The sequence below is a fragment of the Cucumis melo genome, chromosome 11 (assembly GCF_025177605.1).
Source record: "Cucumis melo cultivar AY chromosome 11, USDA_Cmelo_AY_1.0, whole genome shotgun sequence".
In the NCBI taxonomy this organism is placed as follows: domain Eukaryota; kingdom Viridiplantae; phylum Streptophyta; class Magnoliopsida; order Cucurbitales; family Cucurbitaceae; genus Cucumis; species Cucumis melo.
The window spans coordinates 23,911,349-23,964,654 of record NC_066867.1 but is presented as its reverse complement, the minus strand read 5'-3'; the positions used below and the strand labels follow the sequence as shown (position 1 = coordinate 23,964,654).

General features: G+C 34.4%; 4 protein-coding genes across 11 annotated transcripts; 3 read left to right on the top strand and 1 right to left on the bottom strand.

The window, feature by feature from the left end:
* Positions 1–13,735: 13,735 nt before the first annotated feature.
* Positions 13,736–19,246, top strand: LOC103496319 (mitogen-activated protein kinase 20-like). Of its 2 annotated transcripts, XM_051079634.1 has the most exons (12): positions 13,737–13,937; positions 14,035–14,181; positions 14,282–14,363; positions 14,856–15,264; positions 15,525–15,652; positions 15,796–15,855; positions 16,456–16,605; positions 16,738–16,893; positions 17,084–17,295; positions 17,407–17,508; positions 18,094–18,263; positions 18,350–19,246. In XM_051079634.1, the coding sequence occupies exons 3-12, from the start codon at positions 14,340–14,342 to the stop codon at positions 18,799–18,801; spliced, it is 1,863 nt and encodes a 620-aa protein (XP_050935591.1). In that variant the 5' UTR covers positions 13,737–13,937; positions 14,035–14,181; positions 14,282–14,339; the 3' UTR covers positions 18,802–19,246. The 2 variants fall into 2 exon arrangements, with proteins under 2 accessions (XP_008456353.2, XP_050935591.1); XM_008458131.3 differs by having other exon boundaries at positions 13,736–14,363; positions 18,353–19,246.
* A 2,665-nt stretch (positions 19,247–21,911) lies between these two features.
* On the top strand, positions 21,912–23,719 carry LOC103496320 (peroxisomal and mitochondrial division factor 2). Its single transcript, XM_008458132.3, has 2 exons — positions 21,912–22,146; positions 22,400–23,719. Exons 1-2 carry the CDS (start codon positions 21,912–21,914, stop codon positions 23,398–23,400), a joined length of 1,236 nt encoding a protein of 411 aa, XP_008456354.2. The 3' UTR covers positions 23,401–23,719.
* A 2,582-nt stretch (positions 23,720–26,301) lies between these two features.
* LOC103496322 (uncharacterized) lies at positions 26,302–30,905 on the bottom strand. Of its 7 annotated transcripts, none has more exons than XM_051079633.1 (4): positions 30,762–30,899; positions 29,872–29,955; positions 28,766–29,786; positions 26,302–28,304 (listed from the first exon to the last, which is right to left on the bottom strand). In XM_051079633.1, the coding sequence occupies exons 2-4, from the start codon at positions 29,882–29,884 to the stop codon at positions 28,301–28,303; spliced, it is 1,038 nt and encodes a 345-aa protein (XP_050935590.1). In that variant the 5' UTR covers positions 29,885–29,955; positions 30,762–30,899; the 3' UTR covers positions 26,302–28,300. The 7 variants fall into 7 exon arrangements, with proteins under 7 accessions (XP_050935590.1, XP_008456364.2, XP_008456359.2 ...); XM_008458142.3 differs by having other exon boundaries at positions 29,872–29,971; positions 30,762–30,896; XM_008458137.3 differs by lacking the exon at positions 26,302–28,304 and adding an exon at positions 30,579–30,677 and having other exon boundaries at positions 28,539–29,786; positions 29,872–29,971.
* Positions 26,749–27,886, top strand: LOC103496321 (protodermal factor 1-like). Its single transcript, XM_008458133.3, has 3 exons — positions 26,749–26,899; positions 27,003–27,234; positions 27,320–27,886. The coding sequence occupies exons 1-3, from the start codon at positions 26,749–26,751 to the stop codon at positions 27,648–27,650; spliced, it is 714 nt and encodes a 237-aa protein (XP_008456355.1). The 3' UTR covers positions 27,651–27,886.
* Positions 30,906–53,306: the final 22,401 nt, after the last annotated feature.

Below are 53,306 nucleotides of genomic sequence, written 5' to 3'. Positions count from 1 at the left end.
ATCTTCCAATATTGTATCAAATACAGTATTGGTTTTCTTCTTAATTGGACATTGGTTTAAATCTCTTCTTACCTAAAACTATTGGTTTGGATTGGTTTTATACTAATTTTCTAATGTTGTATACAATATAATCCAAAATATCAAAAAGAAAAAAATTCGACACTTCTCATTTAGGTCTCTTTTTTAGGAAGTGTTTGAAATATATTTTCAAGTATTTAATATAAAAAATAAATTATTTTAGAAAAAAAATTGGAACCTCTAACAACCTAATAGCTTTTAAATATATTTTAAATTTTTTTTATCAAAAGAGTTTTTTAAAAATTGAGTTTTCTTTTATAAAAAAAATCGACTCAATCCGATCATAATTTTAATCCCTATCTTAATCCCTTTAAAATTATATCGATAACCTTGAAAGTAAACTCTCTAAGAGTATGTATCTTTTACTATTTTAATAGTAATGGTGCATATATTTTCTTTGTTTAGAAAAAAAATCAATTGACATGATGTTTACGTTAGTTTTTGATTTTAGAAAAAAATGAATTGTTCTTTATTGAACATCCATTATTTATGGAACTATTAGTTTAAATTAGTTTTTGATTCGTCCAAGATTGACAAAACCAAATCGATTACCAATCTTAATTGAAGCCAGAGCATTGTTAGGGTGTTAATACATGTCCAAAAGGAAAGGAGATAAAGTTACTATTCTACATGAATATAGGATCAATCCTTCATTTAGGGAGATTCCTTTGTATTAAGAAATTTTTGTTTGATCACATATAATATGGTGGTTAAGTGTGTTGAGAGAAAACATCATTATACACATAAGAAAGTAAATTTTATGAGTTTATGTGAGAGAAAAAAAATCTAAGATTTTGTTTAGAGTAACTTTAAAAAAAAATGTTTTTCAAAAACCTCATTTTTACTTTTATTTTTAAAATATATTTTAAGTGTTATTAGACACTCTAATTTTATTCCAAATGAGTTATTTTTAGAATCAAACACTTATTTCAAACACACCATCAGTCACCGCATACTCACTTACCACAGTTTTCCAAAATTTAAACAAAGTTCATAATTCATCTTCATAATATAGCAATTGGGCTAGATGTGGGCTCTTAGAACACTCATCAAAATCCAAGGGAGGATTTATAGAAAAGGCCTACTTTAACTAACAAATTTCCCAAATATCCTAAAATAAATATTTTTTTTTTTCTTAATTAGAATTTCATATATTTTTAGGTCAATTTTAGCCTTATCATTAACATTAATTATATGGGTATTTGGAATTTAAATAGTATATATTTCCTTATCTACATTATATTGATCGTTAATATCTAATTCATAACTTTCTTAATTATTATATTAATTAACGTAAAATGTTGATTATTAATAAAAAAAAATGGTACCTTATATAATTTATTTCCATTTATCATCAAATAATATATCTTTTAATATGGAAATAATTTTCAAAATAGATCTGGATAAATTTGGTACTAATTCTTCATTTGCTGCCTTGATTAATTCGGTACTAGCTCTTGATTAATTCTTCATCCACCACCTAAATCATCTTAATTTTTCTTCTGCCACCGTCAATTTCTTCAATTTTCTCACCGGTGATATCTACAAACATATTTTTCCAGTACATCCACTTTTCGTTGCCGACAACTTATCGAATTTGTTCACCAATTCTAGTTAGTTGTCTTCCTCAATTCCTTCCGGTTAGTTGTCTTTCTCAATTCCTTCCGGTTAGTTGTCTTCCTCAACCACCGACAACTTTCGTTCTCCTCATACTTCAAGTTAGTTGTCTTCCTCAATTCCTTATATTTTTCGGTACTTCATTACATCGTAGTTTTCCTAGAATGTTTAACCTTATATTTCGGAATATTAGTTTTACATATATTTCGGAATACTAAAACCTAAACCCTAAACCCTAAACCTTATATTTTGGAATACTAGTTTTACATATATACCACTTCATATGTAATACAATAATGCATATAATTTTACATACAATCGCCAAGAAATATGAATTGTCTGTTCTGTAAATAATGCATATAAATTTAGGGTCTTTTCAAAAATATAACAAAGCGGCAGAATATTTATACTATATAGAACAATTCCGAAAATGAAAAAAACTCACAGACTCACCGTGAAAAATAACAAAAATACCCCGTCAACTACGCCGTCAACAACGTTGCGTAATATGTTTGGTACACGATCGTTTAATTTGATTACGCTTAAATTTGGTTACACTATCATTTAGATTTGAACCCAAATATAAACGATTTTTTTTTCAAAATTTGGTACACGATCGTTAAATTTGGCTAAACAATTTTTTTACTTCTTTTGGTACACGATCGTTTAGATTTGTCTACACAATGATTTATTTTTTTTACACAATCGTTTACATTTGACTACTACAATCTAAATGATTTTTTTCAAGATTCTTTATACACGATCTTTTAAATTTTGCTATTTTTGTACACAATCGTTTAGATTTGGGTAGCCAAATCTAAATGATTTTTTTTTTCAAATCTTTTATATTTATATTTAGTACACGATCTTATGAACAACCAAATAAAAGTTTGAAAAAAATAGATCTTTTATATTTAATACACAATTTTGAACCAAATAACAGTTTGGAAAAAAAGAAGAGGAAAAAAAGAAAGATGATGGAAAGAAAGACGATAAAATTCACAAATGATAAAATTCGCAGACAAAGAGGTGAAGAAAGACAGAGAAGAAAGACAGAGAAGAAAGACGATAAAATGGAAGGGCAAAAATGGAAAATATTTAAAAAATGGCTAACCATATGGGCTTTGTTACACGGACCATAAATATTTTACCCGTTTGTTATATTTATGAAAGTTTGTATAATAAACCATTTTTCGTCCATACAAAACATAAATTAACCTCATCAGACTCTGATGAATGTGATGTTTCTCCTTCATTCATATACAAACAAATATAATTAAAACATCAGCACATAGCAGATGAAATATATACTTCAACAATTTATAATATACTTATTGGTTCTAACTATTCCCCTTTATCATGTGTTGGCATTTTTGCTTCCGGTGTTTCAAAGACAACATCCGGTTTTCACAAATTTCTGATCTTGGTACAGATTGTGTGTACTTGTAGGTCCTCTTAACTCTTGTTCATCATCGTCTGGATATACAGTTTGCAGTAGTTCATACTGAATTGGTTATTCATATCTATCTTCCTCCTACCATATATATACATATTATATTTTATTTAACGATTTATATCATTTCAAATACACCTTTAGATTTGAACTGATGAAACTAAAGGAAGAAAATGAAGCTATGCAATGTGGGTTGTCTGTACTACTTGGTCTCATGATAATTCTTTCAATTTTCACAATTCTTTTATATATTTTGTCAAAGATTGTCTGAAGCAAGATCCAAAATCCACCGATGGTTCCAAGCTAAAGATTAACAAAAAAAAAAGAAAAAAGAAAAAAAAAAAAGAATAAAAAACACATAAAGGAATGCGCGTTCCTAAAGTGAAATATTAGTACCTTTGAATTTAGGATGAATGGGAATACATATATACCAATAGGAAAATAAACAAGTTGAGACGGAACTGATACACTACAACCTTGAACGACAGGAAAATATCAAAGACCTCGGCAAGCAACTGTAGGCATGTGAAAAAGGAATTGGTTGTAAATAGCTACAGTTAAGCATTCAACAAAGGAAGGCAAGTAATTTTAATTTTTAAAGAGAGGGAACCTACTCTATTTAATTTTCAAGCTGAACTGAATTAACCACTCCCCGGAAGTATATGGGGGTAAGGGCATGGAAGGTGTGCAATAAAGTTGGAAAGCGTAGGAATGAAAGAGGGAAGTATATTTAATTACATAGAATTGGCAGTGATATTAAGGTTAAATGGTGATTGAATAGTATTTGGAAAGTTGGAGAGGGCCCAAATTTAAGATGGGGATGAGCTGGAGACTTGGGGTTTTGTCCATTAGGTGGAAGTGGAACGAAACCGACACATCCGCATGTGGGGCCTTCCTCTTCCACGTCCATAGCTTCAACTTCAGAAAATCCCCACCACGTGGCCACGTGGACCTACAGTGGCCACACACAAGCAAAGCCAAATAGGAAGCCAAGTATATTCCTTGTTTGTCCCGTTTCTCTTTTTCGCCACCATACATGGGGGGGAGAGGGTAATTTCGTCAATGCGTCCTCTCTCCTTTTTGCCTTTGCGTTGCCATTACACGTTTACACACACACTATTCTCCTTCTATCAATCTATCATTTTATAAATACCTTAATCTATCATTTTCTTTTTCTTTTTCTTTTTCTTTTTCTTTTTTTGTAATTCACCACACTTTCTTAATATATTCTTTTCTTTAGTTTAAAGTTTTGGAGTTTTGATTCTATTTCCTTGTATATAAAGAATCTTTTTAACATTTCTACCTCCATTAATTAAATAAAATAAATCTTATACTTATGTGACAAAAAGTTAAAAAGATAATACCAAAAGAAAATCATCCAAATTGACTATAAAGTCAAATGTCTAGTGAGAACAAAACTAAACAAAAAAACAAATTCATAGGAGAAGAGTTTGTATGAGTCCCCTTAATGGAAGTGTATATGAACACTATTAAAAATAAGGATTACGTCTCAGGAAGATGATAGGGTAAGAATCTTTTTTGTGAAGATAGAATATATATATATATATATATATATAAAGAAATAGGTAAAAATGATAAAATAAAAGGGATCAGAGCTTTGATGGTCCCACTTCTGCTGTTTGTTTGTTTTACTAAATTACCTTTTGTTTTTTTTTTTTTTTTAGATGATTAGTTTACTTTTGAATGAGAAAATAATTTTAAGATGCTTGATTGATTGATTGATTGATTATTATTATTATAATGTTGTTTATTGGTCAAATCCAATGGTTGTCATTTTCTAGGCCTATGGTCTCTGTGTATATAATGATTGCTGAGTGGAGTATCCACAATAAGGCCAAAAAGTATCATTATATTATAATTATATCTTTTAAATAAATACTATTTTATTTATTTCTTCATTTATACATTTTATAATATCAACTGCTGCTTCCCTATGTTTTAGAAAAATAATGTTTCCATTGCAAAATCTTCCACTCACCATTCTTATCTTCTGCCTCCGCTTCCCTATACATGGGATGCTTGCTTTATTAATCTATAGTTTCTATAATTTAAATTCTTTTATGGTATATATCTCTCTAAATTTTATTTTATGTCTTAGTTGCTGATTTGTTTATAACATACACATTAATAGTTACATATTTGGTTGGTCGATAACACTCTTTATTTAGTGGTCAACATGTGTCGTTTTCTTTCTTTTCTAAAAAGCCAAATAAATTTCAAAAAGTTGTTGGTAGGCTGCAAATTTCTTTTTCTTGTATCTTTAAATAAGCAAATCATTATTTTTCTTTTACAACTTACGTACCAATTTCACATGAAAAAATTGAATAATGTCTTTAAAGTTTCTCATTTTCGCATATAATTAAATGTTTAGGATTTTATGGGCCAAAATTAAATTTTATATTTAGTAAGTTTGTAACTTTTATATAAATTGAGTTTGTTATGAACCTTATTTGACATTGAAGTCATAGTAATTTAGATTCATATTCAATGCAAAATTAGAAATTAAAGATTCTTTTTAGAAAAAAAAAAACTTATGAAATGCAAGAGTTTATAAATTACATTCTTTGGTTAACTATAAATTAATAGATTTGTTTTCTAAAATAATTATGTTTTGACTTGTAATGTGAATAATATTAAATAGTTATTGTTTTCGATACACATATATATATATATGGAGATGGAAATTTGAAGCACCCACTTAAAATGAATTAATTAGCATGTTGACATGTTGGTAGTTTATATAGACCTTATAATTCAATGATAAATCCACTATTGTTATTTTTTATTTTTATTTTTTTTTTATAAAAAAACAAACTTAAAAAAAAGATAGAAAGGGAAATTTTGATTTTTAAAAGTTTGAAAGAGAAAAGCACTAAGTAGTGCCCTTGAGTGACCAATAATGAAATATTTGAATTCCATACATATGAAAAGATACAATGGTAGCACCAAACGTATGGTTAATTATCACATACACACATGCCTTTTTAAACTAATCAAAGTATTTGTTTATAATATATAATTAACATGTAAGTTTGGAAAATCAAATATTTGATCTCAATAATGAATAATACAAATTTTTTATGTCAGTTAAATTATATTTATGTTAGCAATAAAATGAAGAAAAAATGATTTCATTATTAAAAAAACAAACATATCGAACTGAGTCAATCAATCAAATAATTAGTGTAGATTATATATTGTTTGTTAGCATGATTCTTTTATAGGTAGTGTACGAGTGAATGTATGAATTATTGACAAACATGTATTGACATTTTAAAAGCTTTGCTTCATACAAATAATTAACATGGGAAGACTTTCGAAGTTATGACGAATAGTGAGCATGGCGCATGCAACAAGCAAACGGAAGAGCCCAATTAATAAAACTGATGTTGTAGGGTTAATCAATTTAAATATTGGGGAACAAGCATTTGCAGTTTTAGCCAAATTTTAAAAATATTATTTATTTAATTTTTCAAGTTCGGAATGTTAGGTTTGAACTTTGAAGGTTGAAATCATGTGGAAGTTAAAGCATAGAGGGGCGCTTAGTTGTTGTTGTGGCGGCCATTAGTCCCTTGTGTTTCTTTTGGGGTTTTGTCTCACTTTTTCTACTCGAGTTGGGTAAAAAATCATCCTATTCATGTACTCTAACGCTTAAACTAGTTAATATAACAAATGTCATGTAACCACACAATAACCCCAAAGCTTTTCTTTTTTTGTTAAGATTACTTGCTCTTTCCTTCTAGTTTGTCAATTGAGGTTATGTTGAACACATTTGAGATCCATAGTTAGAAGCTATGATTTTAGAAAAAGAGATTTATGTACAATTAATTTTGTAAATGTGATTTTTTAACCATTAAATTTATGTTTGGTTTCAAACTTTTAAAAGTAAATTTCGAAAGCTTAAGAGTGACTTTGAATATGATTTTAAAATTACCAATTGTATTTTATATTGGGGTTTTTTAGAAAATATAACAAAGCAGTAAAATATTTACACTACATCGAATAATTCTGAAAACGAAAAAATTACCAATTAGATTTGGCTATTGTTTGCTACATAATCGTTTAGATTTGGCTGTTAAATCTAAAAGATTTATTTTTTCAATTCTTTATACACAATCGTTTAATTTGGTTGCACAATCGTTTAGATTTGGGTAGCCAAATCTAAAACCTTTTTTTTTCAAAATTTGATACACGTTTAGATTTGGCTAAACGATCATTTTTTAAAATTCTTTTGGTACACGATCATTTAGATTTGTTTAAACGGTCGTTTGTTTTTTTAAGATTCTTTGGCACACAATCTTTTAAATTTGGCTAAATGATTTTTTTAATATTCTTTCTTGGTACATAATCGTTTTTTTTGTACACGATTTAAAAGACGTTTTTTCAAGTTTTTTATATTTCACACATAATCTTGAACAACCAAATAAAAACTTGAAAAAAAAGTAGATCTTTTATATTTGATACACAATCTTAAACCAAATAACAGTTTGAAAAAAAAATGAGGAAAAGAAGAAAGACAGTGGAAAGAAAAAAAATCAAATCGCAGACGAAGAGTAAAAGAAGACGATAAAGGGAAGGGCAAACCTGGAATATTTAAAAAACTAGTAACTTTATAGGTTTTGTTACACGGACCGTAAATATTTTACCAGTTTGTTATATTTATGAAAATTTTTCCTTTTATATTTGAAAATTTATTTAAGTAATTAATCATAATTAATATATTATTTATTAATTTATTTTTCATTTGTTTTCTACAGTGTTTTTATATAAAAGTGGTCACTAATGGTCATCGGCAAAAAAGTTGTTTATGATAGGGATCGAAAGTGATCGAAGGCAGTCGTTCAAAATCTATGATTGGATGTTGGCAACAGTTGTTGCCAGAAAACGGTTATTGAAAGTTGGCCAACAACAACCATAAAAAAAAGGTTATCAAAAGTTGGCTAGTGTTGATGCCAAAAAAGGTAACTAAAGGTTGTTAGCAACGATAATCGAAAGTTGGTTAACGATGGTCACAAAAAAGCAACTGTGTCAGAAATCGACTATTAACGATTGTTGAAAAGCGATCACTAAAGGACTGAAAGTAGTTGCCAATAAAACAGTCACCAAAAGTTGGTCATTAACCGTTGTTAGGAAACAATTGACGAACGTGATTGGAGGTTGTCTAGTGACAGTTGTAAAAAATAATTAATCACATAAAGTTGGTCGATGGTAGTCACCAAAAAATGAAAGTTATCCAACAACGATCGTCGAAGGTTTCTCAAAAGTGGTTGCAAGGAAAATGATAGTTGAAAGTTGGTCAACATAGAATTTTAATAAATATCATTTCATTATTTTATTTTTAATAAACTTTTTTAGTTTTAGGCCAAATCATAAATTTCATTAATATGAGAAAAATGTTGGATGTGATCTTTTTTTTAAGGTATTATAATATAACTGGAGAATTGAACTCAAGACTTCAGTTGAGGTGAACTAATATTTGCTTAAAGATGAATACTCTTATTCAATCATAAAAAAAAATCACTTGGTTGGTGATTCTTCAAAATCAAGTTAAAGTGGTTTTATTATTAAAAAATCTATTTTATTTTCTTGTCAAACATAATTATTTTAAAACAAAGTGATTTTTACGATTATAACAAATGACAAAAGTAATTTAGCCATGTCAAAATCATTCTCAAACCTCTTTGTATGTCATTCTTGCTTCATTCATTTGTAGTTACATATTGTTTAAACGATGTCTCAGAATAGTTTACAACGCTTGAAGTGGTTAGGTGAAAAATCGAGCATACCTTGAATGTTTTTCTTTTTAGATTCATTTTCCTTGCATCGCCTCCCATATATTTTTGGAATTGGATCTTACAACAATCCTCAACAAATAACAAAATAAAATAAAGCTATAATAGAAGTTATGATTGTAATTGAGTTTTATAACTTTCTCAAATCAAATAATTATGCACAAGACTTTGAAATTTTAATCGATAGAAATTATTATTTATCTGAAATTTTAATATAAATTCTTTTAAGTTTAGTAATACAAGTTGATTGTTTTTTTAATTAAAATATTATAAACAAATAAGTTTATAGTAATATAAATTCCATTTTCTTTTTCTCCAATAAAAATGTTAAACTAGCCATGCGAATATGAACATATCTATCAATAAGACATATTCCTAAACGAGTCAAATGACTATTTTCACATCAAACCTTAATTTTGGTACTACTACAAAATTGGGTTTACTTAACGCTTTTATAATTGATATACTTGACGCTTTTAATAAAAAGTGTCAAGTAACATAAAAAAACATCAAAAATAAGAAAGAGTAAAAGAACTCATACTTTTTATTTTTTTTAAATACTTGACACGTTAAAAGTGTCAATATTATTTTTAATTACTTGACATTTAAAAAATGTCAAGTAATATATAACTTTCAATATTTCAATTAAATTTTTCCCCCTTTAATTTTAGTTTCCCAAATTTTCTCCTTTCCCCCAAATTTTATAAAAAAACCCTAACTTCCCTCATATTCCTATTCAAATATGTTTATTAGGGTTCACGATTCTCCGGCATACGGCGTCCGACGACCACGGAACGATTTCATCTCTGTGGGAATGTTCGCATCCTGGAGTTAGCAAGTTGGTTTATGAAGAAAGTTTTTGTTTTCATGCATCTAATACTTTAGTTAGCAAGTTGGTTTGTGAAGATTGTAGCTTAGACATGTATATTTTGTTTATATTAAACAAGAAAATGTTCATCTTGTAGCTTAGACATGTATATGGTTCATTGATATACATATGCAATTTCTTTGATGAAAAGTTTGAGTTTTTTTAATTGATGTGTATTAATATTGTTGGATTTCAAAATAGGTGAACGATAAAATATATGGATATTTTAAAATATAAATTTTTTATTTGAACAAACCTTATATATTTGATACCTATAAACTGTCAAGTATAATTTCACTTGACGTGTAAAACTTGTCAAAAATAAAACCCTCTTATTTTTTACACTGGATTAGTTGACGCATAAAAACTGTCAAGTATAATTATACTTGACACTTATAAACTGTCAAGTATAATTATACTTGACACTTATAAACTGTCAAGTAAACCTCTTTTATTCTTGACACTGGATTAGTTGACACTTTGAAAAACGTCAAGTAAACCAATACTTGACAGTTAAAAAGCGTCAAATAAACCCAATTTTGTAGTAGTGTAGAGGGATGAATTGGTCAAATATTATTCTTTAAAGAATAAAAAAAGACCGTTTAATGATAAAGAAAATACAATTTTATTGAAAAAGAGTCCGATATTAACAAAATAATAGAAGAGCTAACGTTCTAATTTAAGTCCAAGAAATTAATGGATTGCAAAGAGGCTTAAAATTAATTAGATTTTTTAGTACGTCGAGAATCATTTTTTGATTTTTAGTTTTTCACGATTGTAATTTTACTTGTATATTTTTAAAAAAATCACTTAATTAATATTTTGTTTATTCAGATGGCCGTGAGAACTTTTCACCAACCAAATGTGTTGAGAAAAACTTTTTAAATTCAGGTAAATGTACTTATAACACCATCATTAGAGAGACACATCTTATGAATCTTCGTACCAATATAAATTGGAATTAATGAGCATATTATAGTTAATAATTGTAGATTTTGGAAATGACATTAAACTCCACCACCAATGACTTCTGATCTGATTCAGTAGAGATGACTAGGGAATATTAAGTAATGAACCAAATAAAATCCATCCATTAACCAACCTGCCATATAAAGTAGATAATTAAACACACAAAATAAAATTCCCTAAATATTCAATATCATAAGTTGCTATAAATAACTCCAACTATTTAAATTATCCATATTCCGAAACCTTAGTTGGTTTTTTTTTTTTTTTTTTTTTTTTTTAATTTAAATTTTAATTAACCATTATTTTTAAATTATCCATATGGAACGATTAATAACGTAAATTAACGGAAGAAAGAGAGATAGAGATAGAGAGAGAGAGAGAGAGAGAGAGAGAGAGAGAGGGAGAGTTAAAAATACTAAAGCTGTCGGCAATTAGGTTTAAAACCGCTAAATTATGTCATAAAAAAAGCAAGGATTAATATTAATTAAATTATAATGAAAGGAGCGTTGATATTATGATAAAGTTAAATTACTAAAAGGCCCATTAACACGTTGGATGAAACGTCAACATTTCGAATTAGGTGTTGCAGCTACCTGGTTTCTATCTACGGATGCTTCTTCAATATCTTTGTTAATAAATAAAAATATATTGTTTAACCAAATGAATAATATACATTTACTTTACTATTATTATTATTATTATTATTATTATTATTATTTTTTCCTTTTTGCTACCGACAATGTGGGAATAAATTTAAAATTATTAAATTGGTTTCGTTTGGGATTTTATTATATTTCTGACAGTTGCAGGGCAGGCTTCATTTAGTTTTTAGTTTCTTTTCTGACGGTTTCATACTTTTAAAGAAAATGTTATATTAATATTATTATTATTATTATTTATTTTTTGAAGTAAATGTTTATATTATTCGGGATTTTTACAAGAAAAGAAACACTGATGTAATGGCCCCATACACCTTTCTTCAATCTAAACATATGCTTCACGTGTCAAGTTTACATAAACATACCTTTGGGTATGGACCCCAATACATACTTAACATCATTAACCACATTTAAAAGCTATCTTATTTTTAGATACAACTCCAAAATTTAAAAATGTTTTACCAATCACTCTAAATAACATTTATTATACTTTTATCAAAATACTTTAAATAAAAATAACCTTTTTTAAAAAACAGTTTTTAAACTTAATTCATTGAAATATTGTATTATCAAATCTGCTTATTTCCAATCAGATCAATTGAATGAATTAACTTTTAGGAATAAACATAATGCAAATACCATTAAGCAAAAACAAGATTAATTTTCTTTTATTTATTCTTTTTTAAGCAATACATTATTATTATTATTATTATTATTATTATTATTATTATTATTATTATTATTATTATTATTTGGTTAGTTTAGTCATATTGAATTAGAAAATTTAAGAAAAGATTTAATTTTTTGTGGTGATGGAAGAAGAATGGAATCTCTGAAAAGAATCTCATGGGATTTAATTTAATAAAGTGGAAGGAGTTGTTGTGGTAATTAATTAGAGAAAATTAATAATAGTTATTTTGATAAAAATATTATAAAAAAGAAGAAGGAGAAGAAAAGAAAAAATTGGTAGGAGTTGGGAGAAGAGAAAGTGTATTGACAGGTGAACGTCCAAAGGACTGAGCAACGACTATTATATTTAGGAATAGAACACGTGTCAGAATGACGTGGTAATAACAAAAGGCTCCACTTCCCCAACCCCCTCTGCACCTAAATCTGGGAACACCCCCTCGCTACCCTCAATGGAATCGCACTCTACAAATACAATAATATCTCCCTTCTCCCTTAGCTGGCCCTTCTCACTCACTCAAGATAAATAAAACAACATCCATTCTTTCCAAAATAACCCTACTTTCTCCTCATACTACCATCATGCCCTCCCCTTTCCTTTCCTTTCCTTTCCTTTTCCTTTTCCCCCCTTTTTAACATGCATGCTGCGTGCCTTTCCTAGTATTCAAATTAACCGGTAAAAACAATCAAATAAAACCATTTACTTCAAAAATACTCCTACTTTTTTTCTTTTTTCTTTTTCTTCGAAAAGATGTATAATACTAAACATTTCAACTTCTCATTTATAGGAATATATGTTATACAAATTAAAACGAAATATAAATTAAAATCCTCCCAAATATAGAATAATATATATTCTGTCTCAAAATTAATTATCCATTACAAGTCGATTCTCTTTTATAAAGATTGTAACCTTCCTTTAACTCTGTTTTCTAATTATTCAGTTTTCAAAAGTAAGAAGTTTTTTCAATTTTTTTAAGAATGATTCACGTATTTATTAGATAATTGATCAAAATTTAAAACACACAAATAAAGTTTAAATTACTATTATAAATTTGATTTGATTTCTAGAAGTATTAGTAAAAGAGTATATAACAACCAAAAAAAAGTAAGAATAATTATAAGCATAATTTTCTAAATCAATCTTATTTTTTTTTGTTTAATATTTAAATATATAGATATTTTATTAAAGTGTACAGGACAAAAATCAAACCTTCCATTTTAGAAAAGATAGTATGAATCAATTTAGCTACACACATCATAATACTTCGAAAGCTAATTTCAATAATAAAGGTTAATTTTAAGAGGTGGATGAAAATAAGCAATTTTGAAAAATTTGAAGAAATATATAAAAGTATATTTTAAACAAATGAGGAAGTTGAAGTGTATTTTATAAAAATTAAATTTAGTCCTCCAAAGAAGATTAATTTACCACTTATTTTCTAAATTAAAAAAAAATATATATATATATATATATATATATATAAAAAAAAATAAAAAAGGAAAAAAAGAAAAGAAAAGAAAAGAAAAGAAAAAAATCGGCCAAGGCTCCTTTATATGCTCCATTACTGATAGATTTATTCCTTTCTACACCTCCGGATTTTCCTCCTCCCATTTCCTCTCTGGGTTTCCTCTTTCTCTCTTCCCTTTTTTTTTTTGTCGGTGCGGTGCAGATCTCGGAGCTTCCATTTCATCGGCTGATTCCGAGTTATTTCGCCGCTCTAATCTAATTTCAAGGGGAATTTGAGATTGAGGGGGGTTGAGTTTTTTCTTTTCTTTTGGATTTTGGATAGGTTTGGTTTTACAAGCTCCTGGAATTTGGAACATATATATTTTTTCTTTTTAGTTTTCTCTAGATCTGTATTGACTATTTTATGTCGACTGTTACAGGAGGTGTAGATTTCTAGGTGTCACTGGTATTCTTTTTGTAAAAATAGAAGGGAAGGGGGATCGATTTGCTTTAGGTTTATTGGGTTTTGGTTTCATGGAGGATTGGGGAAGATTAATGGAAAAGTGGGCTTCTAGACTTGTGATCCGGTAGGTAGACGGGAAACAGCAGCACAAATGTGGCTGGGTTTTTGATAACCAATCGGTTTCTGCTTGGTCGTATAGTGACTGTTTTTCTCTTTTTTTCAAGATCTATTGAAACTGTTCTTGCTTCATAAATTTGGACTTCCCCCACATTTTTGCCCAGAATGCAGCAAGATCAAAGCAAAAAGGTGATTCTCTCTCTGGGCTGGCTAATTAATGAAACCCCTTTTGTTTCTTGTTACAACAAGGTTTTTGGTTTATGGGTTTCTGCATGATTTTTGTAGATTTTGACACAAGGATGAACTTTAGTTAGTTATTTATTCATCTTTATCGTTTCTGTTAACGTGAAATTACATCACAATTAGATGAAGTTTGTCCGGATTCAGATGTGCAATGGACATGTTAACTGGTAAATAGGATCTGTTTTACTCGTGCCTTGAAATTGATTTTTTCGTTCTATCTTTAATTTTATTGATTGATTAGTGTTCACGGTCATAATGAGAAAATTCGTTAACTGATATGTACCGTTCTGGATTCTGGCTTGGAGTTTTGTCCTGTTGTAGAAGACACGAGCGTTTCCTTCTTTTCTGTAACTTTATTCATCATGGCTAGACTATAGTATATATGCATTTCCCAAACAGTTGGGTATTCTTATCTAGTATAATTTGTTTATTCAACAGATTTCAACCGAAGGGGAGTTCTTTTCTGATTATGGCGATGCCAGTAGATACAAAATTCAGGAAGTAATTGGTAAAGGAAGCTATGGGGTTGTCTGTTCTGCAATTGACACCCGCACCGGCGACAAGGTTGCAATAAAGAAGATTCACAATATCTTTGAGCATATATCTGATGCGGTTAGAATTCTTCGTGAGATAAAGCTGCTTAGACTTCTTCGCCATCCTGATATTGTTGAAATTAAACACATTATGCTGCCACCTTCAAGGAGGGATTTCAAAGACATCTATGTTGTTTTCGAGCTGATGGAATCAGATCTCCACCAAGTTATTAAAGCAAACGATGATCTGACTCGAGAACATTATCAGTTTTTCCTTTACCAACTTCTTCGTGCATTAAAATATATCCATACAGGTGATTTGTTTTAGTACTTTAATATGTGGGTTGACTTTCCAAAATCTTGGGATGGAAATGGGCGGGGGGTTAATGTATTTAAGATACCATTATAATTTTGTGTTGATCTTATAGTCTTAAGCTAATTACTTTCATCCTCTTTACATGTTTCTTAACTTCATTTCCATGACCTTATACCATGAGACTTGAGTTCTGCGACTGTTTTCAGGTTTCATAAGATCTTATGGTGATCACATCTGACTCAAAGCTTTATTTTGCAGCTAATGTCTACCACCGTGATTTAAAACCAAAGAATATATTAGCAAATGCAAATTGTAAACTTAAAATTTGTGATTTTGGATTGGCAAGAGTTGCGTTCAGTGACACACCAACTACAATTTTCTGGACGGTATGCCCTTTTCTCAAAGATTTACCACGCTTCAAGTATAATTTATACTGTCCGATGCTCATCCGTATAAATTAATCATCCATCTCGTGTTCTTGGTTTGAATAATGAGAACTAAAGCATTTTTCTCTTTGATGGAAACACAGGATTATGTTGCTACTAGATGGTACAGAGCTCCAGAGCTATGTGGTTCATTTTTCTCCAAGGTATGCTTTATGTAGATTTTTTTTTTTTTTTTTTTTTTTTGTAATTGACTAAACGAGTCAGGTGACAGACTGTCACTTGCCTAGTGAATATCTTTCATGTGCTGATGTCGCTTGAACTTCATTTGTGTGTTCATTGCTATTGAAGAGTTTGTATGAAAGTCTGTAACATGCTCTGCTACTATAATAGTGTAATATCCTCTGGGAGTGGAAATTAACATTTAGTAAGCTCCTTTGAAGAAACGTATCCACCAAAACATATGGACCAAGACAGCTGTGGGTTAAAACTCTGTATAGTAATTAGCATGTGGTTTCTGTCCTAAAAGGCAGGTGTGGGATTAGTAATGTTGGGTCTTTTTCCCTTTTGGGTATAGGTGCTGTACGCAGAATGCTAGATATTACAATTGATTTGTGAAAAGTGAGACCACTATGTAGTGCTTTTTTTGTTGTGTGGTCAAGTTTCATTGCTGCTGACTTGGTTTCTGTGTCTTCAATTTTTTAAATTCTTTTCCGGAGGATTAGTGTCAGTTTGGTCATTTTGCTTTTGGAGTTAATTTGATTTTTGTTCTTCTTTAGAACTCATTATTTGTTATTTATATACAGTATACACCTGCAATTGATATATGGAGTATTGGTTGCATATTTGCCGAAGTATTGATGGGGAAACCACTTTTTCCTGGTAAAAATGTTGTACACCAGCTCGATTTGATGACGGATCTCCTTGGAACTCCTTCATTAGATACAATCTCCAGGGTAGGCAAAATTTTCAATTCCCAACACTATCCTGTCAAACAGATTGTTCTTCCTTTCTAATTTTGTATTCATTCATGATTACAGTCATGCAATGATGTTTTGTAGCTAACAAGGTTCTTTTGTGGAATGTAGGTACGTAATGACAAGGCTAGAAGATACTTAACTACTATGAGGAAAAAGCAGCCGGTGCCATTTTCTCAAAAGTTCCCAAATGCAGATCCTTTAGCACTGAGGCTACTAGAAAGACTCCTTGCTTTTGATCCAAAAGATAGACCAACTGCTGAAGAGGTCTTGCATTTTCCCATAAATCTTTATTCTAGTTCCTCTGCATTCATTATCGTTTTACTAATACAGCGCGTTCTCTCATAATGCCAATGCCTGATACTTAGCCTTGCAGGCCTTTTTGAATATGCTTATTTGGAAAGTGATTTTTATGGCTATATTGGAAAGTTGAAATATTAGCCTGTCTTCCTGTCAGGCACTGGCTGATCCATACTTCAAGGGGTTGGCAAAAATTGAGAGGGAACCTTCCTGCCAGCCAATCACAAAAATGGAATTTGAATTTGAGAGACGGAGGGTCACTAAAGAAGACATTCAGGAGCTAATCTTTCGGGAGATACTAGAATATCATCCTCAGCTACTAAAAGATTACATGAATGGGACTGAGAGAACAAATTTTCTATATCCAAGGTTGAAATTATCATAATAACAACTTTTTCTTGGTGGGGTGGGGTTGTCTGGCCCTCTAAATTACTTCTTAGTATTCATGGCACTAATGATTTATTGCAAATATATATGCAGTGCTGTCGATCAATTTAGAAAGCAGTTTGCTCATCTGGAGGAAAATGGTGGTAAAAGTGCACCGGTAATTCCTCTTGACAGAAAGCATGTATCCCTTCCAAGGTAAACATGATTTTTTTCATCTCGGGAATTTTGTGCATGTCTCCTTATTAGTGAGAAAACCAGGCATTGCATCAACATTGTATAATACTTCCGATGCTTGTTTAGATATAATCTGTAGCGATTAGCTAGTGTAAAAATTTCAGGATCTGTGCTTTTGTATGAATCATGTGTTTTATTAGAGTGCAAACATGAAACAAAGTATCGAATGAACATCATACCCCGGTGAGTGATGGATCTCAATAAGTACTTCCTAAATACATGCCGTCACAATTGACTTAAATATCCTTCTTCGCTAATGCATATAGTCTTATTCCAACCATAAAACACATGCCATCACAATTCATTTGACCATCCTTCTTCACTAACGTATAGTCTTATTCCAATCATTTTGTACCTTGATTTGGTTAGATACTCTATTAGGTCTGCAAATAACGTGCCTTTGCTGCCCTGACTTCTGACGCTTGGAATAGTCAATCATCTTTGGTTCATCTTTAACTACAGGATTATTGTTTTGTATCAATTCTCATGTACTGCATGACTGTTCCCTTGGTTTGATGTATGTACATGTACATTTGATATAACCAGGTCAACAGTTGTACACTCGAACCCGGTCTATTCTAAGGACCAAGTAAGCAATGTACCCCTCCAAGATGGGAAGATCTCTGAAGATGCATACAGCAAGAATTCCCGAGATAGTGAAGGACGGCTAACAAATATATCGAGGACCATGCAGGCACCACAAAAAAACCCGTTTGGTACCTGCTGTGCAACTTTTCTTGTCTATTACATGTTTGACAGTTCAACTATCAGACTCACTGATTCCACAATTGTATAACTTCAGCAGCTAAGCCTGGAAGAGTGGTTGGACCGGTTATAGCAGACGAGAGTGGGAGGCTAGTGAAGGAACCATATGATCCAAGAACGTTGATCAGAGGTGCCATTCTTCCTCCTGCATATCACTACCACCAAAAACCCATTGTTGGAAATCAAGAAAGATCTGCTGCAGAAACAAAACTTGATATTTCTTTAAGGGCCGCTAAGCAAGCATCCCAGTGCGGCATGGCTTCCAAATTAGGATCAGATATAGCCATCAGTATCGACTCAAACCCTTTTTACATGACACGTGCCGGAGTGAACAAGGTTGAACTCAAGGACCAAATATCCATCAATGCGAACTTTCTGCAGGCCAAAGCCGCCCAATACGGTGGTCTTAGTGCAGCAACAGCCACCACCACATCGGTTGCTCACAGAAAGGTGGTTGCTGGTCAGTTCAACATGACAAAGATGTACTAATAAATGTATAAGATGGTCAGTGACGGATGCTCCGGCAAGTAATCCTTCCTTAATACAGATTACGAAAGCCATGGATGAAACAAGAACTCAGTGGAAGAGGAAGGTGGGTGTGGCCATCGGAGATGGAAGAGAGGTTAGTGGCCTCACTCAGTAAATTAGATTTATCAGGTTATATTAAATGCACAGTTAGCTTGTAATAAGAAAAAACTGTATCTTAGAAACAAAAAAAAAAAAGATAAAAAAGAACGTACACAGGACATGGAAAACCGAGTAGTAAGGCACCCCTCCCCCCAAGTCTCTTGCTTTGTCTATAGCTCCCCCACTTCAAAGCAGGAAGGTAACACCTTATCTAAATCCCAATACAGAAACAAAGTTAATGATGTCTGATATTATGAATTCATGTTTTATTTCTCATTCAGCAATAAGAAAGTATCTCATTCTAGCATCTTTTTCAGTGTTACTGCATCAGCAAGTGCTTTCGCTTCTATAAGTTTTATATGTTTGTTCAACGAGTGAGTTTACATTTTTTTTTTTTTTAATGTTATCGCCATTTTCTTGGTTTATCAAAGTGGATGAAATTACTTCATAAATCAATGAATCAAAATTACTTTTTGGGTCATCTGGTTTAGTTAAGTTGAGCTAAGAATTGAAAGGTTCCATGTCAACTCACAAACATGGAGTTGCTTTTAATCAAGATTAGTTGTTAATTTTAAGTTTTCTTATCGACAAAAGTGATTTCAAGTTCCTTTGGGTGAGGATTTTGTACTTATGCCTTGGGGGTGAGAGTTTTCTTAATCTTCCTTTTCTTTTTAGAAGAGATTAGAAATTATGACTTTTTATAAAAGTATATTTTAGCATTTTTTTTTTAGAATTTGGTTAAGAATTTAATTTGGTTTGAGATGAGAAAGATACGAAAAAGATGCTTAATTTAAAATTGCATAATTGCAACTTCTAAGGTAGATGTGGTTTTTGGAAATTGCCTAATTTAATTTGGTACAAATACTTAAATGTTATTTTATTACTGAGTTTTTAGAGATCTACATCTTACATTTGTATTTCTAAAATTGCACAAGATCCGTGGATAAATACACGAAAAAGGGAAATTCTTGAGGGCTCTCGGTTTTTTGGCAAAAAGGACGTGGATAATGGACTTTATGGCAAATTATAACGCCGGGATCTTATATTTGTATTTCTTAAATTTAATGGGTGAATTAGTAGACTTAAAATTGCACAAGATTTGTGGGTAAAAACAAGAGGCTACTGGATTTTTGGCAAAATATTTTAGGGCAAATCACATGCAGTGCACATGTTTGATATTTTCAATATCTCATATTTGATATTCATATAGTTTGACCTTCCTACTGTCTTATAGAGTTTTATAGCAAATGTTGGTTATGTCTTTGCACTTTAACCAACTTGAGAGAAATATGTCATGATTAGCAACAAATTTGAATTTTGAATGTCATTTTTATTAGTTTTTTGTTTGATTTGACCAGAATAAATTTGTTCTAGTTCAATTCCTTTAATATAGAATTTTTTTTTTGGTATATTTTAATTTTTTTATAATCTCCAAATATATTTGTTTATTAACAAAAAATTAACGGACAATTGTTAAAAATGACAAACAAATTATTTACACCTTATGCCAAAATCAGGTACAGTGAATTTTTGTCATTTAATAGTTTTTTTGCCGTAAAATGTAAAGATATATCATTAACAAGCCTTTACAAAAAAAAGTACAGATTTGGTTTTCCACATTTTGAAGAAAGTCCAAATATTAGGTATATTTTATTTTATAAAAATATAAATAAAGATCTTTTTTTTTTTTTTTTTTTAATTTGTTTAATTTCTTTTAAATATCAAAATATCTTATTAATCAACTTTTGCACAAAAAAATAGTAAAGATTTGGTTTGTTTGTTTTTTTTAAAATATCAAAATAACTAAAGCATATAATTCATATATCATGTTTCATGTCATCAGATATCGAATAATTAATGTGTCATGTATTGAATATTAGAATTTTTCAATAGAGTTGTTGAGATTTGAAATGTATTTTCAAATAAGGTATTTTGATATATTATAGATTTTTCAAATTTGAACAATAAAACTCATTCTTCCAATTTTCCACCAATATGAATTACATAACACAATTTTCATTTTATCTTATTTCCCATGTTTAATTTACATTACTTTTGTAGTATCAACTTTCTATCACATGTTTTGTGTATATTATTTTTTACAACATTACAAAATATTTTTTAGATGGTAGATTTGTATATCATAGATTAAGAGAAATGGCCTTTTAAAACCATTTGTTAATTAAAAGAAAAAAGAGAACCCTAGCTTTTAAATCATGCACATCATGTTAAAGTCCCAATACCTCATTTCTTGAAAATTGTCATTGTTTGCTTTGAGAAGTTTGGAGATTCTATCATTCATCTTTAAGGTTTTGTTTGTCCTTCATGGTTTCATGGATTTTGACTGGACAATTTCTTTCTCCTTCGTGAGAATTTCAAACAAATGGACAATCGAAAACTTCACGACTTTACAAATTTCGATCGAGTGATTATTTTCTCCACCGCGAGGATTGTTGATGAAGCATTTGAGAGCTTCACGCCTTCATAGATTTTTGATTGAAGAGCTTTATGCATGATGGTATTTTTTTTTTTTTGTTTCTTTTTGGTTCAGGCATGAAGAGGGAAAGAGAATCTTGAATTGTATATTGGGATCCTAATTTATCCATTAGAGTTGATTTAAGGCTACCCAGATACATTAATTACTCACTGTAGTATTTGTTTTATTACGGTGTGAGTTTTAAATTTTTGTGAAAGTTTATTTGAACGTTGGATTTTTAGTTCAAGTGAGGTTAGTTATGTTGATTCATAAAATTCATTTCTAATTAATTTTTAGATTTTGGCATTTGTATAATTAATTAATTATTTTGCTATTTAACCATTAGTTTGGAAATATTCTGATATGGGGCCCGTTAAACAAAGAACTGAGGCCCAGTAATAAAATTTTAGGGCTGAGCGAAGTAAAGATTGTTTTTTCATTGGGCCCAACCCATATAAAAAATAGTGGGTTCTCAGTGTGAGTGTGCAATATGAATATGCAATGCCTCGTACTGCCACTTACTACATTTTTTGCTTCGACCATTCTAAGCCGTCCATTTGACGAGATCAGATTTGCTTACCCCTTTCTCCAATTTCCACTTCCACACTTTTTTTCTCTTCTTCCCAGAAAATTTGGGAAAGGAAAGAAAAGCTTCAGATATTTATTGTCGCTTGAAAAATCCGAAACCCTATTTCCAATTCCGCAGGCCGCCAAACCGCTGAAATCAAAAGGTAAATTCCGAAGTCATTTCTTTCTGTTTTTCCTCTTTGAATCGTTAGTTTGTCACTTCCTTCTTTGCTTTGGGTTGTTTTGTTTTCCTTTGATTTCTAATCCATTTAACCTAATTCCTAAGTATGCTGTGTTTCTCTCTTTGATTTCGATTGTGTTTACGACTTTCATTTTTGAATTGTTTGGATCTAGACGGGGATTCTTTATGCTTTTTCTAGGATTATTTATTTAGATTTTTCCTCCCTCTGAACATAGGATTATTAATGGAGAAGGAGATTAATATCGTCAATGATGGGGCGTCGGGGGACGATCAGACCCCGGAGGATTTTTATGATGTTGACCAGCGGGAGAATGACGCAAAGGTCGCGGAGCTCAATCAGAGAATTGAAGTTTTGGAGCGTGAAAAGAAAAAGTTGGTTGACGAGAATGAACAAATTAAAGATAGGATTGAAAGATTGTCAGCGGAGATTGAAGGATTGAAGAGTGAAGAGGGGACCCTAAAAGAACGACTGAAAGAAATGGAGAAACAAGTTGAACGCGCTGAAGAGGGAAATAAGGTATTAGAGTCTGTTGCTGCAAGGGCACTGGAGCTTGAGACTGAAGTCGCCAGGCTACAACATGATTTGATATCTACGATGAATGGAGCCGATGAGGCGAATACTGAAGTTGAAAGGTTGAGGAAAAGTTTGGGCGAAAAAGGAGCCAACGTTACAGCTATGGAGGAAGAGCTGGAAGCCCTGAAGAAAGCAAAGGCAGAGAGTGAAAAGAAAGTCAGAGAATTGGAGAGAAAAGTTGGTGTTTTGGAGGTCAAGGAGATAGAGGAGAAGAGTAAAAAAGTTAGGGTGGAGGAGGAAATGAGAGACAGAATCGAGGAGAAGGAGACAGAAATCTCCAGTTTTAAGAAAACTATCATGGATTTGGAATCAGTGATAACGAAGAACGGGCTGGAATTAGATAGGTGGATCAAGGATAAACTTAAGGTGGAAGAGTTGTTGAAAGAGTCCGAGGAGAAAACGAAAATGGTAGAGTCGAAAATGGTTCAGTTGCAGAAGGAAGTTGAGGAAGCACACAAAGTCATTTGTGGGTTAAAGGAGAAAGCAGTGAATGCTTTGAATGGAACTGCAGAGGAACTCAAGTCGGCATTTGAAGGTGCGGAGAAGGAGTTGAACTTGAACTGGCCTATAATTGCAGGTTCGACTGGAGTTGTTGCTGCAATAGCTGCACTGGCCTTTGTTTTATATGGAAGGCAAAGATGAATCATGACGCCAAGAAGCCAGATATTTGAGATGGAGACTTGACTCAGAATATAGCCAAAAGGGTAGGATTCATGAACTGCAAATCTGTTTCAGTTTTGTTAGATATGTTTGTTTATTTGGTGTTTTCCAAGCCAATGAATACTGGTTGGCGCTAAATTTTTGCTTCTAATGTTGTTATGAAGCTAAGTCTTGTTTGTTAATTAATTTAGTTGATATATTTTGAGGAATCACTGCAGTAAAGTTTAATCCCACTGTTATAGATGATTTTTCCAGACAAAATATTTCAGCTATACTTGATTTTGACCTTGGGTTGATTGAACCTCCGAGTTGTTTTTATTAAGGGCATATATTCTTGTATGATTGTACCAAAAATTGGGAAAATTTTAACTGGCCCGAGTTTCCATTGCCTCTACTTTCTTCTAACTTTCTCTACTCTCCCAACTGATTATAATTTACCATGGAAGAGTTGGGTATGGTTCCACCATTGATGGAGACAGATCAGCCCTCATAAATTCATTGGGTGAAACTCACAGCTAACTCTTCCCCAAAACGATGGCAGCAGCTTGTGGTGCAGTTGTACGGCGGCATTTGCAAGCTGTTGTGTTTAGATCTGGTAGTAATATAATTGCATTTGTCGCTATTATTTTTGCAGCTAGCACCAATTATATCTTAGAATTTTCAACTTCTTAATTCTGGACAGCTCATCTCTGTGTTGCTTCACTCTTCTTTCTTCTACTGTCTCAACTACTTCTCTGTTTCTCTTTTAAGCCAATTGTGTAGCCTCAAGTTGGTTGGTTGGTTGGTTTGTTTTGTTGTTTGACTGGTCTTTGCTACACTCTGTTGTACATTTGTGAACACTGTGGACTTGTGTAATGATCAATTTATGGGCATTAACAGTACTTAATGAACAAGGAAAGGAAAGGACATTGCTTCATAATTGCTTGCTCTTGCCTTCTCCTACAACAATTTAGTTTGCTCTTGTTTGCATTGCCATGATGGCGTTTATAGCTCAAGCTTAATCTTGAATGATGCTTTGTAATGTTTGTGACCTCTACTCTATCGTTTTTTCTATTTCGGTTTTAGAATGAAATGTCATTCATATGATGGAGATGGGAGATTTGTTATTGGAGAGGTGGTGCTTTGACTACACCTATCTCTAAATACTAGTTGTCCTATTAAAACTTTTCATGTCATATATATATATATATATATATATATATATATATATATATATATATATATATATATATATATATATTAATTTTTTTAAAAACGCCATTATATTATCAATTGATAAATGATAATATAGCTAATAATAGCTATATTAAGATGGGTATACGGAAAAACTACATCTAATCACTACTCATAGATTTAAGGGAAAGACATCTATTTACTTTCTTTAACTATATATTTTACTAGAAAGACTTCAAGTTGCATAACTGCGTTGCAAAACCAATCCTTGTTTAAACTTTTTTTTGGAACATTAAAAAAATAATTCTAAACCCTACCATCTTAACATTTCCTAGTGGCCTTTGTTGAATAACAAAAATTAAGATGTAACCGTTGCTATATTGTTTTAGATCATTCATTTGCCATATTTTGTAGTAACCATATTTTACAGTTATTGCTATGTATGCACTCGATTTAGATATTTATTTTCATCTGAAATTGAAAGAGGAAGTTTTCTTAAACAAAGGGGAAAATGTGAATGTCTATATATATTATATATTATTTATTGTAGCAAATTTAATTTTCATCAATAACAATCTTGGTTTTGCCAATGCTGAAACTAACTTGGGTATAAAGCAGTTATTATTTGCTGTAACTAATACAACGTAGCTGTCATCTCTATTAAATTGCATGAGAGAAGGGAATGGACTAAACAATAAAATTCAAATCCTTAGGGCCTATTTAGTGGGAATTCATATTTTGTGTTTAGCAAAGAATACATATTCTCCATTAAGTTTTCAAATTTATGATATGTATGACACGCATTTGGATTATGTTTTTAAAAACTATTTTCAGATTATGCGATCCAAGTTTGAAAACAATTTTATGTTTTTTTTATCTAAAATTTGAATTTTACATTTTAAAAGGTAGAATTATATTAAATACATATAAAACATCTAGAAATACAATATGTCATATTGTAAACTCAACTCATTTTTTAATACAATATGTATTAAATAATTTTAATTTTTAGTGTTTTTGTTTTATAATGTGTAACTATCAATTTTTTCTATTTTTAGAAAAACTTCAAATAATAATTTTATAAATTATTAGGTTAAAGTATAAATTTGATCCCTATAGTCTTAAAAGGATAGAATTTAATCTTTATGATTTATATATATAACTTAATCCTTTTGGTTTGATAAAATCATAGAGAATAGCATCGGTTGTTAAATCATAAGAACTATATATGAGATTCTATCGATTTATAGGTTAAACTTTTAACTTTCTCTAAACAATAAAAACTAAAATTACGATTTAACCAATTTTTTAAACATAAATTATATTCACAAATAAATTAATAATAGTTTATTGTTAGCTAATTCCAAGGGAATAAGTAAAATTAGTTTTATGATTTATAAATATGTAATATGAAACACATTTAAACATTTTTTAAAATTAAAAATTTTGAATCAGCCCAAAACACATTTGAAAACATAAAATACAACTATGTTTTTATTGAATCTCCAAATTTCACAATCATATACGAGTGTTATTGTTTCAGTTCATTTTGGTCCCTATACTTCTAACTTTGGTTCATTTGATCTATGCACTTCTAAAAATATAAGGATCAAAATGAACAAAGAATACAAATACTAAAATAAACCTTTTAAAAGTATATGAGACCAAAATGAATCAAAGTTAAAATAAAAGGTAAGGGCAAAAATAATCATTCTGAAATTATAATTATATAGACAAAAATGAACGGGAACCAAAATGGACCAGAGTAGCATTACAATTTTGAATTATATATCATAATAGCTATACTATGAAGACTATATCAAATAAATTTATCAGGAGAAGTGAAAGGTTCAAAATTTCAGAGGCATGCATGTGATTTCACCTCCCTCCCCAATGAATTCATCCCTGGAAAATCTCAACATTATTTCAAACAATTAAAAGCAGCAAGCAATATGAATAAATGCACCAATAAAACAGCAACTAACCACATACACTTCCACCTGTAAGAAGTAACTTCACTTTCCCTCAACCCCCCTTCTATATATTCCCCCATTTGTCCTAAACATTCCATCCATCACCATTAACATTCCTTCCCTTCTTTCCCATCTCTAATCCCTTTGCTCCCAATCAGAAAAACAGCCAACCAAAGAAACAACCATGAGAAGCAAACAAGCTTCTGCTCTCCTTTTCACTTTGCTTGCTGGGCTGCTTTCTCAAAGCCTACTCATCCCTGTATTGTCCACCTCCATTACTGATCAGAAAAGCTACTACTCTCCTCCAGACCCACATTCTGGATCTCCTCCATCAGGTTATTGCACATTCACAATGAATCTCACACATTCAGTATCAGTACAGTAGTAATGGTAGTGATTAGTAGGCTTACAGCATTATATGTTTACTTTGCATTGCAGGTTCACATGGCAGTCCTATCCCACCATCACATGGTAATGGAGGAACGCCACATTACTCCACACCAACACCTTCCACACCGTCTGGTGGCGGTGGATACTACAACCCTCCGTCTTCTGGTGGTAGCCCACCAAGCACCCCTGTAGATCCAGGCACTCCTAGCACTCCAAGCACTCCTAGTGTTCCTAGCACACCAAGCACGCCTACCATTCCCACTACTCCATTTACCTGCAAGTAAGTCAAGGGTTTATAGTAACTGTTTTCCATGGAGAAGAGAACATATTTGTTTATAAAAATGTGTTTGCTACTTTGTTTGCAGTTATTGGCTGAATCATCCAGGATTGATATGGGGAGTATTGGGATGGTGGGGAACATTAGGAAATGCCTTCGGAGCAACCAATGTCCCAGGGTTTGGAACAAATCTCAACTTGCTCCAAGCACTTTCTAACACAAGGAATGATGGGTATGGGGCCCTTCTCAGAGAAGGAACTGCTTCGTACCTCAACTCTCTTGCTAGTAACAGATTCCCCTACACAACCAAGCAAGTTAGGACAAGTTTCGTCTCAGCACTCAGCTCCAACAAAGCAGCAGGCGATCAGGCCAACACGTTCAAGTTAGCCAACGAGGGCAAAATTAAACCCAGAGCTTGATTTCCCCACTTTTTCCTACCATTTACCATCTAAATAACTAATGAGTGTGCCTTAGCAGTTAGTAGTGAGACAGTGAGACCAATTTACCATTGCATGTGTTGTTTTGTTTTATTTTGTTCTTGTTTCTAGTTTCTTGCAATCTCTTTTGTTCATGTATTTGAACATAGAGATGCTCAGTCTTTGTTATCCAAATTCATTGTGAAATCAAGATTGTTTCAAGAGTTAAATTTGTTTAATCAGATTATCCAAAAGGGGGTTGAAAATTAAAAGTTCAGATGCTTGTTATCTACACTAATCTATTGTTTCTATCACTATGCTTTAAAAGGGTAGTAAAATCCATGAAGTGTTTGTATTTATGGCGCATTAATGAGGAAATGCACTACATTCAATAAGGTTAACCTACAAAAGAACAAACAACTTGGGATGCCCTTGGGTTGGATTTAATGACCAGAGCTTGATTTTGTGAACAGTATAAATGCTAAATCTCAAATATCAACGGTGTAAAAAGAAGACATAATAGAGTAAGTGCAGTAAACAAACTCATATAGAAGGAAGAAGCCAACAGCCATTAGGAAACCTCCGGTCCGGTGCTCTGAGAAGGTGGGTCCCCGTAGTTAAGAACTCCCATTAAGCCAACCACCCAAGATATTTTACCTTGAAAAACAGCAGGAAAAGTAATAATAGAAACATAAGCTCATATGCCCTTAACAAAAAGTTCAGTTGATCATAGCCATAAATTTAGTCTGATAATCTTCTTGCACTAATGGAGATTCAATTGTTCCTTGGATGGAAGAGAAATATGACAGTATTTCAAATAAAGTACCGAACAACATTTCACATTGAAGATCAAATTGTAGACCACCAAGCACCAGCCAGAACAACAAAATGGGAGTTGAACTTTATCATTTATTCACGTTATTACTTGAACTTTCTTAACTGAACAGTGTAGAAATGGATACTAAACCATCTTCACTAGCATTACAAAAAATGTGGATTAAAAAACTGTTCTCTGTACATTTTCTTCAAGTGCGTGTGCTTGGACAGGTGTTTGTCCTAAGAACCTGAATTTTCTTTAAATGGTGATAAAATCATCTCAAGTAAAGTGAGATTCAAACCATGTGAAGATCTTGTCAGCCTCTAAGCTAGTCATTTCGTGGTATGCAAAGGCAAGATTCAACTCTTCTTGAATGTGATTGGTTAAACTATTATCAGGTAAACTGATCCCACTGGCCTTGAGGGCTTCTTTCCACCGTGTTGCACGTCCATCTTTGAGCATCTTTCCATTTCCATCTACAAAGCCCTTGGCTTGGAAAAGCTCAAACAACTTTGCAGAAACATTCTTGTCAAGTCCTGAGATTCGGTCAGCCAAAAAATGTGGCCACAGAGCAAACTCCAAGCATTCAATCTCAGCAACATCAATTCCTTTACCTTTCAAAAACTCCATATTTTCATTGATCTTTTGTTGCCTAAAATGATCTTTCGGCATGTGTACAAACAGAGTAGGTGGGTATCTCTCTGTTACCTCCATTTGTTCATACAGCCCTTCAGCAATCATCAAAGTAATGCTATCAAATTTCAACTTAGTGGCAAGTACTGAAAGAAAATACCCACCAGAGGAGGCACCTAAACCAACAAGAGGAAGTTTCTCAAGTTTGTTCTTTCCAACCCACCAACGTATTATGTCTTTAACAACTGCCAATTCCTTCCCCAATGTCCAACATTTCTGAGAACTTGATATTGTAAGAACTGCAAAACGTTTGCTGAGAGCATGAAGGACAATCAACCGTTCTTCAGGCAGACCGACACAAGAAGGACACTCAGGAGATCTGTCCCAAAAGTTGACAGCTTTACCATTGCAGCCATGAGCAAAAAACAAAACAGACTTTGGAGAATCGGGAATTTGCGATATTATATCAGTTCCATTGCGAAACTCTCTATTTGGATTAAATTGCACAAGAGAGTTAAAGCTATCCCACTTCTGCTTCGGAGTCACCTCAACTAAAATATCACGCTCTTGAGACTCCTTGCGAAATAACATCATCAACACAAAAAGGATAAGAAAAGCAGACACAATGAGAACCGAGATTGTCTGCTGTCTGTACCACGCCTTTGATTTGTTTCCATGCTTCACCATACCTGAAGAAAGAAAGATGTCAAATTCTATTACGATCATGATAGATAATTTCAAACCTACAAGTGATACGATCAGTTAGATTAGAACCTCTACTATGCATCCCGAGGTCCCCAATTCACCTACTCAACTTCTCCAACTGGCCTACCTGAAAGCCACACTCTTTCCAAGTCTCTGATTACAGCAGCCCCTAGAGCTTTTTAGTTAGTCGCTTATCTTACATAACAAGTAAAAATCTTTAAGAGTTAGAACAACAGTCTCACTGAACAGGCCAATTCAGAGACTTGAGCATGATTACAAAATTTCATAATAAACAAAAACCTCCGGTCCAATTTGGTAACCATTTGGTTTTTGAAAATTAGGCCTATTTCATTCACATTTCTTGCCATAATTTGAATATTTTTCAAGTACAATAGTTGAATTCTTAGCCAAATTCCAAATTCCAAAAACAACTTTACTTCTTTTAGTTCTCAAAAATTAGCCTAGTTAGAGGAAGAAATTTGGATGTGGACGGTGTGCATAGGCTTAATTTTCAAGGATAAAAAAAGTTACCACAGAGGCCTATAGAATTTCATTTGCATACAAGCAAGCCAGACCTAGGGCTCATAGAACAATCACATTCAGTCTAGCACATCTCATTTCTTCCTCACGAAACCACAAAAAAAAAAAAAAAAAGATACAATATCTAAACACAGGGCTTAATTTTTTTGACATAAACATGTTTAATTAACATAATTACAATCGGTGTCAATAATTAGAAAGAATTGAGCAAAGCAACTTGAGGAGCTGATTCTTACTGATTCAGAAACATTGCAATGTGGGATTGCACGCAATGATCACAAAATAAAATATGAACACGACCAATGTTCATTTCTCTTCTTCACCCATTTAAACCCCTTTCGTTGTCCAACAAAAAAACGCATAATTTCTGAAGTTGGATCGAAGAATGGCACAAATTAAAAGAACAGAGAGAATGTTACCTTAAAGATGTAAAAAGGGCCAAACGGTTATCAATTCAAAAAGATAAATCTGAAGTTTGAACTCAGCTGCGAGTATAAAAAAACTCTCCTTCTCCAACCGCTAAAGTAGAAAAAGGAAAAAGAAAAGCTCACACACAATCGAAGTTATGTTTCTGGTCTCCACTTTCTAGCGATTGTAATGCTCTGTTTTTGGAAAAATGGGCTTATGTTTTGGGCTTACTGGGCTGGGCTTAGTACACGCGTTTAACCCAAATAGTCTAATTTGGTCTGTGATTTTATACCATTGACCTAATTTACCTATATATTATACTAAGGTCCTAATTGGGCTAATATTTAAAAAAAAAAGTCTGGCCCAAATTACTACACTATCCATATTAAATGATTTATGAATTAAAAAAAAAGGTAAGTGATACGTTAATGGCGTGAAAATGGGGGATTTTTGAACCACGTAAGGAAAGAGCAACGGGTAATTGCGGAATCCATTATACTCTCCTTTGTACGCTGAAATTTTTCTTCAACCGATCTTTAGAGTTTTGAAAATGAAAGACGAAACAGCAGCGGAATCGAGATGGAAGACCAAACGGTTGTGAAAATGGATGAGATTTTGAAATCCGTATTGATCGACGGCGATGGCCACTGGAGAATCCAAATTCGTTGTTGAGTTAATTAATCGACGACGAAGGGAACTGGAGAATCCAGCTTCTGACGACGATGTGACACCATTTTCGTACCTGGACACGCTTTTGATTTTAAAATCGATGGGCATGGCGGCGAAGGGAATTCGTCGACGACGGACAGGGAATTGGTGACACTTTGTTCGGAGTTTTTGAACGACAGGACGGACACGACGGAGACAGTGATAGAGTGGGGGATGACAGAATTGATAGCGAATGAGGAAGTTTAGAGGAATATTGTGGAAGAAATTAAAGAGACGGTTGGTGAGAGAAAAGTAGAGGTAGATATTATTTGTCATAAATATTTTATACTCCATTTATTATTTATATTAAAACTTACCTATCTATACTATTAAAATTAAATGAAAAGAAATCTATTAAACAAATATAATAAGTATAAATTCAAAATATATTACTCTCAAATTCAACAAAAATACTATTTACTAATATAAGAAAAAATTGAAATAACTAAAAACAAATATGAATAAGATGAAACAAATTTTCTTTACCAGGAAACTTCACCACATACTATAATTTACTTCACCGAAAAAACATGAATAAGATGAAACAAATATGCACTTACTGAAAATCTTAAAAGAAATCAACGAAATAAGAAAAAATAGACAGAGCGAGATCGGTTGGATGATTGGAGAGGAATATGCACTCACTGAAAAAATATTCGCCGAAAGAATAAAAAATGGACATAGAGAGATGTTTGGAAATATTAACGTACATTAATTCACCGGAAGGATAAGAAATATGTAGTACTAAGTATGGTTTTTGGGTTTAAGAATAGAAACAATTGAGAAGGAGGAGGAAATAATTGGAAAAAAAAGGGAGGAAGAGATAAACGGGGAGGGAGGCGGGGAAGTAAAGAGTAGGATGTCCAACAGCCACAATAGGTCCAATAGCCACAATAGGTCCAACAGCCACAACAAATGGATGGACATGTTTGCAACTGTATAAAGACTACATGTCACTAGCCCCTTTGTGGTCGTAAACAGGAAGAAAAAGATGCTGAAGAATATGATGAAGAATATAAAGAAGAAATTGATGGAGAAGATGAAAAAATGATGAAGAAGATGAAGAAGAAGGTGAAGAGAACGATGAAGATGAAGAGGCAAAAGAAAATAAGCACGTCTGCAACTCCTCTATTCTATATGCATGTCATCCAATTGCGGCTGTAGATGCTCTAAGCAAGCTTGTAATGAAGAATGTTACTGTCAACGTATGAGACTCCATTACAATAATCCATATTCGTATATGTAATCAATTGATTTAAAAAATAATATCGTTCCATGAATATAATATATTAAGTTGCAATTCAAAGAAAATTATGAACAATATACATGATTGATTTAAAAAATAGAATTTTTATCAACTATTGGATGACTCTTGAAACGACATCTATTCATGGATTAAAATATATTGCAATGTTGGTCAATGTGACGTATTATACATAATATGTCCTAGTATATAACGAACAAAACATGAAAACCGAAACTAATTACTTCATATATTGAAATTCTACAATGAGAGCAATGTGTTGCTCCACATTTGATGTTATTATGTGGTAAACCCATTTAACATTGATAGCATTGGTAATAGGCAAGTCCTTCTTCAAAGATTCTATAAGACCTAAACAAAGGTATATATCCAGATTATCCATATCAACAAAATTGTCTAAATTGGATAGAAGACTAATGTGTAACTCTTGAAAAGACATGTGTGTTCATAAACTAAAATTTCTGATATTTTATAACTAATATAGTTTTCTGAATTGTTGAAAATCCATCATAATATACTCCAATATTGGTCATACCTACTAAAAATGAAAATAAACACACACATATATATCACTATACAATATTATCGACAATATATCCTGGTGTATAATGATGATCCATGTAAATCGAAAATAATTTCAGACACCGTAATAAATTCTGAAATTAAACTTTCAATATATGAAAAATAGAAAAATTTGAATAAATAATGTAGTTTTTGAAAATAATTATTGATATATTGTAGTTGTGAAAGTATTTATAAAAATGTGGTAGTTGTAGGTTTCTCTCTCCAATGTCTTGGGTTCACCCAAGACATTGCTATTACTTGTTTTTTAATTTAAATTTCTTACTCCCCATTTGTATTCATTTTAATAGTTTTGTCATAAAAATTTAAATTTTGTTATTGTTTTTCTTCTTCCAATATGAGAAATTTGGATGAATATTTCTAAATAATTAAATAATTAGATGAACCATTTTTAATAATGACATTTAATTAAAAAATTAAAATCAATGTGTTCCACAACTCGAACATCGTCGATTCTGAGCTGGTTGTTGACGTCGACTTTGGACTATATGTTGTTCTGGCACCTCTTGGTTCTCTGGTTCTTGTTGGTACTCTTGTCAATCTAATACCTCTGTAGGTGCTTCATGATACAAATATTCGTTATGTTCTCCATAGCCACGTATGTGTCCATGCATGTAAGAAGTTGATGGACCGACATCCATTTATGAAGACGATGGACCGACCTCTGAATCATAATATCCTGTACCGACCTTAGAATCATAATATCCTGCTCCAAATATTGGCATCATCGTCATCGAAATACCATAACGAGTTTGACTCTGTGTCTGTGTCGTAGGAGGCACTTCTTCCACATTATGGTAAACTTCATTGAGTTCAGCTTCTTCCACTCGAACACGTCCCCTATGAACTGTTGGAGGTACAATAGGTAGATCGTACATATTATGTACCTCATCCATGTATCTCTCATTATCATTACATATATCAAAAACTTGTTGTGGATCATCTACAACATCACGAAGTCTTGCGTTGTTTGATATTTGTAAATTATGAAAAAGATAGAAATATTTAATTGAGTAAATAATTTAAGTAATTATACAATATTTTAATATGTATCAGATGACACACGACTGCTCCTGGTCGAGTGATGTAGAGCCTCGTAATATTATTATACCAGTGGATGTACTCTTGAGTCACATTCATATCAAATTGCTGAATGGAAACTTCTATTGCCATAAATCTTCTACAAGATCGACATCGCACCACCAAATGTGCAACCCTCTTTGACCAATCTGTAACTCTCAAGTCAATGTTATATAGAAGCAGCTCAATATTGCATACTAATGAGATATTTTGTTTTAGATCGAAATGTCTGAGCACCCTATCAAGATGATGTCACTCGCAAATATGGAAACATATGAGAGGATTGATGGTCCGCCATATATCTTGACCATTCTTATAAAAATTTGGCAAATTATCAATCACATTTTTGTAAGGTTCCCAAAAATCTGAAACATCACACATTAGATTAAAAATAAATAAATATATGTTTACTAATGTATAAAGAAATTAAAATTTCAATATTGACATACCTGATCACGCTGAAGAAGGTCGAACATGTAATTATACTGATTAATTACATGAGTAGCTGATCTAGTTACACAAAATCGGTCTCTCCATCGATATTAATAAAGTAAATTTTAGATTTTGATTTAATTATATCACTCATCTAGTATTAAATTATTGGTTGATATAAATTAAAATAAAATAGCATACTATGAACAAGTGCTCGTCTAGGTAGTAGATAATCGTTTACATGTCTAAGCTGTGAAGCTACTGTGAGAAATCTTTCCCAAGCCCATATTTGAAGAAGTACCAACAGACCAGCAATGTAACGAACATCTTGCTTTAATGCTTTACATAGTTGTCTATACAACCATGCCAAGCACGCTCCACCTCACAAGTATCGACTTGTCTCATGTAAATCACCCAATAATGGTAGGAACATCAGATACACAAAACTACCTGATTTATCAGAAAATAGACTTTCACCTATTAATTGTAAAATGTATGCTCTTGCACATCTGATCACAATTTCCACTTCTCTGCATCATCATCACGTCCTGGATATTGTGACGTTAACCACGTAAGACCTAATCTTGATCCCTTTATTTTATTAGCAAGTGAGACCACACCAAGTAACATCTGACATAAATTTATCCTGTCTTCGTGCACTTGACTGGTAACAGGTTCTCCATTAACAGTTATCCCTAATAATACTTCTAGTCCTACAAGGTGATAATGCACTTTTTAGTGGGCATATGAAACATATGCATCTTCGGTCATGAAGTGCCAATCAAACTGGATGAAACCCAATCTAACTACCCTATAAAATCCAGATGCTTGGAGTAGAGGCAATGTATTACGATGAAGTGGGATATTGCGTTGGACTACTGCCTCTCTATGTATACAATCCAACTCACTTACTGACTATCGTCCCACACAATTAAAGATCGATAAAATATTGATCATACAGAACATAAAAATCAATTAATCGTGGGTTTAAAGCCATAATCTACACAGAAAATATTAATTAGAAAGTAAACAAGTAGGTACAACAAAAAATGCTATATAATGGATTATATAAACTAAGTTCATCAAACCACGTGGTACACATAGAAAAAAAAACTAAGTATACAATTTTTTAATTTATCGGGTGCCCAAAAATACAAAAAAAAATTATAAGAAAATTATCTTTAATAAAAAAATCTAACAAAATTATGTTTAACAAAACTAATAAAATGTAACAAAATTATAATTAATTAATTAAATATAAATTTAAACTCTTTAAATTTAACAAAATCTAACCACAATTAAAATAACAATAATAAAATTATCTTTAATTATTTAACAAAAAAAAATCTAAGAAAATTATGTTTAATTATTAAACATAAATCTAAACCTTTTAAATTTAACAAAATCTAACAACAATTAAAACAATTATAACAAAATTATCTTTAATTATTTAACAACAAAACTAATCAAATTTAACAAAATCACGTTTAATTAAACATAAATCTAAAACCCTTCAATTTAACAAAATATAACAATAATTAAAAAATAACGATAATAAAATTAAAAAAAACTCTGTTCACCGATGAGGGAGATCTGAAGGAGAAGCTTTTGGTGAGACTTCGCCGGAGTAGATTTTAAAAGAGAGAAAATTTGGGCGGTACACCGGAAGAAAAAAGAAGAAGAAAATTTGTGGAGAAGAAGAAGACTGGAAGGGAAGATTTAAAAAGAAGGAAAATCACAAGTATTTGTTTGGTTTTCAAAACCAGACATCCATCTTTTTTTAATAGGTATGGTCTTCAAGACCAAGACAAGACCAACATCCGACCTATTAAAATCTACAATATTGTAATAAATATTTTCAAAACTACAATAAATTTGTAAATATTTTTTTCATTACCATATTTAAATAAAACATCCTTGCAAATTAGATGTAATATAATAAGTATAAAATTGAAATACATTACTCTCAAATTCAACGAAAATTTAAATACCTAGAAAAAAATATGAATAAGATGAATAAAATGAAACAAACTTATTTTACCGAGAAACTTTACTAGAAAACTTCACCGACATACTAAATTTACTTCACCGAAAAAACATGAATAAGATGAAACAAATATGCACTTACCGAAAAACTTAAAGGAAATGAACGAAATAAGAAAGAATAGACAAAGAGAGATCGGTTGAATGATTGGAGAAAAATATGCACTCACCGAAAAAAATTTCATCGGAAGAATAAAAAATGGACGGAGAGAGATGTTTGGAAATATTAACGTACATTAATTCATTCAAAGGATAAGAAATGGGGGGAGAGAAATATGATTGGAAATATTAACTTAATTGTATTCAATATATACCATATTTACATATGATAAATGATAAATGTCTACGATTGCATTATTTGTTTCTAGGTACTTATTATATTACATCCAATTTGCTATATTTTCATATATTAAAAGTTTAATTTCAGTATTTATTACAATGACTAAAATTGTTTTCGGTTTACCTGGATTGTTATACATTAGGATATATTGTTGATAATATTGTAAGTGATGTATATATATAATAATAATTATTTTATTTTTATCTTTATTATTTTTATTATGTCTTTGTGAGAAAATAAACTTGAACACTAAATTTTTAAAAACGATTAATACATAATTTTAATATGTTTATGAGATTGCGATTATTTTTAAATGCAGAGATTAATGCATTAATAATTGGATTAATTTTTCATTTTCTCTTCTACTTCTATTTTTCTTCCCTTGCTTTGGTTGTATACTTTGTATATTTTTTTTTTGATAATTTACATAAATGTAACAAAAACTAAAACTATTTATGGTCCTTGTAACAAAGAACAAAAGTCCATGAAGCAAGTAAAATATTTTTCATAAGTTTTAGATTTGCCCTTGAATATTGCGGATGATTTGTCACATCTCTTTCTTTTTCTTCTTTGTGATTTATTAATCTTCTCTTTCAAATTTCTTCATCTTATCTTCCAGATTTTCTTTTATCTATTTTCAAATGATTTATTCTTTTTTTTTTTTTTTTTTTTTATATTTCTATATATTTCATCTTCACCATTTCTAGCAAGATTCTATGAAACTACTTCATCTTTCTCATATTCAAGAATATTAAGATTTTTTAAATATCATTTTGACATGATCTAAACGATCGTTTACCATTGTCAACACGATCGTTTAAATTTGAAGCAGTTTTTACATCATTTAAAACGAACTAACGATTGTATTGGCATGGTTTAAACGATCGCTTACCATAGTCAATACAATGTTTAACATAGTCAAAACGTTCGTTTGATTTGAACTTTTTAATGATCATTTATATTGGACTACATGAACGCTTACCATAATCAACATGATTGTTTTCATGATCAACACAATCATTTGCCATGGTTAACACGATTGTTTAAATTTGAAACATTTTTTCCAATCATTACAAGAAAAGTGATCTTTTATGACACTTCAATATAAGAAAAATTGAGAGGAGAGAAGAAACAATTGTCATAATATGTCAAAATGCGCTTTTTTGGCGGGAAAAGACGTTTTTGGAAATTATTTTTCGTGACAGTTATTTGGTGTCATAAATGAGTTCAGGGTTTATTAAAATAAAAAATACCCAAATTTATTAAAATAAAAAATCCCAAAAAATTTCTCCCATTTGCATCCTCTGAAAATCCCTAATTTCTCAAAATCCAAATGTCTTACGCCCGTTGCGCTTCGTAACCCCCTCTGTCTTCTTCTTCGTCTGGCGAGTATTCGACGTCAGGTGAGTCTTCGACGTCCGGCCACCGTTTGACTTCTGCCCAGGTTCGAGTTTGGCCCACGTTCGACTTCCACCCAGGTACGACTTTCGCTTCGATTCGACTTCCGCCGACGGTTCCACCTCCACCCACAGTTCGACGCATACATATGTAGTAATTATTGTATTTCGATGGCTTGCAGGTCTTAAACGTTACCTTGATGGTAACTATGACACCGTTGGAGTTGGAAAGCCAAGGAGGAAGCGACGGTGGTGGAGTAGATGAATCAATTTGAAGAAATCCCCCATTGAAAGTGGCCATGAAGTAAGTTTTATTATTAACATTATTATTTATTGTATAGCCTTATAAGTAAGTTAAAGTAAAATTTCTTCTCTCTACTACTGTATTCTCCCACAATTTTTAAGCATTGTTCCATCCACTCACCACTAAATTCAAGCCTTCAAGGACAAACCAATAGTTCATGTGTGCTTCATTTATTACCAATAGTACATATGTGCTTCATTTATTAGCTTCTCGGAGCCTTCTTCTTTATAGTATCTAAAAAATGATTTCAATATGTAAGATAAAAGGACTGATCATAAGAAGAGAACAAAATGGAAATAAAATTCAGGGAAAAGACTGACTAAACACAACAATTCATAACAAAAACTCATCGTCTTTCCCTCCTCTACACCAACTAACTCTTCAAGTCAAGCCAAAGCAGGTAAAATCCATTCGCCATTTCCCCTTTCCTTCAATCTCTTCACTCCTCATTTTCTTTTACTTGTTGCACTTTTACATTTGCTTTTGTGAATATTGGTTTAGCTTGATTGCGATGTATGTAATTATGTATGTACATGATTCTTATTTACTTCTTTGACCGCGCGTTTGTATGATGCAAGTTGTGATACTAGAAATTCTTGTATATTCTTTTGGGCGTTGTTTCCTTTATTGATTTGATAAGTAGATGAGATGTTAGTTCTTGAATTTGTTTTTTCTGAAAATTGGCTTGTTTATATTGCGGATGTATGTGTGTGATTGTTATTTACTTGTTTGTGCGTATTTGTGTTATGATCTGTGCGAAATTAATGGTGAGTAACACAAATACGCACAAAATTAATGTAGAATGGCTTGATAAAAAATTTGGGGCACGAAAATGTTCATTTTGTAGGATTTTGTTAAATTAATGTTATTTTGTATATTGGGTTAGTAAAATATTATTGTTAATCCTTTTGGATTTTGGAGTTTAGTATCCTCCCCTGCATTTGGATTTACTATTTTTAGTCCATGGTGCTAATGTAATAATCTTACTTGTAGGTTTAGTATCCTTTTTTATGAAAGATTTTGCACGATCGAACTAGCTCTACTATAAGTTTATGATACACTTCAGAATTTTGATTGTTTTTATGTTATTATGGTCTATTTGTTTTTATCTTTTCTTGCCAATTTTGTTATTTGTTTGGGCTAAACTTTTGATATAGATTTCCTCCCTAAGAGTCCATAATTGGTGCTTGGTTTCTTCACATGATTGGTTCATTTGATTTTTAGGACAAAAAACTTGAAATGGAAGACCCTGATAAGAAGAAGGAAGAAAAGGTTTCTTTCCTGTTTCTTTTTTATTTTTTATTGTATTGCTACGCATTTTTTTGGCAGTTTGGTATAGTGTTATTACTATTATTTTGTTTTACTTCAATTGAAGCTTAATTGGACTGGCTCGGGGCCTGGTCTGGCCTCAGATGATTCGATTGAGTTGGCTGATGTGAATTCTTCTGTGTTGGAAGCTTTTGGTGACGCTGAAGAAGTGAGTTCTTTGTTAGTTCCTCTACTTAAACTGTTCTTTCTTGTTTTGGTTAAAACTGTTTGTTTGATTCTTTTTCGTGAAGTAATGAAATTTTGTTGAGTTTGGTGGTTTGATTGGGTTTAGATAAGTTGAATGATACCCTTTTAGAAATGCTGAACTATGATAGAATTTCAAAGTTTCTGGTCTAGTTCGAGTGATCCTGTTACATTCAAATTTCTTAGGTAATGATCGTTAACCTTCATGCTAGATATCCTTTAAGTTAAAGAATTTGTAGTTAGATGCATTGGTTCTCTAGAGTGTACTCCATGCTATATTTGTTTCATAATGTATGTATAACTTGCCATGGTTTTGTTATAACAAGGAATGACATGAATAGTTTTTGCTACTAATGAAAGGGCATGACCATCTTTGCAGCAGGAATGATCAAGAATCATCAAGATAAATTTCCTCCCGTATTCTTTTGATTTCTATTTCCAAATTATTTTCTCTAAACAGGCTCATATTTGATCATCATATATTTGATATTAATCTATTTCCAATCTCTCTTTATCAAGTGAATGAAAGTATAATTTTGTTACAATGAAATTCTACTTCACTTAATACCAATGGTTGTACTTGGAGTTTGGTACTTGGTGAGTGGAGTCTTTTAACTAACTATTCTCTGATAATGAATACTTATGGGTATTGTTTTTCTTGCGCTGTGGTAAGGCAATATTGGTATATATTATATTCAAAGACTGTTTTTAATGATTTAGTCTTGCAAACCTTTGCATGTTGGTTGTAAAGGACAATATTGGCAAGTTCCTTGTTTATACATACATACATACATATATATATATATATATATATATATTTTCAAGTTTATAAACTTATGCGTCATAATAATGCTCTCCAAGCACGTCAAGATTATTCATTTCCTTCTAAGAGTATGGAACTTGTCAATTTTTCTAGGTTTGGTCTTGCTACAACAATGGGGGATTTCTAAAGGGTCAAAGTTGAACATTGAAACTATGGAAACACCATTTCTGTTTTTTTTTTAATACTTAAATTTTTAGTCCAATATCTTTTCTTTTTGTTTTTGCTAAGTTGACAAAGGTCTTAACAAGGCAAAAGGGAATCTTATGGCATTCTATAAGGTATGTACTCATTCATGTTATGGTTGAATAGGCAAATGATTTTATTTTTACCCATAAGTTGTTTCATTTCATGTTTTGGTTTTTAGGCACAGTATAATATTGATCAAGCATTGCAAAAAGATACTTCCTTTAGAAAATGGGTGGGTTATGGGATCATGTTATTTTTAGTTGTTTTTAGTATGCACATTTGATCATGAAGTTTTGTTGAAGTGTGTATGTAATTTAGCTTAATTTGTGGGCTGAATTTAGCTAAGCTTAGAAGTTATTATTCTTGAAGTGTGTATGTGTTCTATGTTGTTGAAGTGTGTTGTTCATCATGAAGTGAATGTGATGTGTTTATGTGGGTGAATGTGTTGTCTTATTGAATCATTTTTTTTCTTTTCTTTTCTTATTAGGTTTTGCCACAATCCATTGGAGCAATGAAGCCATATATTTACCCCAATTAGTTGATGTATAGGCTTTTTTGTAGGTTTGGTAGAATTTTTTTTTGTTTAAATATAGTTATTTAAATAGTTTGTTCGTACCAAAACACATTTCTACCAACAATTAAAGCAATATTACAAAGTGTGTTTCTTTCTATTAAAGCGTTCACCGTTTTTCCATATGTGATTGTATTGGTCTGTAATGGTATGTGTAATGGCAAGGCGACAAGAAATATAGGATTCAATAAGAAAGGGCTGTTGAAAACAGTGACTAAAAACACAACTATGACATTTAAATTGAAAAATAAAACTATCATAAATTTTTTTTATTGATAGTTAATTAAAGTTATGGTAAGAAAAATGATGACAGTTAAAAAATGTCATAAATGATAAATAATGACATTTAATATCAGTCATAGAATATGTAACGACCCAACTTTCCGGACTAAGCTGAGGTCACTACCAAATACCAAAACTCGACCATTCAACATAAAATTTAAAACGGACCAGTTACGATTCATTAAAAGCATTAGAAACATTACAAAAAGACAGTTTCGGGCCCTATTTTAAATCAATCATAAAAAAAGTCTCAAACAAAAACTCGAGTCATCAGTTCCAAAAGCACAAGTCAAATATTCTGACAAAATACATAGCGGAAGCGATAAGAAAACCAGACGCGTCCATATGGCCTTCACGCGTCCTTCCTGCCTCTCGTCGGTCTGCCCCTCGCTGTGCCCTTACCTGAAAAGTTAAGGAAGAGAAAAGGGTGAGTATAAACATACCCAGTAAGGGACCCACTACTGGGCCCGTTAGGGGACAACAGTTAACTTCCTATTCGGGGGTACCCTACATAACAGTCTAGTGGTCCCGTAGAACGCACATATCAGTCTAGTGCTCCCGAAGGATGCACATATCAGTCTAGTGCTCCCAAAGGTTGCACATATCAGTCTAGTGCTCTCGAAGGATGCACACATCAGTCTAGTGCTCCCGAAGGATGCACATATCAGTCTAGTGCTCCCGGAGGATGCACACATCAGTCTAGTGCTCCCGAAGGATGCACACATCAGTCTAGTGCTCCCGAAGGATGCACATATCAGTAAGGCACACTACCCCATAGATGAAGCTAACCGTTACCCCTCGGTCTATACTAAATCGTCTACCACAGTCATACCACAATCATCAGTCATTTTACAATTTCCCTAAAGGCTTTACTGGCCAGGTAGTATAAGCTTAAACCATTACACCCTCAGTTGCTATACGCGTCAACTATTCGTATACCATTATGGAAGAGCCCCAAGACTCAAACAGCTAAATAACCAACTGAACTCACTGTCCTTCCCCGTCTAATCCCATGATCAACGTCCATCAATCTAAAATTTCAATCTACAATTAGCGGTTGCAGTTCAGTTACATCAGACAGAAACATAATAACAGTGCCTAACAGTCAACACAGATACACTTATTCAGTATAGTCACTAACGTGTAATCCCCTGTGGATTACTACATTTCTGGCCTCGACCCGAGGTCCAGTAGTAGGAAAACCCTTACCTGATACTCGGTTATGCCCCTCGATCGAATCCACGCTCAACAGCTCAACCTAAAACGAAAACACGAAGGTTTTAGTTGATGACCCTAGTAGAAGTCGTTTTAGAAGGTCCGAAGCACATCCGTTGACTTACCCGAGGAAAGAAGGAAGCTATCTCCAACCAAGCCTGCCGCAGAACCCGAGAGCTTAAACGTCAATTCTTTACTACCTTTAAGGGGTGAAAGATAGGGTCAAAGCTTATTCCAATAATCAACTCGAATCGGATATGGCAACCTTAGGGAATTCATCAAAACAAATCCTTACCGAAGACTCACCGTGACCCGAAGTGGAGGAAAGAAAGCTTAGGTGGCTCGGCTCGGCTCGGCTTGGCCTCGGCTCACGGCTCGGCTCACTCTCGGCTCGGCTCGGCTTGGCCTCGGCTCAACTCGGCTCGGCTCGGCTTGGCCTCGGCTCAGCTCGGCTCGGCTCGGCTTAACTCGGCTTGGTTCTCGGCTCGGCTCGGCTTGGTTCTCGGCTCGGCTCGGCTTGGTTCTTGGCTCGGCTCGGCTCGGCTCGGCTCGGCTTGGTTCTCGGCTCGGCTCGGCTCGGCTCGGCTTGGTTCTCCGCTCGGCTCGGCTCGGCTCGGCTTGGTTCTCGGCTCGGCTCGGCTCGGCTCAGCTCGCCCGGCTCATTCGGCTCGGCTCACTCGGCTCGACTCACGCGGCTCACTCGGCTCGGCTCACGCGGCTCACTCGGCTCGGCTCATGCGGCTTAGATTGCTGGCGCCCGCGGCTGGAATCGGGTCTCGGGTCGGGTATGGCACAAAGCTACGGGCGCGATGGTTGCGTTTCGCGGATGACTGACGGCGGCACCGCGACGGGAAAGAAGGTGTGGCCCGCTCGACTGAGGGTAGAAGCGGCCGGCGGCCACCGGGTACACGAGACGGAGAGAGAGTATTAGAGATGACGGGCTTGCGAACGATCGGATGTCCGATTTAAGGGATCTGTCGATGGCTGGCCGTTCGCGGGCAGAAGACGGAGACGCGCGGGCGGTGAAAAACAACCGAGCTGGAGACGAAGGAGCCGACGGTGATGCAGAAATGAAGAAGAAAGAGATGGAGGCGGTGGGTGGCGGCGTCGGGTGAAGGAAGGAGAAAGAAGAAAAGATGGATGGGGGGGGCTGTGCGTTCGCGCGCCTCCTTTAGGGTTTTCTTAAAATTTTTTTTTTATTATATATATATATATACACATTTTTAATAATTATAAAATAATAATAATAATAATATAAAGTAATAATAATAATATATAAAAATATTAATATTAAATAATAAAATAAATTAACATTAGATAAAGATAATGTTTTTGTTTTAAAATAATTATATTACTATAATATTAATAATAATAATAATTATAATATTAATATTATAATAAATAAAATAAATATTAATAATAATAATATAATTAATATTATATTATTATTATATCAACTTACACCAACATTTTAGATTTCCGAAAAATTTACATAAACGAGAAAATTTTACCTCGAATTTTCGGGGCGTTACATTCTTCCCTCCTTAGGGAACTTTCGTCCTCGAAAGTTTTATTCCTCGAACAGTTCGGGATAACGGGACCTCATGTCATCTTCACGCTCCCATGTAGCCTCTTCTACCCGGTGATTCCGCCATAAGACTTTAACCAGAGGGATTTCTTTATTCCTCAACGTCTTCACCTCTCTAGCAAGCACCTCAACAGGTTGTTCAGTATAGCTCAAGTTTTCATCAATCTCCAGTGGCTCGTAATCCACTACATGGGATGGATCTGGCACGTACTTCCTCAACATAGAAACATGAAACACATCATGAACTGTCGAGAGTGATGGTGGCAACGCCAAGCGATAAGCTACAGGGCCAATCCGCTCTAGAATCTCAAACGGCCCAACAAAACGGGGACTCAGCTTTCCCCTCCTTTCAAAACGCACGACACCTCTCATAGGTGCTACCTTTAAGAACACCTTGTCCCCTACCTCAAACTCAAGATCCTTCCGCCTCACATCTGCATATCTCTTCTGCCTACTCTGAGCGGTATGCATGCGTGATCTAATCTTCTGTATCGCTTCGTTAGTAGACTGAACTAACTCAGGACCCATCAATCTTTGCTCGCCCACTTCACCCCAGCAAACCGGGGATCTACAACATTTGCCGTACAAGGCCTCAAATGGTGCCATGCCGATAGTAGTCTGATAACTGTTATTATAAGCAAATTCCATCAAATGTAAGTGGGAGTCCCAGCTACCTGGAAATTCCAATGCACACGCTCGCAACATATCCTCTAAAACCTGGTTCAGACGCTTAGTCTGACCGTCAGTCTGTGGATGGAAAGCCGTACTAAAGTCCAACCTCGTGCCCATAGCAGTCTGCAAACCCTTCCAGAATTTGGAAGTGAAACGGGCATCTCTATCAGAAACAATCGACACTGGCACCCCATGCAACCTCACTATCTCGGACATGTACAACTGTGCCCACTTACTAGCAGTATAGGTGGATTTACCCGGAACAAAGTGTGCTGACTTGGTAAGCCTGTCCACCACAACCCAAATCACTGTAAAACCCCTCAGAGTCCTCGGAAGTCCTGTAATGAAATCCATGGACACGTTTTCCCACTTCCATTCCGGTATACTCAAGGGTTGTAATAAACCCGCTGGTTTCTGCCTTGGTGCCTTAACCTGCTGACACACCAAGCATCTACTAACAAATTCTGCTACTTCCCTCTTCATGTTACGCCACCAATAAACCCGCTTCAGGTCCTGATACATCTTCGTACTACCTGGGTGCATGGAAAATGGGGAACTGTAAGCCTCAGATAATAATTCTGTCTTAATCGCACTATCTGACGGCACACAGAGGCGTCTCTCAAACAAAAGTCCACCATCCGAGGTTAATGAGAACTCAACCGCTTGCCCTGCCTCTGCTAGGCCACGTTTCTCAACCAGATAAGGATCGTTACTCTGAGCATCAATGATCCTTTGCCTCAAAGTCGGCTGTACCGTCAACTGGGCTAACTGCATAGTAACTGCCCCCACTGACACTGCAATCTCAGCCCGCTCAAGATCCCGATGCAATGGGGCCTGTCGGGTAATAAGTGCTGCCGAATGTGATACCTTTCTACTAAGAGCATCAGCTACCACATTCGCCTTGCCTGGATGATACAGTATCTCACAATCGTAATCCTTCACTAACTCAAGCCACCTTCGCTGTCTCATATTCAATTCTTTCTGAGTAAAGAAGTATTTCAAGCTCTTATGATCCGTGAATATCTGTATCTTTTCACCATATAAGTAATGCCTCCATATTTTCAAAGCAAAAACCACTGCTGCCAACTCTAGATCATGTGTAGGGTAGTTCTGCTCATGACTCTTCAACTGACGGGACACATAAGCGACCACCTTACCCTGCTGCATCAAAACGCAACCCAAACCCTTCTTGGAAGCATCACTATAAACCACAAAACTGCCAGAACCATCAGGTACAGTAAGAACCGGTGCGGTAACTAGCTTCTGTTTAAGGTTCTAGAAACTGTCCTCACATGCCTTGCCCCAAACAAAAGGAGCTCCCTTTCTGGTCAACTGAGTGAGAGGAGTAGCTATACGAGAAAAGTTCTCCACAAACCGTCGATAATAACCTGCTAAACCCAGAAAGCTACGAACCTCACTGACAGTGAAAGGTCGGGTCCAACCGGTGACTGCCTCTATCTTAGCTGGATCCACAGCGACCCCAGCCTTAGAAACCACGTGACCCAGAAAGGACACCTGCTTCAGCCAAAACTCGCATTTCGAGAACTTTGCATACAACTTATTATCCCGAAGTGTTTGCAAAACCATACGTAAATGCTTCTCATGTTCGGCCTCTGTCTTGGAGTATATCAAGATGTCGTCGATAAACACGATCGTCGATGAACACGATCACAAAAGTATCTAGGAACTCCCTAAACACTCTGTTCATCAAGTCCATAAACACTGCCGGAGCATTCGTCAAACCAAAAGACATCACAATAAACTCGTAGTGTCCATACCTGGAACGAAATGCTGTCTTCGGTACATCCTCATCCTTAATCCTCAGCTGATGGTATCCCGACCGAAGATCAATCTTAGATAACACTGTGGCTCCCTGTAACTGGTCGAATAGATCGTCAATCCTGGGCAAGGGATATCTGTTCTTTACAGTTACCTTGTTCAACTCCCTATAGTCAATGCATAGACGCATCGATCCATCCTTCTTCTTAACAAATAAAACTGGCGCACCCCAAGGTGACACGCTCGGTCGAATGAATCCCTTATCAAGCAATTCTTGCAACTGCACCTTCAGTTCTTTCAGCTCTGTGGGGGCCATTCTGTAAGGGGCTCTGGATATAGGAACCGTGCCCGGCTCCAACTCTATGGCAAACTCAACCTCCCTGTGCGGAGGTAATCCTGGAAGTTCCTCAGGAAAGACATCCGGATAGTCCCTCACTACTGGTTCTGATGACAGGGATACATCGGCCTCTCTAGTATCCACCACGCTCGCTAAGATACCCCAAGTACCCTGACTGAGTAGTTTACTGGCCCTGATGGCTGAGATTACTTGAGGCAACGACTTTGACCCTCCTCCCTTAAATTTAAAACTGGCCATCGAGGGAGGGTTAAACGTTACCTCCTTACGTGAACAATCTATGCTGGCGTGGTTAGCGGCCAACCAATCCATACCCAGGATTACATCAAAGTCTAGCATATCCAAGACTATCAGCGTTACTTCAATCACATGGCCTGCTATCTCAATCTGGCACGCTTTCACCCTTTCCTTCGACAACATACATCCCCCGGAAGGAGTAGATACTGATAGAACATGGTGTAAGGGCTCTACCTCTAAGCGGGCATGCAACACAAATGTGGACGAGATAAAAGAATGCGACGAACCCGAATCAAACAAAACTAAGGCGTAATGCCCCAACACTGGGAGCGTACCTGTCACTACCGTGCCTGCCTTCTCAGCCTCAGTCTTGTTGGTAGCAAAGACTCTACCCTGATGTGGAGCACCTGCTCCCTGATTCTGCGCATTCCCCGTGAGTCTCAACGGGCATCTATCAGCTGTATGACCCTCTTGCCTGCACTTAAAGCAAGTCCTGGTCCCGAATAAGCAACGGCCGAGATGGTGCTTCCCACAAGTGGTACACAACGGCTTCCCTCTGGCAACCTCCCCTGCCTCAAAAGGTTTCTGCTGGAAGCGGCGAAACTCACCACCTGATCTGAAATTCCGCTGTGGCACTGGAACAGGCTGCTGCTCAGCCTTCCTCTTCTGTCCCGATGTCGAACCTCTACCAGCGGTCTTAGACGAGTTAGCCCTCTCCTGTAAACTGAGATCCACTGCCAGGCGCAGTGCATCGGCATGAGTAGCGGGTCGGAAAGCTCGGACCAAACCCTGAATGTCCAGTCGGAGGCCTCTAACAAACTTATCAGCTCTGGCCGCCTCGGTCGCTATCATCTCGGGAGCGAAGCGGGATAACATGTCAAACTCCGCATCATACTGCTCCACTGTCATGTCACCCTGCTCTAAGTTCAGGAACTCCTGCCGCTTGGCGTCTCTCAAACTAGCAGAGAAGAATTTCGCATAGAAACTCTCCTTAAACTGCTGCCACGTGATCTGACTCACATCACCACCTAGCATTCTCTCTGTAGTCTCCCACCATGCAGTACCTCTGTCAGTCAACATAAAAACAGCACATTGAACTTTCTGATCCTCAGGGCATTTCATGTAACGGAATATGGTCTCCAAGGACGATAACCACATCTGAGCCCTGGTGGGGTCCTCCAAAGACCCATCGAACGTCGTGGGATTATACTTCCTGAAATCCCTCAGGTGCTTAGCCTCTGCTGACAACTGATCCGGCACAAACTGGGGCGCAACTGGTACTGGAGCCGGAGCTGGAGCAGGAGCTGGTGCTGGAGCTGGCGCCGGAGTTGGCGAGGCAGGCTTCTGCTGCTCCCGCATCTGCATAATCAAATCTCTAAACCTCTGCTCCATTGCGGCTAGGTCCGCATGAGTAACTGGCGCAGCCGGGTCAGGGGCTTGGGCTACAGGCTGCACCTCAGGTTGAACGCGTCCTGCTCCCCTTCCTCGGCCTCCTCGGCCACCCCTACGTGCACCTCTCCTTGGCGGCATTTCCCTAACAACCACCAACGATCCCTTTAGTCATAATGGTAATTGAATTTGCAGTTTAACTTAGGTAAGGTAATGCATGTAGAGTTATACATATACTTTCATGGGAGCGTACCTGACGAGTGGCAAGGATCGATTCAGCCATAAGGACACAAAACACAGACTCACATTATAAGCCAGTCTACAGAACCTAAAACTTAGGCTCTGATACCAACTGTAACGACCCAACTTTCCGGACTAAGCTGAGGTCACTACCAAATACCAAAACTCGACCATTCAACATAAAATTTAAAACGGACCAGTTACGATTCATTAAAAGCATTAGAAACATTACAAAAAGACAGTTTCGGGCCCTATTTTAAATTAATCATAAAAAAAGTCTCAAACAAAAACTCGAGTCATCAGTTCCAAAAGCACAAGTCAAATATTCTGAAAAAATACATAGCGGAAGCGATAAGAAAACCAGACGCGTCCATATGGCCTTCACGCGTCCTTCCTGCCTCTCGTCGGTCTGCCCCTCGCTGTGCCCTTACCTGAAAAGTTAAGGAAGAGAAAAGGGTGAGTATAAACATACCCAGTAAGGGACCCACTACTGGGCCCGTTAGGGGACAACAGTTAACTTCCTATTCGGGGGTACCCTACATAACAGTCTAGTGGTCCCGTAGAACGCACATATCAGTCTAGTGCTCCCGAAGGATGCACATATCAGTCTAGTGCTCCCAAAGGTTGCACATATCAGTCTAGTGCTCCCGAAGGATGCACACATCAGTCTAGTGCTCCCGAAGGATGCACACATCAGTCTAGTGCTCCCGAAGGATGCACACATCAGTCTAGTGCTCCCGAAGGATGCACATATCAGTCTAGTGCTCCCGGAGGATGCACACATCAGTCTAGTGCTCCCGAAGGATGCACACATCAGTCTAGTGCTCCCGAAGGATGCACATATCAGTAAGGCACACTACCCCATAGATGAAGCTAACCGTTACCCCTCGGTCTATACTAAATCGTCTACCACAGTCATACCACAATCATCAGTCATTTTACAATTTCCCTAAAGGCTTTACTGGCCAGGTAGTATAAGCTTAAACCATTACACCCTCAGTTGCTATACGCGTCAACTATTCGTATACCATTATGGAAGAGCCCCAAGACTCAAACAGCTAAATAACCAACTGAACTCACTGTCCTTCCCCGTCTAATCCCATGATCAACGTCCATCAATCTAAAATTTCAATCTACAATTAGCGGTTGCAGTTCAGTTACATCAGACAGAAACATAATAACAGTGCCTAACAGTCAACACAGATACACTTATTCAGTATAGTCACTAACGTGTAATCCCCTGTGGATTACTACGTTTCCGGCCTCGACCCGAGGTCCAGTAGTAGGAAAACCCTTACCTGATACTCGGTTATGCCCCTCGATCGAATCCACGCTCAACAGCTCAACCTAAAACGAAAACACGAAGGTTTTAGTTGATGACCCTAGTAGAAGTCGTTTTAGAAGGTCCGAAGCACATCCGTTGACTTACCCGAGGAAAGAAGGAAGCTATCTCCAACCAAGCCTGCCGCAGAACCCGAGAGCTTAAACGTCAATTCTTTACTACCTTTAAGGGGTGAAAGATAGGGTCAAAGCTTATTCCAATAATCAACTCGAATCGGATATGGCAACCTTAGGGAATTCATCAAAACAAATCCTTACCGAAGACTCACCGTGACCCGAAGTGGAGGAAGGAAAGCTTAGGTGGCTCGGCTCGGCTCGGCTTGGCCTCGGCTCACGGCTCGGCTCACTCTCGGCTCGGCTCGGCTTGGCCTCGGCTCACAGCTCGGCTCAACTCGGCTCGGCTCGGCTTGGCCTCGGCTCAGCTCGGCTCGGCTCGGCTCGGCTTAACTCGGCTTGGTTCTCGGCTCGGCTCGGCTTGGTTCTCGGCTCAGCTCGGCTCGGCTCGGCTTGGTTCTCGGCTCGGCTCGGCTCGGCTCAGCTCGCCCGGCTCATTCGGCTCGGCTCACTCGGCTCACTCGGCTCGGCTCACGCGGCTCACTCGGCTCGGCTCACGCGGCTGGGATTGCTGGCGCCCGCGGCTGGAATCGGGTCTCGTGTCGGGTACGGCACAAAGCTACGGGCGCGATGGTTGCATTTCGCGGATGACTGACGGCGGCACCGCGACGGAAAAGAAGGTGTGGCACACTCGACTGAGGGTAGAAGCGGCCGGCGGCCCCGGGTACACGAGACGGAGAGAGAGTATTAGAGATGACGGGCTTGCGAACGATCGGATGTCCGATTTAAGGGATCTGTCGATGGCTGGCCGTTCGCGGGCAGAAGACGGAGACGCGCGGACGGTGAAGAACAACCGAGCTGGAGACGAAGGAGCCGACGGTGATGCAGAAATGAAGAAGAAAGAGATGGAGGCGGTGGGTGGCGGCGTCGGGTGAAGGAAGGAGGAAGAAGAAAAGATGGATGGGGGGGGCTGTGCGTTCGCGCGCCTCCTTTAGGGTTTTCTTAAAATTTTTTTTTATTATATATATATATACACATTTTTAATAATTATAAAATAATAATAATAATAATATAAAGTAATAATAATAATATATAAAAATATTAATATTAAATAATAAAATAAATTAACATTAGATAAAGATAATGTTTTTGTTTTAAAATAATTATATTACTATAATATTAAATAATAATAATAATAATAATATTAATATTATAATAAATAAAATAAATATTAATAATAATAATATAATTAATATTATATTATTATTATATCAACTTACACCAACATTTTAGATTTCCGAAAAATTTACATAAACGAGAAAATTTTACCTCGAATTTTCGGGGCGTTACAGAATATTAACAATGACAATTATCCTCTGTCATAAAATATAAACTATGACAGTTATAAGCTGTCATAAAATATAAACAATAACAGTTATTAACTGTCATCGAAAATAAATAATAATAGTTATACTCTGTCATAAAACATAAACTGTGATAGTTATTAACTATCATCGTAACTAAATAATGATTGTTATAATCTGTCATAAAATATTTCATTCATGACCGTTATTATATGTCATGGAAACCACATTTCGTGACAGTTTTATACAATTGTCATAAAATACTTTCCATGACTGCCGCATCAATGACTGCAAAAAACTGTCACGAAAACCTTTAATGACAACATTTAACTGTCATTGTAGGCCCTTTTTCTACTAGTGAATCGTTAAAAAAAAATCTACACCATTGAGTATCATGACCTAAACGATAGTAAATTATTTGTTTAGACTATAGTATACGATCACTTAGAAGAAGATTGACTCATGCACAAGTGTGCCCAATTAATCAAGTGTTGATTGGGGTATTTTTTGTATTTTCATTGTAGGTCTGTGATTTTTTTTTATTTATAAAATTGTTCTATATAGTATAAATATTTTATAAATTTGTTATAGTTTTTTGAAGAAGGTTTTATTACTGAAGTCTTTTAGAAGAAAAATGCACTTATTTAAGTGATATTTTAATTCGTTTTAAATGAAATCAACCAAATTTCTAAATTACTAATAAAAATAAATGTAAAAAAAGAAAGAAATTGTTATAGATACCAACAAAATGGAATTATTTACGAATTCTTGTAAACGACTTAAATGCACTATAAAAAA

Coding starts and splice junctions, on each gene's coding strand:
- LOC103496319 (XM_051079634.1), top strand. CDS start 14,340: ATGCAGCAAGATCAAAGCAAAAAG. Junction 15,856..16,455: donor GTGGTTCATTTTTCTCCAAG/GTATGCTTTATG, acceptor ATTTATATACAG/TATACACCTGCAATTGATAT. Junction 16,894..17,083: donor ATAGACCAACTGCTGAAGAG/GTCTTGCATTTT, acceptor TCTTCCTGTCAG/GCACTGGCTGATCCATACTT.
- LOC103496320 (XM_008458132.3), top strand. CDS start 21,912: ATGCAATGCCTCGTACTGCCACTTACTACATTTTTTGCTTCGACCATT. Junction 22,147..22,399: donor CAAACCGCTGAAATCAAAAG/GTAAATTCCGAA, acceptor CTCTGAACATAG/GATTATTAATGGAGAAGGAG.
- LOC103496321 (XM_008458133.3), top strand. CDS start 26,749: ATGAGAAGCAAACAAGCTTCTGCTCTCCTTTTCACTTTGCTTGCTGGG. Junction 26,900..27,002: donor TTCTGGATCTCCTCCATCAG/GTTATTGCACAT, acceptor TTTGCATTGCAG/GTTCACATGGCAGTCCTATC. Junction 27,235..27,319: donor ACTACTCCATTTACCTGCAA/GTAAGTCAAGGG, acceptor CTTTGTTTGCAG/TTATTGGCTGAATCATCCAG.